General features: G+C 31.4%; 8 protein-coding genes and 1 non-coding gene across 12 annotated transcripts; 5 read left to right on the top strand and 4 right to left on the bottom strand.

Moving 5' to 3' along the window:
• Positions 1-11,743: 11,743 nt before the first annotated feature.
• Positions 11,744-14,089, top strand: LOC113867750 (protein-S-isoprenylcysteine O-methyltransferase B-like). 2 transcript variants are annotated; one of them, XM_027503201.1, is made up of 2 exons: positions 11,744-11,934; positions 12,971-14,089. In XM_027503201.1, the coding sequence occupies exon 2, from the start codon at positions 13,085-13,087 to the stop codon at positions 13,676-13,678; it is 594 nt and encodes a 197-aa protein (XP_027359002.1). In that variant the 5' UTR covers positions 11,744-11,934; positions 12,971-13,084; the 3' UTR covers positions 13,679-14,089. The 2 variants fall into 2 exon arrangements, with proteins under 2 accessions (XP_027359002.1, XP_027359003.1); XM_027503202.1 differs by having other exon boundaries at positions 12,959-14,087.
• Positions 14,090-15,461: 1,372 nt separating this feature from the next.
• LOC113867951 (DNA polymerase epsilon subunit B) lies at positions 15,462-21,517 on the bottom strand. Its single transcript, XM_027503467.1, has 13 exons — positions 21,349-21,517; positions 21,102-21,288; positions 20,343-20,496; positions 20,101-20,208; positions 19,285-19,335; positions 17,987-18,091; positions 17,790-17,870; positions 17,550-17,680; positions 17,260-17,354; positions 17,078-17,177; positions 16,848-16,962; positions 16,555-16,665; positions 15,462-15,792 (listed from the first exon to the last, which is right to left on the bottom strand). Exons 1-13 carry the CDS (start codon positions 21,515-21,517, stop codon positions 15,652-15,654), a joined length of 1,548 nt encoding a protein of 515 aa, XP_027359268.1. The 3' UTR covers positions 15,462-15,651.
• Positions 21,518-22,746: 1,229 nt separating this feature from the next.
• LOC113867760 (pentatricopeptide repeat-containing protein At1g73400, mitochondrial) lies at positions 22,747-25,418 on the bottom strand. The gene is made up of 2 exons (XM_027503212.1): positions 25,215-25,418; positions 22,747-24,960 (listed from the first exon to the last, which is right to left on the bottom strand). Exon 2 carries the CDS (start codon positions 24,947-24,949, stop codon positions 23,462-23,464), a length of 1,488 nt encoding a protein of 495 aa, XP_027359013.1. The 5' UTR covers positions 24,950-24,960; positions 25,215-25,418; the 3' UTR covers positions 22,747-23,461.
• A 748-nt stretch (positions 25,419-26,166) lies between these two features.
• Positions 26,167-31,374, bottom strand: LOC113866995 (glutamate decarboxylase-like). Its single transcript, XM_027501877.1, has 6 exons — positions 31,202-31,374; positions 30,462-30,666; positions 29,651-29,851; positions 28,929-29,397; positions 27,875-27,927; positions 26,167-27,143 (listed from the first exon to the last, which is right to left on the bottom strand). The coding sequence occupies exons 1-6, from the start codon at positions 31,285-31,287 to the stop codon at positions 26,658-26,660; spliced, it is 1,500 nt and encodes a 499-aa protein (XP_027357678.1). The 5' UTR covers positions 31,288-31,374; the 3' UTR covers positions 26,167-26,657.
• A 671-nt stretch (positions 31,375-32,045) lies between these two features.
• On the bottom strand, positions 32,046-37,168 carry LOC113868135 (glutamate decarboxylase-like). The gene is made up of 6 exons (XM_027503699.1): positions 36,783-37,168; positions 36,424-36,628; positions 35,540-35,740; positions 34,425-34,893; positions 33,961-34,013; positions 32,046-32,857 (listed from the first exon to the last, which is right to left on the bottom strand). The coding sequence occupies exons 1-6, from the start codon at positions 36,875-36,877 to the stop codon at positions 32,381-32,383; spliced, it is 1,500 nt and encodes a 499-aa protein (XP_027359500.1). The 5' UTR covers positions 36,878-37,168; the 3' UTR covers positions 32,046-32,380.
• TRNAA-UGC lies at positions 33,614-33,686 on the top strand. Its single transcript has one exon. It is a non-coding gene; the product is annotated as a tRNA-Ala (tRNA).
• Positions 37,169-40,323: 3,155 nt separating the features above from the next.
• On the top strand, positions 40,324-45,545 carry LOC113866737 (disease resistance-like protein DSC1). Its single transcript, XM_027501539.1, has 5 exons — positions 40,324-40,853; positions 41,352-42,459; positions 42,566-42,865; positions 43,182-44,676; positions 45,511-45,545. Exons 1-5 carry the CDS (start codon positions 40,324-40,326, stop codon positions 45,543-45,545), a joined length of 3,468 nt encoding a protein of 1,155 aa, XP_027357340.1.
• An 833-nt stretch (positions 45,546-46,378) lies between these two features.
• LOC113867765 (pentatricopeptide repeat-containing protein At1g20230) lies at positions 46,379-49,849 on the top strand. Its single transcript, XM_027503218.1, has 2 exons — positions 46,379-49,157; positions 49,253-49,849. The coding sequence occupies exon 1, from the start codon at positions 46,609-46,611 to the stop codon at positions 48,847-48,849; it is 2,241 nt and encodes a 746-aa protein (XP_027359019.1). The 5' UTR covers positions 46,379-46,608; the 3' UTR covers positions 48,850-49,157; positions 49,253-49,849.
• Positions 49,850-52,719: 2,870 nt separating this feature from the next.
• On the top strand, positions 52,720-70,863 carry LOC113866948 (probable cyclic nucleotide-gated ion channel 20, chloroplastic). 3 transcript variants are annotated; one of them, XM_027501768.1, is made up of 13 exons: positions 52,720-52,973; positions 53,873-54,370; positions 55,121-55,285; positions 62,376-62,474; positions 63,008-63,145; positions 65,080-65,322; positions 66,397-66,657; positions 67,020-67,165; positions 67,497-67,574; positions 68,656-68,785; positions 68,887-69,133; positions 69,425-69,564; positions 70,501-70,856. In XM_027501768.1, exons 2-13 carry the CDS (start codon positions 53,888-53,890, stop codon positions 70,576-70,578), a joined length of 2,208 nt encoding a protein of 735 aa, XP_027357569.1. In that variant the 5' UTR covers positions 52,720-52,973; positions 53,873-53,887; the 3' UTR covers positions 70,579-70,856. The 3 variants fall into 3 exon arrangements, with proteins under 3 accessions (XP_027357569.1, XP_027357568.1, XP_027357570.1); XM_027501767.1 differs by having other exon boundaries at positions 52,858-52,973; positions 67,497-67,595; positions 70,501-70,863; XM_027501769.1 differs by lacking the exon at positions 65,080-65,322 and having other exon boundaries at positions 52,858-52,973; positions 70,501-70,731.
• The last annotated feature ends 771 nt before the right edge of the window (positions 70,864-71,634 follow it).

Here is a 71,634-nt window from a genome sequence, read left to right as displayed (position 1 = left end):
TACATAACAAAATACAGCAAATAATTAATACTTCTGTATATGAATGATTTCCTAGTTTAATTTCTACATGGGTTTCTCTTACTCATTTATAAAATATAAACTTTAAGCCTTTTATTATTGTTCATCTTTCCTTTTTATCTTTGCTTTACTAAACAAATTAATTATCTCTTTCTCTCTCTAATTATATATGTTATTTGGTGTAATATATTGTATGAAAAGGCTACCATTTTAGAAAAACTACATCACTTTATGTATCTGAAGCCTTTTATATATTATCCTTTACCTTTTCTTTCTATATTTGTGTTAGTAAACAACTTAAATCTCTCTCTCTAATTATATATATTATTTGGTGTAATTGATGAAAAGGTCAATTATTATTTTAGAAAAATTACATCACGTTTTCTACCCAGACAAATGTTTGAAAAAAATAACATTAATGTGAAGACAAGCATGCTTATATCAGGGAGTAGTTATACATTTGACATTTACATTCAAAAACATATATATTTATATATGGGAAGATGTTTAGGAGGATCATTATTTCAAGGTTAGAACAAATTGCAAGTCTTAAAATATAATGTATAATGATATAATAGTATAATAGACGACCTATCCATATAAATAATATTATGAAATAATATCAATGAAGCCTATTCCCACTATAAATCTTTATCCAGTTAACAGCTAATTGATTTTTAATTTATATGTTGAAAAGAGGATGTCATTAAAGAAAGGTAACATATCGCAATCTTAACTATGTAAATGACATAAACATGAAGAAAACGCGTTTGGGTTAAATTTCAAGTTTATGCGTACGTGTATATATATATTAAACATTATATCTTAGCTAAACGCATGCACTGTACGTAGTCAAGCATGTCTGATGTATCGATACACGTGTGCTTTTCATATGGTTGTAATTTTTTCACATGCTTTACATGTCTGATTATATCGTTTATAAGATTTATCATATTTTTAATATGAATTTATATTAATAATATAGTATTTATTAAACAAAAAATATGTGTTAATCTAACATTAAATATTAGCAAATATGACATATTTTTAATAACAACTAAAACGAAAAAGGAAGAGAAACAGACGTATCTCGATCTTTTTCATCACTTATTTATAATAATATCCTATACTAACATGAATTTTCAACGAGTCTCTCATTTAATTTAAGTTTAATCAAATCTAATAATAACTGAATATCAATTTAGATTAAAAGATATTTTGAAATATATATATAAATAGTAAATACATATATTATTCAGTATATATTAAAACTATTTAATTAATACTTCAAGTTATTTGGACTTTAATTAACACACTAAGTATTTAATTTTCCTGCTAAACACTTCACACCCACGAACACTAGTTTTGCAATTAAACTAAATCAATATATCCATCAATAACTGATAAAACCAACTCGTCAAAACTTCTATACAAATATATATCATGGAAAGGCAAAAAGTTATATATAAAAGACGATATCATTCAACCTGGTTTTTTATGTTAGTTTCTTGCACGAAACCATAATTGAATATTCAAATATATAATATTTGTTAGGACAAAAATAAACGTTGCTTTTTACTTACTTTTATCAATATGTAACTCATATTTTCCAGTTACTTATATATTCTGAAGGTTTTTAGACGTGATTGCAATGATTTATGCTTGATCCTTATGTTGTTGTTCACCATGATTAAATTTCCGAGTTACCAAAACCTGCAAGAATGACTTTATGAACTGCGGGGAATATAAATCATGAATTCGTGTATATATAAAAATTATTCTCTTCCAATCGTGCCCTTAATTATAAGAACAATAAAGATAAATTGTATTGTTTTGTTTTGCAAATCTAGTTTTGCATGATATACAAAAAGTAAAATTTAAAGTTTCGAAAAAGCTTAATCATAACATGAAGCTGCATATGTTTCATAAAAATAATTTCAAGGCAACAGGTCAAAGAAATCGTAATTTGTGGTGAAAAAGTCAAGGCTAATGATTTGTTTTTTCTTATATAGCAATTACGAATTCTATGCTTTGACTTAATTATTCACAATTTAATTCTTCTTGGGATTAATCTACTTTTGAACTGATCTGTCACTTTACCCCTTCAAATCTCCTCATGTTCCTTTTGATCCATATTCAAATGATCCTTGGAAATTCTCTTTGTACTGCATTAATTAATACCCAAAAATATTCCAAAGAAGAAAAATTAGAAAGTAACATTGTTATCACGTTTCTATGAGCAATACAATTTGAAGTCAGATTGATTAATCCGTTTAGTCCATTAACTATATAATAATTTATGAAGTACGCCCTCTTATCACTTATTTTTTAAGCCAGGCCGTGTGAAATGATGTGCAAATCACATAAAGAAATATAAATCATGATTAGTTAATTACTAATTAGCATGTTGGCGATAGTTAAGGAAACATATACTGGGAAATTAATTTAAAGCTACTACAGAAAGTGACAGGTGAAGTGTTTAACTAAGCAATTACAAAATGACAGTGATGTCTGTGATAATAATTTTAGAAGATTTTTAAGTTAGTTGATAGCGGGTAGGTATTTTAAATCTAGTTTAACCTTTTTACTATGTCATTATCTACATATTTTATATCTATTTTATGATAGCCCTTTCAATAACAACTTGTATGCTTGTGCTACAAAACAAAAGTGTTGTCACAAACTATTTTCTAATCCTAAATAGTTGACATTTTAATTAAAGCCTATTTAAAACGTTGTGCAGCTTCACAATAAAGTAAAATATAAAAACTTTGCATTAGAAATATATTATATTTTAAAAACAAAAAATAAAAATATCTAAATTTTTTCCTTAAAATTATAAATGTTTATTGTATTAATTTTGTTTATTAAACTTGTAAAGATTCGTAAAAATGATATATTTCATGTTGTTTAGATTTTGTATTGTAAATTAATTTTAGCTATATATATATATATATATATATAATTTGTTATATAGTTTCTTCATTAGTTTTTCATTTTGCTTTGTTTGTTAAAGATTATTTTTATTTAATTAATTTTTTTTATTTTTTATGAATATAATAATTTATTTATTTAAAATTTCTAAATATCATAAATTTTACTTCAGTCCTAATATCACTTAATACCTCTAAATATACGAGTTGAACATTTGATCTTTCATTTTTGAAAAACAACATAAATACTTAATGGACTAAACAAATTAAAAGCCAAGTGCAGAGATTACGTCAAAATAAAATAAAATAAATTCAAAACTTAAATAATCTATTTTAAAAGTGAGGGACCAAATGATAAATTTTAATATTTTTTAGGGCTTAAATATAGTTTCGCCATCAACTTTATGATGAACATTATATTATTTATTAATATTTCATGTATTTTTTCTTGACAACGTTCACATTTAAAACAATATTAAATTAATATAAAACTTATACTTTGTTAAAGAGATATGATTTAAAATAAGTACAAAATTATAATAAAATAGTTCTTAATTATCTCCCAAACCTATAAATCTTGACTAGAAAGGGAATAGATTTTTTGACTTAAATTATTATACACATTTTTTATACCATTTTTTATACCATTTTTTTAAACTATTTTCCATCACTTTCAAAGATATATATAGATAGATAGAAATATAAATTTCAAAAACTAGTTATAAGAATTTTTTTTTTCTGCAAGACTGAACCTGTTTTCTTTCTTTTTCTTCATTTCTTTGCTGAACCAAATAAGGAAAATAGTTCCATTCTACCTTTTGTCCATCTGTTGTGTTCTTTCCACCATATCTTTATAAAAGCAAACAAAGACTTAATCTAACAAACTTTAATTGAATATTTGAATAGTATTGTATATCTCTCTGTAGATGGATCTGACTAATACATGTGACCCACAATGGAAAAGGATCTGAATAGTTAAGAGCATCATTTTAAATAGCATAAATAGTTGCTTAAATTCGTTTAGGAAGTGCTTGATGATACGTAAGCCATGAGAATGTGTTATAACATTCATAATAATAACATCCTTTTGGTGATGAACAGGTTCCAACAACTCTTATAAATATTTTATTTCCATTTCATTCTAATAATTTTGTTTAATTGACTGAAGAACAAAGAATTTAATTAACCTGCTGCCGATTTTATCAAAGCATATTCAGACATGATCACCTTTGTTATTTTTATTTAATCAATTAGGAAATGTATTTAATTAACCATCGGCAACGCACACAGACAATCATATATGTAAACATATGTATATGTCTTGGGCAGGTGTTTGTTTCATATTTTGAAATTTTTAATAACTCAGACTAATTTTTACTTTTATCATTTTGTTGTCATTTTTTAAATTTTAATATCAAATTTAAGGACAAAAGATCTAAGTTAATTATTTATTTAGTATTTTTTTAGAATTGTTTGATAAAAATAATGATGAAAACTGCAATAGTAATAATTATGTTATTAGTAATAACAATCAATGATAGTGGTGATACCCATAATAATTGTGTTGATGCTTGAAATAACAATTACAATAAAAATAATAATACAAGTGAATATGAAATAACTCCCTATTGATCAACATGTTTAGTAACAGTATTAATAGTTAATTAGTAGTAACAAAAATAGTAACAATACAGGTGGAATGGTGAAAGTCGGCAACTAGAGACCTACAATTGAAAAAGAAAGAGACACTTGTTCCCACTCAATTTTAGATTTGTTTTAGTGTTATAATTTATGATATTAGACTGCATTATAATTTCGTTGTTTCTGTTTTTGTTTTTACTGTGCAGAGTTTTATAAAAATTTTTAGCAGTGACTATGGTAAGCTATGATAATAGTGACTATAAAAAACAAAAAATGATAAATGATAATGTTAGTAGTAATATGTAGTGATGAGAATGATAATTGACTTACACTGATATTATTAAAGGAGGTAATGATTAGCAATGGTGTTGTGTGATGTCAGTAATAACATGGGCAGGTTGCAATAGTATGTAAATCTTTACAACGATTTATGAATAATAAAAATTTTATTTTTAGCTAAAAAGTATAGATAAATTTTATTTTTCATCTTAAAAAATGGAACTAATTTGTATTTAATTTTACTTCATTTTAACTGAACATATTTTTAAATTAAAAATTTGCAATGTAAACACTTAACTACTTATAATCACAATTCTTGCCGCAGAATATATTTATTATATATGTTTTAATAAGACTAGTTATTAGAGTTGATTGTAAGCAACTAAAAGGAATTTTTTTTAAAAGAAAGGTATTTATTATATTATTTATTTAATTTTTGTTTTCAATAACACATTTACTCTTTTAGTTACCTTCTCTATATTTTTTCTTTGATTAGAATATTTACTTTGTTTATTTTTATCTTATAAAATTAATAAATAATATTTTTTTATTTAATGTGTGTTTAGTATATGATAATAAATACGTGAGAAATCAATTAACATGGTAGATGAATGAAAAAAAATAGAAAATCATGTAATTTTTTTTAAAAATTTAGACCATCAATAGATTTCTTAATTAATTTTTTGTGAAAAATTTAATATTAAAGAAAAAATAGAAAGTATTTAAAAATTATTTTTTAATATGTACCTAAGGGTCACACAATAAAAACATAAATATAGTAAATTTTTATTGTAAGTTATAGTATATCACAAAATATAATCTATTAATATTATTAACTATTATAAATTTTAACAATAAGCTACAATTTATTAATTTCTTAATATGAACCTTTAGATACATGTTAAAAAAATTATATTTAAAATTAACTTTAGAGATAAATGTTAGTAGATTAAAGGACAAAATTTATATTATGTGTACCGTTGTGCTATTTGTTTAATTAAAATTAAAATTTTATCTTAATAATATGTGTTAATTTTGAATGTTGCTGTATTAATTTTTAATGTTAATTTTTATTATGTACATTATTGATGTCAAATTTTGATTTTAATAAGAAATACTACTAATAATAATTATGATAGTGAAATTAAATTTTATCATAATTACTTGTGATTGATTGATTAAAATTATGTTAGGTAATTATTATGTATGGAAGTTTATGCTTAGATTGAGAGCAGCATTATTTTAATGAGTTCATGAAAGGAAAATAATAATGCGTCGTTTTATATAAATAGTTGACATTATTTTTGTTTTTTTTATTCACTCAATAAATATTATTTTTATCTATCTATTTCAATGTTTACAATTATATCAGTTATGAATTTTTTTAATTATATCCTTATGTCGGGTAGCAATTATCTCGTAATGATAAATTATTATTTTATTATTGAAAAAATTAAGAACAAAATAAATCGTTGGTATGTATAAAAGTTTAAAAATAAATTTAAAAATAAGAATATGAATTATGTTTTTTATTTTATATATTACTAATTTAAATAGACAAATTTAAAAAAAGGAGGAAAATTCAAAAGTTTAGGGCATGATGACTTTTTTTTTTATTCTATTGTGTTTTGATTAGAGTCTCTTTATCTTTGATTAATAAAATAGGATAAACTTATTGCTGAGTACATCAATTAACTAACAATAGAATTTCACCTAAATTTTTAATATTTTTAATCTTAAATTTGAGTATAAAACGATAAATTTGTATCCTAAAAACTTATTTGGTCTTATTCTTTAATGTAAAATCTATTTTACGAGAGAAGAGTTTTGATCAAAAGATAGATAAAATAAAATAAAATAATATATCTAATTTATCATATTAATAAAATTATTAAGAACCTATCCTACGATCTTATGATTCTATTATTCTTTTAAAAAACGAATCCATTGACCGTTGGCCTAACTATCTCCTATTATTGCTTCTTTAAAAAGTGAGCGAAATCTTTCACCCACCATCTGTTTATGATTGCTATGTCTTATTGCTAACTCAGCCGTTTTCTTCAAATGTTAACAAAATCTCTCTCTCTCTCTCTCTCTCTTCAAGACACAAAGGAACCTCCAGAAGCTAATTTGTTATTTGCTTTTAACATGGTCTTCATAAAAAAAATCAAATGCAATTACTGTATTTTAGTAGTATAGTATTAGTTAGCACATATGATCTAAATTATATAGTTGATGTAATTACAAAATTATAATGGAGATGATGTTAGCTATATAGACCATTTTCAATTAAGCTAACACGTATAAATATAGATAATACTTGGTAGTGCAGCAGCTAGAGATAGATTACATGAAAGTCTCAACTTTCATGAACAAATTGGATCATTGACTGTTCACCCATTTTACCTACTTTTTTTCTCCTTATAAGTGGTAGCAATTTTATTGCTACATGGAATTAATTTTGGTATTACCAGAACTTCAATTCTCATGTACTTGCATGTTAGTGAAATATTATTGTAGGAGTTTCTTGTGTTAGTCTCTCCTAACTGGGAAGATAACTCATCAACAAACATAACAACCAATTCAAATGGATATAGCAAACTTCTCCTCCTTTGCCTCCTCTTTCATTCCAACCAATTAATTAACAAACCCCAAGCTCAGGTCAAAGTAGATTGTGATGCTTAAATTCTTAAGCTTCCACTGAAAGATCCATTCAAGTTGATCAACTAAGCACTCTATGGCTATTCTTAATTTGTTTTTAGGAGAGAATAATTTTAAGGACTTCAACTGGCTTAAGTTAACATGGATATGACCTTGCACTAGAGAATACCAACTTCCTTGTCCCCTAAGAAATTTTGATTAAATCAAATATTATTTAATCTTTGAAGAAAGTTTTGAATAAAAAAAATGCTATTTTTATCATTTGTTGTGTAAACCTTTTAAAATGAAAATAAAATGATATTTTATAACTATTAATAAAAAACAAAAAAACTGAGGGGAAAAAAACACATTTTCTTAAATTAAACAGGCCTAAAGTTTCATTTTCCCCTGTTGGGTTCAGGTGTTTTGATTTGAAACAGTCACCTACATATGGAAGAAGTTTTCTGTTTTAGGAAGTTATTACATCCACCTTTGACCTTTGAAAAGTACAAATTGCTGAAATGTTAAAACCAACTTTCTTAATGCTCCAAGGAACTATGTTTTGATCATGACCCAAGAATGGTACACCCACCCATCTTATAGGCTCTCACTTTTCCTACTTCCTACATATCTAATTCCATTTTTAAGCTCCTAATTAATGTATAGCAATACCATGCCCATCTTATTCACCACTATATTGATTTATTATATATGATTTAATTTCTAGTCAATACTATCTAAGACTAGCTTGTGAGTGAAATGGAGATTGAATGCACTACAACTACATTGAGTGCAACTCACTTATAAGGGTATTAGGTATAGGACAAAGATATAAATGTCCTTGTAGGGCAGGTTTACATTTACATTCAATAGGTCTATATATTGACCCTGACGGAAATATAACACCATATAATTTCAATTTGTGACTAAATAGCATTCAATTTTAGCCTCAAATTACGTTTATCGTAGTCTTTTTAGTATAAAAATATGACTATTTCAACTTTGAATTTGATCAGAAAAATAAAATCTGGTCACATGGAAGTTAGGGTCAATTATTCAACTATTTTATGGTTATATGTGAAACTCCACTGTTATATGAAATGTGTGGTTAACGAAAACTTTTCCTTTGTTGTACAAGTAGTGAGATTTATCAGTACCATGTAGAAAATAAACTCCATTATGAACATATCTTTCGGCTTAAGTGTTCAGTGATGCAATAATGGGTCTAGGCTGATTGCAACATTTTATCATACATAATTTGAACTCATGGAAATTATAATCATGCTGATAAAGATTCAACAGTATTTTGCAACCCTTGATGAAAATATCATATACCACAGTCACTAAAGCTGTTCCACTCACTCACTCACTCACTCACTCACCAAACATAATTTTCCAAGTTAGGAGCTTGAAGTTGAATTCTATGCCATGTTGGACACCACAAGGGAAAAAATTATTAAATCCCACAGCCTTGATGAAGGAATATTCATCAATTTATTATTTTCTTTGAGAGATTTTTTGTTTTAATCAAATTTTAATTTTACTAAACGCAAAAAAGTATATATTATGAGACTAATTACAATAAATTAATCTTTTATATTTGTTCTCTTCATATACTCAGATGTTAATAGTATAAGCAACTGATACATTGAAAAGTTACTTTTATGGTACTTTTTTTCTAATTGGTATCATATATACTTGGACTGAAACAAAGCACATATTCATCACATCATCTTTGACTGGAAATTGATAATGTAGTTTAGTGATCCTAAGTGCTATCAAACTGTACCCGTTATCTCTTGTATCCAATAAAAACACTTCACTTTTTGCTTTACAATATAACAATATCTTATAAGTTATTATTATATAATATCAAACTAATAACTATTTTGGACCTTACAAATTGGAAGAAATAAAAACACTCAACCAAGGACAAGATACGAACAAATAACAGAAGTGAATTAGGATAGAATAATATTCACTCAAGTTTGTAACCATTATATATGGAAAATATGATTAGCTGTATCACTATGATCAGGTATACAGTAGCATCTAAAATCCAATTGAAAATAATGTGGAAATGTCACACATGCCCATGGAAAGAAAAATTTAATGGGGAGACAGTAATCAAGAAACACCTAAATGGAACAAGTAAAGCCCATCCAAATTCATACCACTATAAAATTGGTCGAATTAAGCACAATCTTCACTTAATTTTCTCTTAAAAATAGTTTGTTAACTTTGATTAAAAACTAAGTTTAAGTATTAACAAATTTAAGATTGTTTAATTATGTATAAAAATTGTATTGAATACAAACATTTCAAGAATGAGATGTATAACTAAATGAGGGTATGTTTGTTTTACGTTATGTATTTGAATAGATAAAAGATTTCATTTAGTACACGCAACTAGATGTGCACATGCATGGCCATGGCCCCTGCAAAAGTTACCAAATATGAAGATAACCACTTGCATTATAGATTGTGGCAATTAACAAACCATATTTTCTGGCCAAAATTCATTTAGTCCCAGCCATTTGTTGCACAAGGAATCTTTGCATATTGGGTAAATTATAAAGGATTTTTATACTATTGGCCCTTTATTTAACACATGCCACTTCTTTGGATGGAACAAGCAATAAAGGTAGTGTTTTAGGTGTATTTAATTTTATGCACTCTAATGTATTATTAATGATGTTTGGCTATTATAACCACCCTCTCAGATGACAATTTGTATAATTAGTAGATAACATTCAATTTAGTCTTTTGACTCTTTTTTATATATAAATTAAAATACTAAAAAATATTTTTAATTACAAAAAGTATAAAATGATTTTTAGACATATTAATTATTAATTTTATACCCTTATTTGATTATAGGATATGCATTAACTAGTTTTTTTTTTTGCTATTAACAAGTTATTTATTTATTCTCTATTCAGCCATTTAATAATATAAATATTTTTAAGATAAAATATATATTTATAATATATAATTTATTTAATTAATTCTGATATATTAGTTGTTTATTTATTATTGATAAAATCAAAGATAGTAGTAACTTTATTTTAGTAGTGTATTAAATTTAAATTCATCAAATTTGCTAAGTATACGTCTCTAAAAAGTGTCTATAAATTCAATTGAAAAAAAAAAAAAAACCCCAACATAATCACATCAACCTATGATCAACATTTTATTTCAATTATCCATATCTTTTTATTGACAGAGTGTGATTTTACTTTTCTTAGTTCTTGCTTTCAACATTTTTAGCTTTATTTGTGTATGGGCAATATGCTTTCCTCCATCATACTTCCTAACTCGTATTTCAGTTTACCTCAACTATTGATCGTTGGAAAAAAAAAAAAAAACCTCAACTATTGATCTTCTTATGAAAATTGTGCTATGTTGAGTTAATCTTTTTATCAACACACTTCATTATTTTATTTTAACTTTTATTTTTAGCTCATTTTATCTTGCACTTTTCATCTTATAATGTTAATATTTACTTATTGCATCAATTGCATTTACGCATTCATTTTATTTTCCTCAACTATTAGGATCAGCTTACCAACTTTAAAAAGGTGTCTGTTTGAGATCCATTTTTCTAGAAAAATTAGTTTAAAAACATCTTAACTTGTTTGAATTCTTTTTATCAATTTCTTAGAAAACATACATTTTAACGCTTCACTTTTTAGAGTATCACATTAAATTGGATTTTAAAATTACAAACCCCAATCAATTTAGTTTCTGAAATTAAAATATTTTATTTTTCTTTAAAATTATCAAATGTTAATTATTTGGACTTATTTTTATAATTTCAAACATTAGTTTTCAAAACTATTTATTAAAAAAGTTAAAAAAATATTTTACCAATTTGAAGTTTTTTTGGCCCCATTTTTAGTGTATGGCTCGTGTTAGAGATGATACTAACATAAGACTTTTTTTTTAAAAAAAAAAAAATAGCATTGCCCTTATACGAAGGTAAAGTATTTTTTTTCCTTTTTCTATAAATAATTTAAAAAATTATATATATGTTTTTATAAAATCCTCTAAACTGTCATTTAATAGTTTTAAAGAATAACATATTTTTATAATGCAAAAAATATATTGACTAATATTCATAAATTCAGAGATTAATTTGGTCTCTTTTTTTTTTAATCACAAACGAATCATCTTAAAATAGGAAAGAAAGGGCCCAAAAGAAAAGGACAAAAAAAGAAAGTACAAGTCAAAACTGTGCGTTTGGGCGAAGGGGATCTGTGACCAGTTTTCTTACGCAATCGTCATTTTGTTCCTCATTTGTCTAAGTGTTAGGGTTTTCAGAGTCGCGTTCGCGACATTCATCTATCTACACAGAATCTTGGCATTCCTTCACAGTTTCGTTTTGGAAAATCGGAGAATGTCGTCATTTTCACGCGACACGGTACGATGTTTTGTTCCCTGGAACCCTATAAACTCTGCTTTATTGAATTCATTTACCCATTTGGAAATTCTGTTATCACCCTTATAATTGGTGTTTGCATTTTGTCCATTAATCTTATGCATCGCCATCGCTATAGTGGAATATATACGGGTAATTATTTTTTCGGTAAAAATTTGTTTTTTGAAGTTGGTGGGTTACCCCAAGGGCAAATTTTTTATATCTGATAAATATTTTCTAATTTATATTTTTTAAAATGAAAAAATAAAATGATAGATTGGTATAAATTTAATGTGTTAGCTGTCACACTCCAAGAGGGAGAATATTATGGAGTGTTTATTTTTTAATTGTTTTAGGGAACAAAATGTAGTTGACCTTGTTAAGGATTCAAATACTCTGCCAAATTACCTAATAAACCAGTCACAGCCTGTGACTTGTTTATTATAAAGGCAAAGACATTTTAACCATTGGAAGAATGAGGTAGAAGTAAAACATTTGGGGTACTAAAAATTGAAACATAATTTATTTGGGGTACTAAGAATGAGTACCTAACATAAGTTATAACCCTCCTTTTTTTATATGGGCTTGGGATTGGCTATGTGAAGATTGCGACAAAGTACGACATAGTCTGAGTTAGATGGACTTGTTGCTTTTAATGGAATTTTTTAAATTTTTGTTTATAATAGAAGCCTATGGTGTAGTTTGATCTATTTAGCTAACTTCTTGTTAGATAAGGCTTGGTTGTTGTTCATTACAATTTATTTAACTTGTCAATCTATGGATAATTGCAGTAAAACCCTCCACAAATCAGACATCAGTGTCGGTATTCTAAAATCTAAAGCATTGCTGTAGTACAATACATATAAGATTGTGATTATCTTTGCAGAAACAAGCTCAGAAGTTGTTGTGTGCTGTACTAGTATCAATTGTTTTGATTTTTCCCTATCCAATTTTTTACAGATGTCCTTCTTGAAGCATTTTCTTGGTGACAAAATAAAATTTCCTGTGCTAATTTTACATTACTCAGCATCTTTTTCAGGTCTGACTTGTAACTCAGATAGTTTCATCAGCTGTCTTTCTCTGGCATATCAAATTACATTAGAACTAATCGGGCTGCAAAGCAAGACATTCTTATTTACTTTATTTGGAAAAAATGACAGAAATCTTTAGCCACACGGCATGCAGACAATTATCTCAATTGTTCCTTGCCATAATCTTCTTCCATTGTTCTGAATATTTGCTGGCAATGGTCATTCATGGGAGATCAAGTGTGACTCTAAAGTCCCTCTTGATAAGCAGACAGTATATTTTGGCAATGTTCATTTCATTTGTGGAATACTATATTGAGATTGCTTATTTACCTGAGTTAAAGGAACAATGGGTGATCAGTAATTTGGGTCTGACTCTGGTTGTGATTGGGGAAATTATAAGGAAGGTTGCAATTATAACAGCAGGGAAATCCTTTACTCATCTTATAAGGATTTATTATGATGAGAATCACCAGCTGATTACTCATGGTATATATAGATTTGTCCGTCATCCAGGGTACTCTGGTTTCCTCATTTGGTCTGTTGGCACTCAAATAATGCTGTGCAATCCCATATCAACTATTGCTTTTGCAGTTGTTGTCTGGCACTTTTTTGCTAAGCGAATACCTTATGAAGAATTCTTTTTGAGACAGTTTTTTGGAGCTGACTATAACGAATATGCGCAGCGAGTTGTGTCTGGGGTACCATTTGTAAAATGAAGAACTGTCAATTCATTGAGCCTAGGTATATCCTGTCACAGCCATTCCAAGACATCGAGGAGGTTTTGAACCGTTTTTTCTCTAAAACAGCTTTTAGCCATGCCTGCTTTCAGTCTGTGGCTATGCCAACCTTTCATTATATGCAGCTATGCTTGTTTGGAGCATCTGAAAAAGAAAAAAAAAATCCATGTTTGGGGCTAGATGGTGGTCAAAATTATGCATTATTCATGGGGCATGTAACAGACCTGCTGATTTTACCACTGACAATGGTTCTGGTCTGGGATGCTTTGCTCAGACATGCTCAAACAAGTAAAATTTAGCTTAGCTACTATTCAACTAGGATTCTGTTGTTTTGGGTGTGTGTATAAGAATCCGATTTTGGTGATATATCATGCTTCAACTTTTGCACTCTTATAACCTTCATTATATGCTGGAAGAGAAATGCTAAAAACCAGAAAAATAAACGACTATGTGCAGCACCATTAGATTTCACGTAAATGTTCTAAATGCAATGATATGATTAATGCAAATGTGGGGGAGAAGGTGGTTCTAGTAGGCTTCTACTGGAACAAAGTTTGATTGAGAAATTTGATGGTGGAGTCGCTCATTCTTGAAATTGTAAATCTTTATCAAGTTATTAAAGAATTACAAATGACCACTATTAAATTTTTTTAATACACTATTTATGCTTGGTGTCTAAAGACTAATATTATTTTCCAAGATGTTAACATCTATATTTTCAAAATTTAATGCCTACCAATAAAATTTTAGAAACAAAATTAGAGGTTAACTTAATGTACATCATTCCCTTACTGTAACATTTCATTCTTTATATATTTTATGAAGTGAAAGAGTAAATATAGAACTTTTTAAAACAAGATTATATAATGTTTGCTTCATTAAATAGTAAGATTTGAAAGATATTACAAAATTTATGGTCCTTATTTTAGTACCCATTATTATCGTAAGTATCAAGTCGTTAATCATGATGTAACTGAAAAGTCGTTTAATCAGTAGTACATTTGTCAAACATTTGGATTTGCTGGTCATACGTAAACCTCAGAACACTTGTCATGAGAAACAACACCTAATAATATTTGACTAGCCTCGACATAAGGGAAAAAAATACAGGGTAACATAGCAACTCCTCACTAAAATTAGGTTTAAATAAAGTTTTGATCCTCTAAGAATGTATTTTTTTTCATTTTTTTTAATTTAATCTTTTAATTTTTTTTAATCTAAGCGTTCTACTTGTAATTTATTAACTATTTATTTATATAACATTTGAGTTCATGATATAATTTAACTAAAATATAACATGAACAAAATATGTGATTAATAACATCACATGTATGAATCAAGTTGAATTTTATATAAGTATATACTAGAAAAAATAAATTATTCATAAAAAATTGTATAAAAAAAAACTTAAGAGACTTATTTGAAAAAACAATAATAAATGCAAGATAAAATTACAAATTTTCGAAGGCCTAAACCTTATTTAAGCTCTAAAATTATTAATGACCAAAACTACTAGTCAAAACATAATATTTTCAGGCTGGAAGCTTCAGACTTCTCATTTCATAGTTGTGGACGTTCATGGAAACTTATGGGTCGGTCATCAAGGGCTTGTAACTTAGTATCCTTGGTATGTGGCATCCTAGAACAAATCATGAAAGCCTTGGTTGATATTTCAATAATGGCTTGTAGCTTGGTATCTATTTGAAAAACAATTTCTTTAGTGTGCACTTACAAATATTATCTAAATAAAAAATAAACTGTCTCAACTACATTATCAGATTCCTACTATACAACAACAGCTATGATTTCGATCCTCCCGAGAGGGTAAGGCAGCAATAGCAGATGTCCAGCTCCATTTTATCGCTGTATATCTGATAAAAGAATAGTGAGAACCAGCATATCTGAGATGCTCATGGTTAGAGGATGTCAATTCAACAGAAATTATCCTCAGTTTACAAGGCTGACAATTCAACTTCCTGAGAGCAAGGACGGTACGCCACAAATGTGCTGTCAATTGAGAAGGAACCAGTATTAAAACAAGTGATTCCTGTGTACTTGAATGCCTTCTGCTGACTTCTGTCACCCAAGACTATCTGCATCAACAGATCATAACAAAGAAATCAGCACCAAAACATTATTTCTAGGCTGTGTAAAATATAAAAAATGCCATTTGTGCAGGTCTGATCACTGTCACTCCTTGCCTGTTTTATACAAATTGTCTCAAGGTCTTGAGATGTGAAACACCAAATAGATTATAAGTTGAAGATAAAAGAAATTGTTAAATGTTATTTCTCCGAGTTTTGGGGGTAAATTTAGTTTTTCCTTTCTCAAAACTTAAAGTTCAACAGTTCGAGTTATATTATTCCCTAAATTTAGAAAAAAAATGTAGTGACTCAGATATACTGAATTTAGCTACTGCATTCTAACAAACCCCCCGATCTATTTACTCCCATGAAGATGGGGAAAAAATGAGAACTAGAGATTCAGCCATTCAAGCATTGGATGGCAATGTAACTGGCTACCCTTCTATTGAACTTTTGATTCTTAACTCTTCGGTTCAAGAATTTCTACATAACTTAACTGACACATTAAAAGCTTTTTTTATTTTTCTATTAATTGATTTATGTATAGGATTCCATATTTCCATTCGACCCATGGTTGGAAACTAATGGATTTTTCTGTCTACAAAGATTTTGAATTTGTTCACAATGATTAAATTATATCTGGGACATTTCTCCCCATAAGTAGAATATAATATTACTTGTCAGTGTGCAACGCGGCATTTTATATTCCTAAAATGATCCAAATATCTTTACCATAAAAAGAAAGATAGAAAAGTCAAATATGAGTCGTACCGTATGTGGAGTTGGATAAAGATATAGGCAATGGTCATAATTCCAGATGATGGGTTGTACAGTTAGAGGAAGTGGACAGAGATGACTCTGATGGGTTATGGTAGCAACAAGCTGCAATTTAAACCCAAAGTGCATGAGTTTTGAGATTCTAAAAACCAAAAGTTATAAGTAATAGAGTATAGAACATATCAACAATAATAGTCTTATCCCATTGGATCAAGTCAACTGCATCAATCACACGTTACTAGGCTTGGTTCAAAAACCAAAGTAGAAAACACACGAGGGAAAATTACATGCTGAAAATGATCATCAGTCTCTTCCTTAGAAGGAGGCATCAAACAAGAGCGACGCATTCTATACAGCATATCCTGGCGGAAAAATACAATTTCTTGGGTATAGAATTTGATCCTGTAACCAAACAGATACGGATATGATGTTGCAGGAACAATCAGCTTCCATAGCAACTATAAAGCATAAAATGTAGATGATGTCCCATGCAATCCTATTTAAATGTAATGTTAACCTGCACGGGTTGCTTGAAAATATGGCATCAGGAATGTGCTTTTGGAGTTCCTCGGTTAAATATTTTGGTAGAGCACACCTAGGAAGAACTGTTGAAGGACCTGAAAAAAATTGCTGAAAGTGGTATGTCATACACGAGGAAGAAAGTGGGAAGCATGAGAAATTATCAAACAATGCCAATACCTGCATCATCAGGACCTGGAATAAACAGAAATCGACTGTGCTCTTTTAGCCGTGGATGGGCAGCAATCATTTGCCCTAGCTTACCAAACTGCATCCTGCATATTGAGGTTTTAATATTTTTTTCGTCAAACAGCAATAAAATATCCCTTTTTAAGCAATAAATAATTACAATGTTGTTTGTTAGAACTAATTATTCTGACACTTGATTCTGGTCCTGGCAACGCTTTCCCAGTTTCAGACTTCTAGTTGACTGTTAATGAATGAAATGTAAAATCGTAAGTGGAATTCACCTGAGGCTGGAATAAGAATGAAATGAGAGGTTACATGGCCTAGAAGAGAAGTTCCCCATGAAAACAAATAAGGAAGGAACCACTTCCACACTCTCAAAACCATCCAGAACAGTCTCTAGCTTTCCCAAAGCCTTCTCTTCGGAAAAACAGCATCAATATTATATCCAGCTTCATTTTAATAACGAGGTGCTGGAGGAAGGGAAGGAAAATAGAAAGGAAAAAAGCAACATTGCAAATTACCTCTTCATTGTCAAGCCAAATATCAGAAAGTATCACAAACATGTCATTGACTGCTCTTTTCTCCATCTCTGCCAGTCTGATCTATTGCGAAGGAATAGGAAAAATGCAATTCATTGCAGTATGATACCAAACAAACTTTAGATTTTGTAATAACAATAATCTTGTGCCTGCTGAATACAAGGGCATAGTAAGGATACGGTTTCCTCTTTGGTAAAAGTACCACCACCAAAAAAGTCATGCCCTGCAAGTAGTTTAAGTGATTTATCTCTTTCCTCCAATGGAGGAAATCCACATGTTAAGACCTGCAGAAAAAAAAGTTGCATCAATTATGCAAATATCAAAGCAAAAATGCCAAAAGTCAGGAAAAAAGGGGCCAAAGATGTCATGATTAAATCAACTCCAACAAGTCCAATAATTTCAGCAAATTTTATCAAGACAATTTGGCAACAATTCTCTACTCTTTACATAGGTTTAAGAATGCAAGAAGCATTTGAGAACGAAAGTTTAAGTTACTGCTTCCTTAGCAATTAGCATCCTTCAAGTCATCAATAGCCAAGTATATATGACACTGTGTTCTAACGGTTTGTTGAAACATTTCTTCTTCACAAGAGATGTGCATTCAAAGGTAAAGACAACATTGGTAAAAAAGGAAAATAACATATAGGAGGCAAAATTGATGCTAGCAGCAGCCAACAGAAGCAATACAAAAGAAAGCATACTGACTGTCCAATTCATCGTATCATATCATTCATTCATGTAATATCAAGAACAAGAACAATAAATTTTCTGTTTGATGTTTTTCTGACATTTATACGTGAAATTCTGTTTTTCTAAGTATGAAGAGTTTTAATTCCATAGCCAATAATGTTATAAACCATTGCATCTTCTCTAAGAGATTCACTGAGAAAACTAAACTCCCTCCTTGTAAGCTCATATATACCATCAAGAGATGTTTACAAAACTTGCTCCATACCTACACAAGTGCTTCCTTTTGAACTCAAGAAAGACCACTTAAAAATTTTCCTATTAAACTCACACAACCACTTGTGTTCTTGTGCACGCAACATCACTCCACCATCATAGATCAGGCATAAAGACAGCTAACCTCAATATCTTCCATCTAAAAGAGGTATTTTCATTCCATAATTATTAGTTTAATTCAGCTTCAGCATGAGTTCAAGTTTATTTTTAAGGATGTGCATGATGTTCATTGTTGGATCAGCACGAGACGTGGTAAAGCAAAACCAAACTTATAAGTAATAAAGCTGCGACTAAATCTTAAGTAATATTCATCCTGAACAAACTGATTATCTGAATAATGGCACATAGAAGAAAAAAATATAGAAGTCATAAAAGATGCAACCATATATTTAGTAAACTTCAAGTTGAATAAATTCCTGAATAAAAGCACATATAAATCAAATAACTGATATATTAGTTTTACAAAATAAAGATTACGTGAAGCAAATATTGAGAAGAGCATGTGAACAAGAACCTGAAAAATACCCTCCACAAGCATCTCCCCTTCGGCCACAACTATGGTGTTCTCTGAAAAGAATCCTGTAGTTATCTTGTACTGCTAGTCAAAGAAACTGATGATGATACATCCATGCTTATAAAATATTTGAGCTGTTATGTGAGTTTTAGCATAAAAATTAAGTAAAAAACTTGTGAAGATAGAACAAATGTTTTTTAAGCAATTTGTACTGAAGTCCTTCAATCACTTGGATATCACACTAATAAAATAAGGCACAAAAAAATACCCATAATTTGGATGTACGCAATCCCACACAGCTGATGATGTCATGGTTACTCATCAAGTCACTCAAGAACAAATAAGCAGACAGTATTATAAGCAGGAATTAAAAAATATTGACATTACTTAATTTACTGCTAATGAATAATTCATTCTCGGATCTGTGAAGCTTTTGAATATAGTTAAGTTATACAGCATCAAACCAGTTATAGAATCTGGAACTGAAAAATGTTCAATAAGACATATAGATGCCAAAGCAGAAAACTAATCCACTGGGAAGAAGCCAAAACATTACATACAGGACAGCTTACTGTGCAAACAAGTTACAAGCAACCATATCCAGACAATAAATAGGTAATTACAGACAAAAAATAGTGGTAAAAGGGGTAATCATACTGACATGTAAAGTTGGACTTGCCCAACTTTAACACTATTACTGTTCATCCCAAAGAAAAACTACTTAGAACATTTAATGACATTGCAGAGCTCTTGCAAAATAAATAAATAAAATAATTATTGTCTAAAGGATATAGCATTGGATAAATTGATCTCAACTGAAGCGGTAAGGTCTTCCAAATAGAAATGGCCATCCTCCAGCTGAGATATTACTCCCATTACCCATCTTCTACCTGTTTGTCCAACCAGAGATTGAATAGGAGATATCTGACACAGCATAGCATAAAATTACAAATTAATCCTCCGCAAAAACACCAAATTGATTTTACAATTCTCAACAATTGGCAATATCCAACTGACTAATTGATTAAAGTTTACAACCAACTGGATCATAGCAGTACCTCACAGCTCCCAAAATGAGAAAATTCAGATTCAAAAGCTGGCTTCGAAAAATGTTGGTCACGAGAGAGCCTCTGGGACAAGAATAGAAACCTATCCCTGTACAGAGCTGCTTTTGCTGATGCTTCTCCATGAATAGGTAAGCTGCCTGTATGCCTAGGATAAAAACATGACAAAAATTTCCAATTAACTGCTTAACTGGAGTATCTTGTGTAAAAGCATAAAATCAAATTATAATTTAGGGATGCAGATGCAGAATCACAGAATACATAGCAGACCTTCGTAACATGACATTCATTTCCTCAGCTTCTAGTTACATAGAAAACTTTCATGTTCATGAACATCCTAACATCACGATAAATCCAAAACAACCACGAAATCTAGGTACGTTCTAATTCAAACCATAAGTAAAATTTGAGAAAATTACAAAAGATATTCCTCATAGCAAAAAATATGAACGACGAAAAACAAAATTTAACCTTTTTTACGGTAAATATTTTAACACTAGCTCCTTTTCAGTTATTTTCCCTAAAATTTTCAATTTCCAAAAAAGCCTATTAAATATTTTTTATTTCACTTATTGCTCTACCCATAACAATCCTTAGAGTTCTACGCTTCTATGACACCAAACACAATTATACATTTCAGCCAGAGGGAGGGTTCAAAAACAAGTCGGTTTGAAATTCAATAACATTCACAAAATCAAAAAGCAAATGCTGCAAATCAAAGAAAGAAAAATTCGCGGAGACAAAAAACCTTACTCATAGAACAGTTTTCTGATAGGATCGTATTTAAACTTGGGGATCAGGAACGCGTCGACAACGCGAATGGCCGAAGCGGCAGCAAAGGCATCCGAAGTTTCCTCCACCGCAGCCTCAGCTTCCAATAGCAGGCTCACCACGCGGTGCACTGGCTCCTTGTCGATTATGGTAGATTTCACTGCAATTTGTTCAGTGTTTCAGTTCAGCATCGAAAATTCAATTGAAATAGAATAAATAGCTTAGAGATTACGAGATTCGTGTTCGATCTGATCGAGGAGGAGATCGATGGCTTCGTCTTCGTCGGGGCCTTCGAAGCGAGTGACGAAGGATAGGATCTCGTCGAGAGCATCAACTTTGAGGTTGTAGCCTCTGATTTTGCACTTTCTCTGAACCTTTTTCCTCGTCGATGCATTCATCTCTTTCTCTCTCTCTCTCTCTCTAGCGTTGCGTTTCAGTGTGCGTTGAACAGCACAGGGTTATGTTTGGAGCGGGAAAATCCTGTGTTTGGAAGAAACGGCGGGAAAAATGAAGTAAATAAATGTATGCTCAAAGGCCCACTGTTAACTATATCTAAGGCCCATGACCTCATTTTACTTTATACTTTTGGAACTATGAGCTTAAGTTAATTCAAGAAAAAATTTTCATTTTTAATTTCTACATTGATTATCTATTATATTATACTATTTGAAAGGATATTTAATCGTGTAACTTGCGTACATTGAGTATTTAATTTTAATTTCATTTATAGTTTTTTTCAAATGTTATTACTTAATTTTTAATTTACTTTCAATTTAATTTTAATTTTAAATATTAAATATTGATGTACCATGTCAAAATGATAATAAACTAAAATAAGTCATTGCATATGATTTCAACAAATCCTAGTTTAAATATAAATATTAAATTTTGACATACAATATTGCAAAAAATAATGTGTCCTTATTTAAATAGTTTACTTTTATAATTTTTCTTCGATTTTGAAATTCTCATATCTTTGCTTCACTTATTTCTAATGGGATAGAATATTCACTATAAAAATAGAAATATCTATTATTCTCTTTCATTTTTTTTATTTGTAAATTTAAATTAAGTTTAAAAGCTATTATTAAGAAAATAAATTAAAATACTAATGCAATGCAAAAGAATTGCTACTTCTTATTAAAGTATTAGACACATTTAATTAAACCACCACCGTTAACTTCAAGTGGTAAAGAGTTTAATTTTCTCCAAAAGCTATATTTGATTTGAGTCTCATGAATAAAAAAGAAAAGAAAAGATATAGGCATTACAGGAGCTTTATCCCCTTAAATATTAACATTAAGCTCAACTGGATGTTAGAATAGATTGTAACTTTTGGATACCAAAGAACTAAAAAAAAAATTTAAGTAATGAATAATTAATGTAAAAATTAAAATAAAAAAATATTATAGATTTGATCTTTATAATCACTCATTTTTAATTCGGTTCATATGTGAAAAAAAAATAAAATTAATCCTCACAATCATTTTGAACTTCATAATCACTTATTGGTTATATATATAGTCGAAATTATGTTCTAACCAATAAAACAATCCCTAGTGAGCCACACATATTAACATTGATGTGGCATGGTATAAAACATGGAAAACAATCACAGAGCACCATAATCTTGGATTAAGTCAGTGGAGTAGTGGAGTGACACGTTCAAGAAACTCCACCTTTCCACCATTGCATCTTCAACAAAGCAAACAAGCCTCCTAGCTAGAAGATACATCAAAAGAAAAGGGCAAATGCAAAAAGGAAATTAGAAAGTGACCAAAGATTCGGAAAGGAAAAGATACAAGTGAATCATTATTGAAGTGGAGGAGCTCCATTCATTATTGCTCTGATGTAATTAGATACTACAAAATGTCAAAGAATACTATGGCCCCCAAAATGCAAGATAAAAATCTCATTAGTAGCATTACTTTTATGCCAAAGTGATAGACAGATTCTTGATCATATAAATGTTTCTCATCAAGCAAAAGTGCACAACCACTCTGTCCTGACATGTGAATACAAAAACCATCCATGGATCTTCCCACCTTTAGGAGGCTGCATCAACTAACCAGCATTGCACAATCAAAATATCACGACAGCTTCCAGTGTTCCCAAGATGACAGCATGACCAATGGAACGTGTTCAAAGATGCAATGCAACTAATTGTCATCATGAAGTTGTAGTCCAATATAAGGTTCGGAGGCAAGATCGAAGGCGATATCTGATATAGTGAATAATATAACCAGCCATGCATCCAGAAAATATTTGTCCAACTTATCCTAACTTTGCCCCCTCCAAAATTTCCTGATATCCAGCACAAACCAGACAGAAATTTTTAACTATTACTTTCCCCTCAAACTCATGCTCCTACGCTTCTGACTTAGTGCATAACGCCTTGCCATACCATGATTATAGAATTTCCTCATATGTTCCGAGAGCCTATGAATGGCCTGGAGATCACCAATCACTGAAAGTTGCATCAAAAAGGAGTCGAACTTTCTATATGGCAATTTTATTCCCTTGTTTATCACTTCTTCCAAAAGAAAACAAGCATCTTCTATTCTATTGCAGTTAAATAGCCCCTCAATCATCACACAGTACGTGTCGATGTCCAGTTTGCAACCCCTGCTGTCCATTTCCTGCCAAGTCTCAAATGCCCCATCAGGATCATCCATATCAAAAAACATTGAAATCAGCATATTATAAGTCTGGACACTAGGAATACAACTCAATTCAATCATTCTTCCGTATAACTTAAGGGCATCCTCAGACTTCTTATGATCGCAAAGGACTTTGAGGAAACAATTATAAGTAACAATATCTGGTGGGTAACCTTTGTTTCCCATCTCTTCCAAGAACTTGTAAGCTTCATCTATTTTTCCACACAAACACATTCCTTCAATTATATCCTTGTATGTTGTGACATCGGGAAGACAACCACTGCTACTCATATGCCCCATAAGTCTAAAACACTCTTCCATTCTATCATTTTGGACAAGAGCCACAATTATTATTGCATAAGTTTTGGCAGTAGGAGAAGTTATAGTTGAACCTTTCGTTCTCATGAACTCAAAAAGCTCTACAGCCTCTGTTATCATTCCGGCTTTGCAATAGGTATCAATGGCAGTGTTGTATGTGAAATTGTCCGGCCTATGGCCCAGTTGAATCATTTCTTCGAGCAACATCATCCCTCTAGTTGGGTTTCTAACCCTACACCACCCAAAAACCAATATATTATACGTATCTGCATTAGGCTTGACCGTTTTTCTCATTTTCTTATACAGACCTTCAGCATCCTCAACCAAGCAACACTTGCACAGAACATCCAGTAGCACGTTAAATGCATTAATTTCTGGTTGTGTTTTCACTTTTATCCTCTTCTTCTTCGCAAACTTCTGCACATGAGTAAGATACTTCTCGGTATACTTTCTCAAAATCATCAAGAGAACTTCAACGGGAACCGTACTCTTGTTATTCCTCTTCATGTATTCCAACACATCGCAAACTATCCGAAACTGTTTTACTTTATACCTCGTACTAGATAGGATATCCATCATATCATTATAAACACAAGGCTCATGTGAATAATTCTCTTGATGACCAGCCCATGTGAAGAACCTAAATGCAATTTTTTCATCATATCTAAGCCTATGCAACACTCCAATGACCAATGGAGTACACAATGGGATACACAATTGGCCAAGAGCTTTCTCCATATTGTTAAATCCAATTAAATTATCCATCACCGTGTTATAAACCTTATCAACATCACTCTCTAAACCATTACCCTCGACAACACCACTCACACCACAATCAAAATCTTGGTTCATAGAAACACTTTCTGAACAATAATAACGGCACATAGAAAAATGACAAGTAATAAAAGAGTTAAAGGGAAATGAAGATTGAATCAAGTGCACACAAGTTGCATCAGATAATGGGATTTGGCAATAAGCAGAGTAATGAAAAGGTGAAATTGAAAACCTTGTTGATTGAAGTGTAGTTTCAATCTGTGGCAGAGCTTTATTTCTTAAGATGTGATGAAAATGATGGGTGTATGATGAAAAGGAAGGGGTTTTCAGAGAATTTATGTACCTTTGAAACATACCCATCATCGTTATTGTGCTTTTTGGAATTGAAGGGTTCAGAAACGAAGAAAGAAAGAAGGAGTTGATGAAAAAGAAGCGATTTTGAAATCTGGGTATGTGTGGATTTTCTGTGAAGTGATTGGGAACAGAGGGAAGAAGAAGAGCATACTGTGGTGGAGGATGCTGCTTCAAAACGACAGCGGCGTGCAATGTAAACCCGTGTTGTTGTGCAATGTTTCTTTTAAACCACATGCAAATCATATTCAGTACGAGAATAATTTTGATTTTTTAGATCATGTATATTTTCATTTTATATAAATATGTAAATGTATACACATACAATTTTTTGAGAAATTTATGTACGAAATAATTTTACTATAACAAGTTTTGTATTTAGAAGCGATTATTGATTATCAAAATATGATTCTTTTATGGAATGAAATATTAATTGAAATTATTTTAAAAGAAGAAGAATAAATTTAAATTTGAATGATTTACACTAATTTTTATATTGTTAATAATTATATATAAAATGTGATTTGTATTAATTCCAATTGGTTAGTTATAATTATATATTTTTTACTATTTGTATTAAAGTCTAAATTAAATAATTATAAAAAAATAATCAAAGAAATATTACTTCTTAGTTTCATATATTTTAAAATTAATATTATAATGTATGTTTTAAATTAGATTTTAAAAAAATTAAATAGTTTTAAAATTTACCGATATTATAATATTATATTATATTACATTATATTTATCTAATATTTTGCATGCGTTGCATTGATGTTTTCTTCTTTCTACTCACACCGGACCGCACTTGAGTTATTTCTATATAAATTATGAATATTTTAAAGAGTGTTAGTTTTTCTGTGCAAAGCAAACCTAATTTTGCGAAACATGTCTTATTAGGATGTGAGGAGTCCTTGCAAGGACTCACTGTAAAGCCAAAATTGACAATAAAAATCATAAGCCAAAATCAACAGATAACACATAATACATAGGAGAGTCCTAAACACATTTTTTTGCAGGTCAAAGGAAACAAAGTCAATACTAATGGTTCTCATAACTCAAAAGTAACATCAGCAATACTACACAGCTACCACTAGTTGCTACACTCACCACGTCCCAGGTTCCTACCAACTAGTTGCTAACATGAAACAAAGACATTAAAATTAAGCTCAATTATTATTGTGCTCAGGATATTAGAGCAGGAATAAAGGATGATTAGAACAATTCTGCTTGTACATTTTGACCATAATGTCAAATTCAATGCACATAACTGAGTTACTTTGGTGATAACCAAATATTTGAAACTTTAGCCTTAGCATAGCAGGAATAAGCGATGATTATAACAATTCTGCTAGTACAGATTGACCATAATGTCAAATTCAATGCACATAACTAAAGTTACTTTGGTGATAACCAAATATTTGAAAATCTGGCCTTAGCATACTCCAGTTGTCTTCTTTTTACCAACCTTGAGCCTCTTCCACTCTACATCTACAATCTCTGAACTGATCTCCAATGCTCTCTTTTTGAGCTTCTCACCTTTCTCATTAGTGACAACTTTGACACGAGTAGCTTTGGTGGAGACAGCACTAGAAACTGCCTCCAAGTGTTTCACAACTTCAACAATGTCAGAAACAAGTCTGTCGGCGAGGCCGCGACTGAAATCCTCCCTCACAACCACTCTAAGAACAGCAAAGTGTTCTGCATCAGGTGGCATGGTGTAGGCTGGAACAATCCATCCATATTTCCTCAATGAATCTGATATCTCAAATACAGTGTGTTTGCTGCTGTCTTTCAAAGAGAATGCCACAAGGGGCACCCCTATATCCTTAGAGTGGATATTGAATAATCCTGTTTTCTCTATCCCTTCCTTCAGCACTTTGGCATTCTCCCAGCAATTGCTCATGATGTTCTTGTAACCCTTTTGTTGACAAGTGCAATAAAGATAACCAAATGAAACACATACAAAAAAAAAACAAGAGGTGTGAACCCACTCTTTTTAATACATTCTCTATTTCTGTGATTTCCAATAAACTCTACCTAATAATAAGGAGTGTGTTTGAAAAAAAGGTATTGTTAGCGTTTCTCAAAATACAAATAGAAGTGCACAAGATGGCAAAGTTTCCAATAGGAAGTAAATATGGAGCAGCTCTAATTCTGTCTTCAATTTTACTTATATCTTGTATCATACAGTTCTTATTTTTAGCTTCAATTTATGAATCTAATAATCAAGTCATATAGTTATTAATTAATCTTGGTATATCATAATGCTAGTCTAGTGAGTTCATTGGATTGTCTATAGATATTGTGTTATACTTTGTTGAACCCCCCAATGTTGTCCTGAAGCTCATGCTATTCAATCCAACTTTTGGAGAAGTATTGGATGAAAAAAAATATTCCTCTAAGAATTGGACGTCATATATATTGCTGTTAGGTTGGCAAGGGATAGATTCCTCTATCAGATTTTAACTTTAGCCTTAGAACTGTTTAGTAGCACCAAGTCAACAAAATTGATCAAATCAAGAAAACAAAACATTCATTTTTTTAGATTATCCTTAGAATTATTAGTTTTTACAACACAACATTTGTCAAAAAATTATTAATAGTTATTTGAGTTTAATTTAGAAAGAAAAAGAGAGAAGAGAAGATTACCTCGAAGCCAAGCCGTAAGAACTGGTAATATTGAGAAATTATTTGACTGGAGCCTGCCCAAAAGAAGCAGGAAATGTTAAGAAAAGGCGAACGAATATGAAAAAAGAAAAGGATGAAGGAAATATTGAAACGATTCATGGGGAAGTTTAGCAACCTGTAAAAGTGATTTAGACCTGTTAAATTCAAATTATTTGTTGAACTAGATTCAACACTAAAATTTATATCACTTGCATTTGAAACGATTTTGTGAATGTGTTTAAAAATACAATTAAAAACTTATAAACGTGTACTCAACACTGAAGTTACAACTAGTAGCGTTGAAATAAATGTGAATTCATGACCAATCAAATGTAAAACCAAACAAGCATTTTGTGTGTATTTAAATTCATCTATTATAAATCTACGATTACTCTAATATTCTTAGCTTAAATACACGGTAGAATTATATGAATGCATGTCTAGTTAGCTAAAGCTACATTATGTAACATTAAGGGTAACACAAGTTCAATTAAGGATGGTGATAAAACTCACACCCATAGGTATAATAAACAAATTTTTTAGTACCTGTTAATTAAAACAAAGCAAGTTTAGGTAATGAGATATTCATGCCTGCAGGTACTCGTTTACATCTAAAATTATAAAATTACCCTTTATATTTAAATAAAAAGCAACTTAACTCTAAGTTAGTAACTCTAATCTTATGTTTTAATTGTCTTTTTAGTGTTATGAAAATGATTTAATTTCTCTTTTGATGATATTTTTTTCTTTTATATTTTATTATTTTAATAAAAATTATAAAAATCTGTAGATATTCACATATATCTATTAAACTAACATCTATCCGTTATGCAAGTACTTGCAAAAATATTTACTTAGCGAGTTTTTATGATATAAATGCACAATCAATCACGTGCTGAGTTGTAATTTTTATATTAACATGATTTTAAAAAATGTGGTTCTAATCATGCTATTTACAATGACAAAAACAAGACTACTACATATACAGAAAAATTTACTGAATCATCAAATGTATGGCTGAGATATGTAATGTTACCTTTGGAGAAATTGAGGGTGAAAGTGGGTTGATCAGAGCCAAGATAGTTGATGTGAAAGATAAGGTCATCAGGTAACTCATCTTTGTTCCTCCAAACAACCCAACCAACACCAGGGTAGACAAGACCATACTTGTGACCACTAACATTGATACTCTTCACTAATGGCAAACGAAAATCCCACACAAGATGAGGGTAGATAAATGGAGCAATGAATCCTCCACTGGCAGCATCAACATGAATTGGGGTATTCCAACCTGTTTCTTTGTTCTTCTTTGTAAGAAGTTCATTCAGAAGCTTCACATCCTCAAACTCTCCATTCATAGTTGACCCCAAAATGGCTGCAACACAAATGGTGTTCTCATCCACCATTTCTACTGCTTTCACTGGGTCCATCACAAAGCATTCTTCTGTCAGCTTCACCTCCTTCAGTTCAACCTCAAAGTAGTTTGCAAATTTTTCCCAACAAACCTGCACAATATACTCAAAAAAACATTATCTTACGTGTTCAGACCCAACTTAGGACATGCATGGATAAATAGTTTAATTAAAAAATTATTTAATAAACTTTTGTTACAGGAGAGTTTATGTTACAAATTTAACTTGTTAAAGTAAACTAAAATAATATAATAGTACTAATTATTTTTATAAATTTAAATAAGCTTAAATGTTATTTCTAAATTTTTATTATAGAAATTGAAGATTAAAGAGAAATGAAATGGACCTGAACGTTAGCCCCAGTTACAATGTTGGGCTTGTCATAAGGTTTGCCCTGTGATTTTCTCTTTTGCTGCCATTTCCTTTTGAAAGCTAAACCAGCCAACATTATTGCTTCTGATGAGCCCACAGTTCCCACTCCCACAGCAGTTTCTTCTGCTCCAATAGGAGCATTGAAAAGGTGTGCTATAATATTCACGCATCGATTCTGCACAAATTCATCAAATTAATATCTATTATCTAATATCATGTTTTTTTTAATAATTAAAAAATGGAAGTACCCTTTAGTAAGAAAAACTTATTTTATGCAAAATTCATTAAAAAAATAAAAATAGGGAATTCATAATATAAAAAAAATTTATACAGTCAGTATATTATAATTAAAATGTTTTTAGTTTTAATTTAGTTATTCATTTTTTTTCCAAATAATCCTCTCAAAATATTTTTCTTTATCAAATATTTTTCATTTGGCATTTGATTTCCTTAAACATCATACATTTTTCCTAGTCCATCAAAACATTACAATTTTCTCAATAATTGAAAAAAAAAATGAAAGGATCATTTAATGATAAATTATTTCATGAAGAACTCATTTTAAAAAGTAAAAATATGAGAATGATGAATTTTTTTAAAATAAGAAAATAAATCCTTTAATAAATAGATTTCATATCTGTTAAAGGTTATTATTTTTGGAAGGTATAATTAATTAATAAAAAACATATAATAATCTCTAAAAAAAAGAGATAATTAAATTTATCCATTAATTTTGATAGAAAACTTTGAAACAAGAAATGGAAAAAAGGAAGAATATAATATACCTGTAGATCAGTGGTGACAGGGTATTCATCAACATCAACAAAGTTCTTATTAAGAGAGTCTAAAATGAGCTTATCACACTCAGGCTCCATCCATGTCGTCACAAATGAAGCCAAGTTGAGTCTTGGTGTCCCATCCAACATTAACTCTCCATTTATTATTTGATATGCTGCATCCTTTGGTATTGATTTCTCTGGTAACTTATACCTTCACATTTCCACCATCACAACACAAACTTTTTTCTCATTTCTCTAATTTAAAGTTTTTTTTCTTATACTTTTACAGTGATCAATAAATTTTAACTAATATCTAAGAGTGTTTTAAAGAAAAGTGTTATAAAGAATATTTTTAAGTCTTAACTCTCCTCTTGAACAAAATAAGACATTTTTTTTCCTTGTGGAAACCATAAATATCTTTCATAAAATTGGCGCTGCATTTGCATTATCTAAACTCAGGTTTGAGACTTTCATAGCACTTTTGTAGTTTTAATATGTGTTTGGAAAAATGTTGGACCAATGTTCTAAACCGAAATTATCTCTAAGAGTGATTTTAGCAGAACCAATTCTAACATGAGTATATTTGGATAATTAATTAATGAAGTGTTTATTAAATACATTTTTATTATAAAAATTAAAAATCATTTTTCATAAATTATGTAATTTAAATTTACTAATTTTTGTTTTAAAGAAAATTAAGATTGTTGAAAATGAACATTACAAAGGCTCACTAAGCTAGTACTTACTTAGGAAGTGGTTCAAGCACATATCTGGAACCAAAAGTGGATTGCAATTCCTCACTTGGGTCTTCACATGTGGAAGCAAGCACCATTTTGGTGGGTTTAAGCCCAGTGATGCTGGAGAAGTAGAAAGTGGGAACAGATGAGAGTAGTGAAGAATGTTTAGGCTGAGGTAGGAAGAGGATAGGATTTTCTGTTTTATCTTAAAGGACGTTTAGAGCACGTGAGGCACATGTTGAAACCAGCTATTTGATGATGCATAATTGGTAGGGTACAGCAGAGGCAGAGAGAGAACCTCACATTTAGATTTTTTTGTACGGTGGTAAATAATATGATATAACTTTATGATAAAAAATGTATTTTTTTTATTAAATAAGGATTATTTTTTTTATTAAATAAGGATTTATCATAAATAATAATAAGATTTATTAAGTGAATTTAATTAAAATTGTAGATATATATTTAATATAATTATATCATGTTAATAAATAATATAAAAAAAAATCTAAATATCATGAGTCATTTTAACCTTATAAAGTCACTTTCCATGAAGTAGGGCGGGGGTACAATGATAGCATCATGTGTCATTTTAATCTTTAGCCACACATATTAGATATCATGTCAGAATAAGGTTAGATATGCAGGGTAGATAAAATCAGTTTTTAAGTGTTTTTTTGTTAGGAAGACGAAATCAAATCTACCTTTGCATATAAAGAGTGCAAAACTAACGAGAATGGTTTAAAGATTGAGCCACTGGAACAGTGTATAAGTATTGTGCTCTTTGAATTTTGAGGAATTTTTTTGGTGATTAACTTAATTTATTTTATATACACCAACAGGGTAACTTGTTAATACACTAACTCAAAAACAAATAGGTATATATTAGCGCACACAGGTGTACATCAACGAACCCCACATATATAGAGAGAGATTAAAAATACATCTAAACTTTGAAAATTTTCTCAAAATCATTCGATCTGACTTATGCAACAACAGCAATGACTATTAGAATGTCATTAATTGATATTGCTTGTTGCTATATAGCTCTTACACGCACATATTCAGGAAAAAAAGATAACACCATGTGACAATCCTTACATACAATAGGCCAATGCACATAGACATAGATAAGAACTCAATATAAACTCACACCAAGGTTGGCAAAAGGCAAAGATTTTGGCAAGCCTAGCATGCTCCAACTCTCTTGCCATCCACAAGTCTCTTCCAGTACATAGCAATCTCTTTCTGAGTCTCTAATGCACTCTTTTTAACCTTCTCATTTGTCTCACTGGTGGTAGCTGTGACATGTGCAGCTTTGGTTGAGAGGGTGCTTGGAAGTGTGTCCAAAAGATTCACAACTTTCTCTATGTCAGAAACAAGCCTCTCAGCCAAGCCACGGCTGAAATCCTCCCTGATCACCACCCGGAGGACCGCGACGTGTTGCGCATCCGGTGGCATTGTATAGGCCGGAACTATCCATCCAAATTTTCTGAGATGGTCTGATATCTCAAACACGGTGTGTTGGCTACTGTCTTTCAAAGAGAAGGCTACAAGTGGCACTCCTATATCCTTGGAGATAATGTTAAACCGCCCAGTTTTCTCAATTCCTTCCTTCAGAACTCTTGCATTCTCCGAGCAATTTTGCATGACGTTTTTATAACCCTTATGTTTACAAGAGCAAGAAGAATAACAATGTACGTAAGAAAAACAGAATGGCAGGAAAATACCAATTTAACATGAAGTATATGACCATTTGTAATATTTGCACAAGGCAAATGCTAAGGGCACTGGTTAATGAATCAAAAGTGAAAATTTTTTATGAGAAAATGTCATAAGTAAATTTCCTCCCATGATTTCCATTGCAGTCAAACATGTTTTCCAAGAAAAGTTTTTCACTTTCAATTCCTTAACCAGTGCGCTTAGGACACCGCAATTCTGCCAAGAACATGGCTAATATCATGCATGATGCAGTTATTATTTCTAATTTTGGTTTAACAATTAAATTGAGGTAACTGTTAGATGAATTCTGAGACTAGTCAAGTGTACTCTTCTAGGACATCTTCATTAGGATTTGAGACAACGAAGAAACAAACAAGAAAATTGGTATATGTGTATGTATATTAATGTAAGAATATTGATGTTGGTTTACCCTAGAGTGCTGGCCTTTTAAACTACGGCTTTCATTCAGGTTATGTAGCTGTAACTTTTGCTGAAAGTCAATCTTGTCATGAAGCTCATGTTATTGATAACAAATTAATCAAGGCATTTTCTAACTAACTAATGTATCAGGCAATAACTACATAGTTTATTTGTAGATCAAGTTATTTGTTTGTAAACAAGTTAATCAAGTTTGCAGGAAGCCTCATATCAGAATTCGTCTTTTATCTTGTCTTGTAGTTTATCATACCCAGCCACAATGGGGATGTAGCTCAAATGGTAGAGCGCTCGCTTTGCATGCGAGAGGTACAGGGTTCGATACCCTGCATCTCCATTTTACTTTTGAATTTGTAGTTTAATTTTATATTCAAGTTCTGATTTAAGGCAAGAGAATTTGGTACGTAAATAGATGATGATGCAGATGACTTCATTTAGTGGGGTAAGGTTCTTGTAGTTATTATGTGAAATGGAAAAGGAAACATGTATGAATAATCTCTATTTTTTCTTTGGGAATTAATTCTATCTATCTATATTCACCTAAAATAAACGGAGGACACACTCATCATGCTTCCTGTAAAGATTCAACATCAAGATTATGACATGATTACCTCGAAACCAAGTCGTATAAATTGGTAATACTGAGCAATAATTTGATTAGATCCTGTAAAAAAATGCAAAGAAACAGAAGGACAAACAAAAGAAAATAACATTATGCAAAAAATTCAGATGATAGCAACAGAAGCCAAAGCAGTGAAATCACATTAATTGATCACCTAATGATTATTACACCAAATAATTACACTACATGTATCTAGCCCACACATTTAAGAATTGAATCAATTCTCTCAATCGTTATGACATGCCACACAAATTCCATGCGGTTATTATCCACAAATTCATTTACATAAACACGTTTATTACCTTAACTATATAACCTAAGGCATTTCCATAGGCCTACACAGCATGATGCATTCAAAGTCTGTACTATAACCATGATAGATTTTTCATTGCTATAGGACACAGTCCCTCGAAAATGGGGCAAAACTAAATAAAAAATAAGATCATATATTACCTTTGGAGAAATTCAATGTGAAGGTGGGCTGATCAGATCCAAGATAATTTATGTGAAAAACAAGTTCCTCAGGCAAGTCATCCTTACTCCTCCAGACAACCCAACCCACACCAGGGTAGACAAGACCATACTTATGACCACTTACATTGATACTCTTCACTAGCGGCAAGCGAAAATCCCACACAAGATCAGGGTAGAGAAATGGAGCAATAAATCCTCCACTGGCAGCATCTACATGAATTGGTGTATCACACCCAGTCTCATTGTTCTTCTTGGTAAGAAGCTCATTGAGAAGCTTCACATCCTCAAACTCACCAGTCATAGTTGATCCCAAAATGGCTGCAACACAAATAGTGTTCTCATCTACCATTTCAACTGCTTTCACAGGGTCCATCACGTAGTATCCCTCAGTGAGTTTCACTTCCTTGAGCTCCACCTCAAAGTACCTTGCAAATTTTTCCCAACAAACCTGTGGAGAAAATTTTAAAGAACATCAAACATAAGTCTAAAGGCCCCAAGATCTAGCACACCAATCATGTACAGCACAGCACATTGGTTCTGTATGATATTTCAAAACAATACAGAGGACTACCTCTGAAGCATGGATACTTTGTTCGTCAAATGAACATGCCTTTGTTACGTACTGGATACCGTACAAGAGTATGACTTTAATGAGACAGATCTAATTGAGGTATAGCTAGCTGTGTCTTAAATAATAGTTAGACTTTTTATTTCCAAAAATTGGCAACTTTTCAGCTAAAGTTTAGAGATTATTTTACATTTTCTAAATTTTTTCATGTTTATTACTCTATTCAATCAACCTTATCATCCTTACTTGTGAGATTTGAGATCGATACTAATTTGCTAAGTTCTTATATTGTAGATGTTTTCACAACAATACACAACTATTTTGCATCATTTAAAAATATAATAACATACTTGTACCTTAATTTTTGAAAAATATTCAATACCGGTATCCATACCGGATACAAGTACCATGCTCATATGCATGCAACATAGAGGATTACAGGTACCTATTTCCCATAATATGATCATGAAACACAAATTAAAAGTTGTTTAATAATTCATAACATCAAACACAAATTTACACCCACCTGCACATTAGCCCCAGTGACTATGTTGGGCTTATCATATGGTTTGCCTTCTGCTTTTCTCTTTGTCTGCCATTTCCTTTTAAAAGCAAGACCTGCTAACATTATTGCCTCTGATGATCCCACAGTTCCCACACCTACTGCTGCCTCATCTTCGCCAATAGGAGCATGGTATAAATGTGCTATTATATTAACACACCGATTCTGCAGAATTGAACAAATGAAACTGATTAGTGTGTGTTTGAATTCATGTTTGTAGACCTGTAAACATGAATCCAACATAAAAGCTACAAGTAGTAGCGTTGAAGTCATTGAATCCAAACATGCTATCAGTCTAACAATTTCGAACGGTATCTAAAAATACTCATAAATTGATCCATGTATAACATCAGTGTCTTCAAATTTACTAGTGAACTTCAGATACAGAACACGGTATGCAATGATTTTAAATATATATATATATATATATATATATAAAGTAATCTCCTTTAAATTTTCATCTGGCCACAAAACACTTTAAAGATCTAAGAAGTTACCACCAGACAAATCATATTTTGAGGTGAAAAATGTCATAAAAATCATCAGTATGCTCAACACAAATCTACCCCTTCAAAAATTTCCCTTTTATCTAAAAGACCACTTGAGGAGAGAATAATAGTTATAAAGGGGAAGGAAGGAAAAAAATAAATATTTTTCATACAACAAACTAAGATCCAACTTAATAAAATAAATAAATAATAAAAAAACTTTCACTCTTATATGCAAAAACTTCAAAAAAATCAAACAGACTTCAAACGATTTTATTTATTAGTTTATTTATTAATCAGAGCTCCAAAGGCATGTTATGATCATTTAAAGACATGCAATTACTGAGAGAATTCACAGACCTGGAGCTCAGTGGTGACAGGGTACTCATCCATGTCAACATAGTTCTTGTTAAGTGAAGCCATTATGAGCTTGTCACACTCAGGCTCCATCCAAGTGGTAACAAATGAGGCCAAGTTGAGCCTTGGTGTACCGTCCAGCATTAACTCATCGTTTATTATCTGAAAAGCTGCATCTTTTGGAATGGATTTCTCCGGCATCTTGAACCTGAATTCCACATTTCCACCATAAACCCATCACAACAGAGAAAATAAAATAAAATTTATGTTTCTTTTGTTTTGTTTGGTCTTATATGATTTCTTCAAAGAATTTTCACCACCAACAACTAAGTATGAAGTTCGAAGAAAAAGGGTATGCATACTTGGGAACAGGTTCACGCACATATCTGGAAGCAAAAGTAGAGGATATGTTTTCTTCTTGTTCATCTGGGTTTATGACAGTGGATGTGATCACCATTTTGGATGCTTTTTCTTCTGAACCAATGATCCAAAAAGTGTGAAACACTGAACTATGATGAAAGAGGATCACCACTTATACTAGGAAAACAAAAACAAGTGAGAAGAATCACTTTCACTCTGCAATTTAGGTTCACAGAAGGAGAAATTTCATGCAATCATGGTAAGAAAATGATTTTTCCCTTTAATTGTACCATTTTAACTTTGTGGGCAACAACAATGTTTGCCACTTTAATATTTCTTTTGGTAACATGTATTATATGATCAATGACTATTATTTTTCATCATCCTTAAATTCAAAGACCCCCCAAGTTAGCGTTAAATACACGATTGAAGTGAAATAGATATGTTTAATTTATCTTATTTTATAAAAGTTTATCAAATTAATCATCCATTACGTGTCATTTGAATGAGGCATTTATTAAATGCTAAGTTAAGAATATCACTGAATTTGTGTGAAGGGTACAGTGCATGAGGTATATGAAGTTGAGGATCTCACAACACGTAGAAAAGGAAAGGGCCCACATAGTGACAAGTTAAGTAGGCACTCACATCTTGAGTAGAGTGAAGTCTTTGCCTGTCACTCTATCGTTGATTTTAGCTTTCACACTCACTCCTCATCCAATTCTATTATGGTAAATTGGTATCTTAGATTTAATTTTGTTTATTTCAGTTTTCAACGTTAATTTAAATATTTAAGATTTATTAAAATATATTTATTATAACTAAATTTTAAATATTATCTTACATATTTATTTAGGGTATATTTAAAAGAAGATTAAAAACGAGTAGATAACATATTTGAGGTCCTTCTGTCACTTAAACAGAGCGAGTCTCAAAATAATAATAAAAAAATCTTTAACAGTTTGTATATATTTAATGATTAGATTAAAAAAGAAAAAAAAGAAAAGAAAAGTTAGTAGGTCACTAAGCAATCCACTTAATCCAAAATTAGAATAAAATCAAACTGAACTAATAAAATACTGGTAAAATAAAACCGATCCTGTTCTAATCTAACTCAACATTATTCAATGCATTTTCAAGTGATGATTTCGAGTGTCAAGCATATGTTGTCATCTAGAATTTTGTATTCCCCTTTATGATAGGATACATTATACATACATATAATTATTTTTAATAAAGCAAATGTCTTAAATATATTTACATTATTATCTTTGAAAAAAGTTAAATTTTACTAAGAATGGTTGATTATAAGTTATTTAAATAAAATAAGATAATATAAACAAACTATTATGGTTGGCAATTTGAGATGGGTCGCTTTAAAAAAACTTATAAATAATCTAGAAAAAATAATTAATGATTTTTTATAAAAATTTTCATTTATTTTAATAACCGTTTTTGTATAATACATCAAAATAAGATGCTTTTAGATTATTCCAATAAATTTCATTGTTAAATTTTAAACGTAGTTATTATTTTTAAAAAAATTATAAAATAAGTGCTTAAATAAACAGTACTTTGAATTATCATTGCTTAGTTGAGCCGAACACATCCTTTATACAGAAGATACTGTCAAGTGTTTGAGACTGAAAATATCCTTGACAATGAGTACATTGTCACTATTTTACCTATAATCTGCTTTTTTTATAATATTTTTTTAAAAAATAGTTTATTTAACTAAGTTGTATTATTATTATTATTTTCTATGATAAAACTAAAAGAAATTAAGCTAGTTTAAAAAATAATATAATATTTTTAATGATAAAATAGACTAACATTCCACAAATAAAGCGATAAAATTACAGTTTATCAATATTTTTTTACATTTTTGTTTAACTATATAAATATTCCATTTATCTTCGAATTATTGAAAAAAAATCTATTCTACTAATTTGTAGCATTAATAAAGGTTAACAATATATAATAGAAATATTTATATAACATGTTAAATATCAACTTAATACGTTAACAAAATTAATATCAAAAGTTAGACAATAAGTATTAATAAAAATTTAAAGCAAATGAAAGAAGGAACGGCAAGTTTAAAATTTTATGAAAGAAGAATATTATATAAATTTTAATAATTACATCTTTAATTGCGCAATACTTTTTAGGGTATAACATATAATTTAACCTGTCAAGTTAAAACTGAACATATTGAATGTGAGACGTTAATAATTAACAGATCGTGTAAAACTGCGTAATGTAGATTATTTGAATTAAACGAATTTGAATAATTTGACAACACTCCATTTTACTAATTCATTGCGTTGTGGTGTCAAACCAGTCACTTTGAGTTGACACGTATTGAACTTAAAGCTGGTGATCACTGTGGTCATCATTGATTTTTAGCCATGCGTTTCTATGATGACTTTCTATGATGTTCTTAATTGTTCTTGTCCATAGAAAAAAGTTACCTGCAAAGATATTTTGATGATGAAGTTAATGTTTAATATATGATAGTTAATACTATAGTCAATTTTTTTTTTGTCTGTTACTCTCAGTTTCTTTTTATAGACATGTTAATGGACTAACGAGCTTTAAGAAATCAGCTCTGAGTTAATTCTCTTATCACTTGAATTATTTTGATGTGAGCGAAAGGTGTTCGTTCTGAAACAAAGTCGAATGGATGTGGATACCCTTCGGCTTGTCATTAACTTATTAACCACTACGTATGCTTTTTGATTGATATGTTGACAATCCATTTTGTTTTTGTTGTTTTGTAAAGGGAGTGATGCACTTTAGAGAATAAAATTAGATTTATATAAAGTTGAGGATTTATGCTTGAATGTTGATTCATTCAATCTGATGACTTCTCAAAGAGTTCTTAAATTGAATGTCCCTTGAGGTAAAAGATCAGGTAACGTCCACTATTTTGGTCTCCTTGCCAAATTGTCTTGTAATGGATGCTTTTTGAGATTCGCATGCCCAAATGTATGCCAAGTTTTTGGTTTAGTTGAAATTTGAGATTTTAGGTTGTAAACTTGTATTCTCGTTTCAATTTTATAGTTTTTAATAAATTTTAAATAATAATTAAAAGTTTTTGAATCACTTGTTAAAAGAAATTCCTATAAATAAAAACTAGATAAAATTATTCTTGTAACAGAACACTTCATCTTGTTTTCTCAACAAATGCTAACAACACATTTTAATAGTACTTTTTTAATACATTAATTACTAATTAAAATGTATTAAAAACTATAAAAATACAAAAGAAAAATATTATTTTACGAGTAAAAAGTGATAAAATTATATATTTTTATAATTTTTGATAAGTTTTAATCAACAATAAAAATATATTAAAAAGTAATATTATTAGCATTTCACTTTATCTCAATATTAGCCGGCACCTACTTCGACAGAGTTGACATGAATATTAAAAAGTTTACACTCTTCTGAGTAGCTTCCATGAATATTTCGACTCGTCTGTGTGTGTGTCTCTCTCTCATGAAATTACGTTGGAGAGTGTCGAATGCGCTATAAATAATGGGAACAAAGAAGTTGTCTTCTCCATTCACAGTGGAAATAGGAACACAGGAAATGGCTTTCTCTGTGAAAAAGTACGATGTTTTTATCAGCTTCAGAGGTGAGGACACGCGTTCCAATTTCGTTAGCCATCTTCGCAATGCTCTCGATCGAGACCGCATCAAAACATACACGGATGAAGACAAACTTGGAAAAGGAGACCAGGTTTGGGCATCACTGTCCCAAGCAATTCAGGATTCACATGTTGCCATCGTCATTTTCTCCCAGAACTATGCTTTCTCAAAGTGGTGCTTGAAAGAACTGGTCAAAATACTGGAATGCAGAAAAAGTGAGGGGCTTATAGTTATTCCGGTGTTTTATGAAGTGGATCCATCGCACATAAGGAAGTTCACTGGAATTTTCAAGGAAGCAATGGCAAAACACGAGAAATTTTTTGGTGACAGAGATAATGAATCCATCAAAGAGTGGAAAGATGCTCTCATAGAAGCTTCCAATATATGTGGATGGGACTCTCGCACTCGTCTCTACAAGTAAGCAGTTATTATTACATTTCATGTTTTTCTTTTTTCCTTTCAATTTTCTTGCCAATATGTACTCTTTCTGAAAGGCTAAGGAACTGTTTTTTGTCATTTTGGGGGGAATAAAAATGTCTGACTGTTGAATGAATCCCTGTACATTCACGAGAGAAATGAGAATCTCTAAATCATAAAAAAAATTATCTTATTAAACTTTTGACCATTAAATTATGCTACTCTTTATTAAGTCATTAACAGAAAACGAAAACTAATAAAATGTAACGATGACTTTCTACACATAATAATGTACTTATCAAAATCATTATACTCTCTAGATGTCTCAGACGAGCGTATATTACTTAGCTAACTATTTATGGTCATATGATTAAAATAATTCAAATTGTTAAATAATAATATAAAAACCAAACACTGTAAACGGGTGGTTTAATTTATTTTCTTTAATTTTTTTAATTCTAGATGAATTTAATCTTTCCCTTTACGTTGTTCTTATAGGAACGAAGCTCAAATAATTGATAAAATTGTGGAAGATGTATTGGAGAAGCTGAACCAGAGATCCCCAATTGAACTAAAAGTGGAAGGCCTTGTCGGAATTGACAAAATTTGCGAAGAAGTTAAACTTTTGCTTTCAAGAAACCAAAAGAATCGGTTGCTACAAAATGTTAAAGTAATTAGAATTTGGGGCATGGGTGGGATTGGAAAGACAACAATTGCCAAAGCCTTGTTTTGTCAACTCTTTCCACAATATGACAGTGTGTGTTTCCTGGCAAATGTAAGAGAAGAATCAAAAAGGTTGGGCCTAATGTCTTTACGTGGTAAGCTTCTTTCTAAGCTACTTAAGAAAGAATATGAGGGTTCTGATGTTGCAGAATCCACATTCTATACAAGGAGACTGAATGATAAAAAGGTTTTGATTGTACTTGATGATGTGAATAGTTTAGATCAATTAGATGTGTTGTATAGAGAATGTAACTATGTGGGTCCAAATAGTAAAATCATTATAACAACCAGAGATAGGCATTTACTAATTAGTGCAAGTGTTGATGAGATATATGATGTCAAAATGTTGAACTTGGCCAAATCTCTAGAGCTTTTTAGTTTACATGCCTTCAAGGAAAGACATCCCCAAAAGGGATATGAGGATCTCTCAAGAAGAGCAGTGGCCTATGCTGGTGGAGTTCCATTAGCTTTGAAAATTTTGGGTTCAAATCTTTATTCCAGAAGTACACAATTTTGGGACAGTGAATTGAGCAAACTCATGAACTGCACCAATGACAGAATTCAAAGTGTGTTACAAGTGAGTTATGACGGATTAGACAGTCTAGAGAAGAAAATATTTCTAGACATTGCATTCTTTTTCAAAGGCGAAAATAAGGGTGACATCATAAGAATATTAGATGCCTGTGGTTTTGGTGCTACCAGTGGAGTAAATGTCCTTGAAGATAAAGCTCTTATAACTATTTCACTTTCTGGAACGATACAAATGCATGACTTGATACAAGAAATGGGTTTGAATATAGTTCGTGAAGGCATTGAAAATCCAAGAAAACGTAGTCGATTAAAAGATATTGAAGAAGTTCCTGACGTCCTTGGAAATAATAAGGTATGAAAAAGATACAGTCAGTTTATGTTTTTGGGAAATCAAACTAGACATGTTTTTTTATTGAAATATTCATAGCGAATTTAATACTGTTAACTTGTTTTTTTAGGGGAGTAATGCAGTTGAAGGTATAACATTAGATTTGTCTGAAATTGAGGATTTACAGGTGAATGCTGACGCATTGAGCATGATGACTAATTTAAGAATTCTTAAATTGTACGTCCCTTTTGGAAATCGATCAGGCAAGGTGCACTGGTCTGGTGTTCTTAGTAAATTGTCTGATAAATTGAGGTACCTTGAGTGGCATGGATACCCTTTGAAGTCTCTTCCAGCATCTTTTAGTGCAAAGAGGCTTGTTGAGATTCACATGAGGCATAGCAATCTTACAGAACTTTGGGAGGGGGTGCAGGTAATATATTCAAAATGTGTCATGCTTTATGTTAAGTTGAAATTTGAGAATTTAGATTAAATACTAAGTAATTAGTCCGTTTTGGAGGCACCGGTGAAGAGAATGGATTATACTACTTTTAATCAAATTTAGATTATACTACTTATAAAAAGGGGTTGAGAGAGACTCAAGAAACTTAGATGAAGTTATTAAAAAAGGACCTTTTGATTAATCAAATTTTTGAAAATTTGATTTTTTAGTAGTTGACCTCATCTAATGTGATAAGGCTAGATTGTTGTTGTAATAGTGATTAATTAGGTCTTTTGAATCGTTGCAGGATGTTGTGAATCTAGTGAGAATTAACCTGAGTAAATGCAAGCAATTGAAGAACCTGCCAGATTTGTCAAAGGCCTCAAAACTTGAACGGGTGGATCTGTATGGTTGTGAAAGTTTGGTGGCTGTTCATCCATCTGTGTTATCTCTGGACAAACTAAAAATTTTGGTACTAGATGAATGCAAAAATCTGAAGAGTCTTAAAAGTGGAAAGCATTTAAGATCTCTGGAGTGTATCTGTGTGGACGGTTGCACTAGTCTTAGGGAATTTTCAGTTTCCTCGGATTTAATCAAATGGTTGGATTTATGCAACACAGGAATCGAAACATTGGATTCATCAATTGAGCGTCTAAGAAATCTTAGAACACTGGATGTGCATGGTTTGAGATGCGGTTATCTTCCAAGTGAGTTATGTTTCCTGAAAGATCTGAGGGAGCTAAAGATTTGTAAGTGCAGAATAGCAATTGAGAAAGAGAATCTACATGTGATATTTGATGGCTTAGCATATCTTAAAGTGCTACACTTGAAGGATTGTTGTAACTTGTATGAGCTCCCTCACAACATCAGCACCTTAACAAACTTGCATGAGCTAAGACTTGATGGTAGCAGTGTGAAGACATTGCCCGAGAGCATCAAGCATCTAAAAAATCTTGAAACTCTGTCCTTAGAAAATTGCAGAAAGCTTGTCAGTATACCAGAGCTTCCCCCCAGTGTCACAATTCTGGAAGCGCAGAACTGCGTGTCATTGGTGAAAATACCCACTTTGGAGACTTTAACTTTTGAGATGAAAGGGAGGCGAAAATCGATTTGTTTCCAGAATTGCATGGGTCTTGATGAACCTAGGCTCCACTGCATCACAGAGGGTGCCTATATAGCTACCTACAATGCTGTGTTTCAAAGTAGACCTGTAAATAGATCACGAAAGAGTTGGAGACGCTCTATTTCATATCTGTCTGAAAATTGCTTTTTGAGTTACTGTATCCCTGGAAGAAGAGTTCCAGAGGAGTTCACATATAGAACAACACGGTCCTCCTTCAGTATTAATCTTCCTTCTTCAATTTCAGACTTTGCAGGCTTAATTTTTGGTGCAGTTCTTTCTCCCTCCCAACTCCAAGGAACGAAGACCCGTATTAATATCTGGTGTCAATGCTACTTGGGGGATGGTAGAAAGTTGGCATGCGCAACTGAATGGCGCCGTAGAGCTGTAAATGTGACGGGGTTGAGCTGTGATCATGTTTATATGTGGTGTGATACAGTCCATTTTAAGAGAATTATGAAAATTTACCGAACTGGTGAACGACAGGTTTGGTTTAAGTTCTTTGTGACAAGTGATATGGGGGAAAGTCATGAGTTGAACATCCAAACCAGAGAGTGCGGAGTCTACGTACTTCTTAAGTCAAAAGAAGAGTTGGAGTCACCACATTGTCAAACATCTCACCACACCCATGCCAATCATGAGCCAGACTTTAGTGATAACTGTTCCTGTAACTGCTTATTCGGTATGCTATGCAATTTATTAGTCTCACACCACCTTTTTTCTTTGCATGGTATTAAGATGTCTCACTTTAACTAAGAATAAAGCCAAAATAATGGGACTTAGATAGTCCTTTTCCTATGAGTTAGTTTTTGAGATTGAATCGAGCCCAATTTTCTTAATATAGTATCATATTCTATCTATTTTAAATGTTAGGCTGCCTACATATGTTTAGTTCCATTGGATCACTTACAAATATTTAATCCTGCAAACTTCATGCACTAGAAGTCTAAGTCCTGAGTCCCGAGTGTAAAGGAGATTGTTAAGATGTCTCACTTCATAGGAACGGAGAGGTAAAATACTCCTTACAAGAGCTTAGATAATCTTCCTTATGTGAGCCAGCTTTTAAGAATGAGTTAAGCGAAGTTTCATAATACTTTTCATGCCTAATATTTTAATAATATGCAATTATATGCTTCTGCCGCATCACATTGCATTGCATATTACGAATTTGTATGCTGTTGTAAACAAATGGAAATAACGTTCGGGAACAACTTTTAGCAGATGTCCTGAGGTATTTATGGAGATTCATTAGCATTTAGAAGACATTTTCAAGAAAGTTGGCCTGTAACACTTGGAAGATGAGCATGTATTGGATTGAAGTATCTGCAAACTGAAGGCACCCTCTTTATCTAAGGTATTGTATGTGCAAACTGGACCTTTTTTCAGTTAATACTAAAGTTTGTTGATAGTGATTTCAATCCATAATAAGGAACGGAGATAAGTCATGTCACATCAAATTTCAGAAAATTCAGAAAATCATTGATTCACTTGAACCGGCTGGTTATTCCATCTTCAGAGAAGAACATATTGAAGCCACTATTGATGGATTAGGAGAGGAATACAACTCTTTAGTTACATATACATGAATTCTGGAACTACACCACTGTCAAATTGTGTGGTGAAATTGGTTACACAGCTTGAAAATGCTATCACCGTTTTAACCAAAACTTTCCAAATCCATTTAATTTCAATGATAACATTATTTCCGATTATTCTAATTCTGGAAATCAAAAATAAATATTTGATCTAACCGTTTGCTCAAATAATAAATTGCAGCATGAAATTTTGCATATTGCAAAATGCAAACCCGAAAAAAATAAAATAAAACCGAGACTATATATATTTTAAATAAATTTGATTTTAGTCCCTTGGTTCACTGCTTAATGGTAAAGCTAAATGGCATAAAAGATAAGTTCAGGGTTGAAGTCTATCTTATACAAAGTTAAAATTTTAATTTTATAATTTAGCTGTCCAATACATCAACTAAACTTTATTTAACTTGGAGTGTTTGCGTACGCAGTAAATAAAGTTTATTTATATATAATATCAATATATTTTATTTATAAATAAAATTAATTCGGTCATACCTAATATTATTATATCTTAATGAAAAGATCTAATATTTAGATTATAGGATTAATTTTTTCTGCAAGAGTCTTTCATTCTTATGTCAAGATATATATTCACTATCACTCATTTATAAATTAATTTTTATGTTAAAAAATGTATTTTAGTTTTTATATAAATATTTTATTATATTTTAATTTTTATCGTTATAACATTATTATGATCCAATTAATTAAATAGTCCTAACTCCTCGGGTCAAAAACACGCTGTATAACGGAGATGTTGATCTAAATACCTTAAAATTCAGGAGAGAGGGGAAGTTGTAATCAAACAAATCATGTTCCCAGAACCCCTTCTTCCCTCTCTTTAGCGCATCAAAGCTCAATAGATAGCACCCTTACCTTCTCATGACTCTTCCCTCGAAATTTTCTGTCGCGTTTCAATTTCCAACCTATCGTATACTCGCACATTGCAACACTAACTAAACATTAACAGTGACAAATCACTCAGCATTCAAAGACTTAAAAAAACACATTTTTTTCCTGCTATGTTCAACGCCATCTCCCAATGTCTCAACTCAACCACTGCCTCTCTGTTGCAGGGGCGACAAGCCCATGCTAATATCCTCAAACTCGGTCTCTTTTCCGATACCCATCTCGCCAAAAAGCTCCTCTCTCTCTATGCCGACAACAACCTCCACTCCTCCGAACTCAACCTCTTACTTTCTTCTCTCCCTCACCCCACATTGTTCTCTTTCTCTTCCCTCATCCACGCTTTCGCAAGGTCCTTTCACTTCAACCATGTTCTCGGTGCTTTCTCTCAAATGGGCTCTCGTGGTCTTGTCCCTGATGGGTACCTTCTCCCCACTGCCATCAAAGCTTGTGCTGGGTTACACGCTCTAAAACAAGGGAAGCAGGTCCATGGATTTGTTTCTGTTTCTGGCTTTGCGTCTGATTCCGTTGTCATGTCTTCCTTGGTGCATATGTACTTGAAATGTGACCAAATGGTTGATGCCCATAAACTGTTTGATAGCATGCCTGAGAGGGATGTGGTTGTTTGGAGTGCTATGATTGCTTGTTACTCGCGAAATGGGCTTGTTGACAGGGCCAAAGAGCTCTTTTTTGAGATGAGGAATGAGGGTGTGGAACCCAATTTGGTGTCTTGGAATGGGATGATCACGGGGTTTAATAATACCGGGTCGTATCTTAAGGCACTGATGATGTTTCAAGTGATGTTGTCTGAAGGGTTTTTGCCTGATGGATCTGCTGTTTCTTGTGTTCTTCCTGCTGTGGGGCACTTGGATGATTTTGTGATGGGTGGTCAGGTTCATGGGTATGTAATCAAGCAGGGTTTGGAATCAGACAAGTTTGTGGTCAGTGCACTTATTGACATGTATGGGAAATGTGGCTGTACGTTGGAGATGTCTAGGGTGTTTGATGAAGTGGATGAAATGAATATTGGTTCTTTAAATGCTTTTCTTACTGGTTTGTCGCGGAATGGTATGGTTGACACCGCGTTGGACGTGTTCAAGAAGTTCAAGGAGCAAGAAATGGAATTGAATGTTGTGACATGGACGTCAATAATAGCCAGCTGTTCCCAGAATGGGAAGGATTTAGAAGCTTTGGAGCTTTTCAGAGATATGCAGGCTGATGGGGTGGAGCCTAATGCTGTAACAATTCCGAGCTTGATTCCTGCTTGTGGAAATATTTCAGCATTAACTCATGGAAAGGAAATCCATTGTTTTTCTCTTAGAAAGGGAATTTTTGATGATGTATATGTAGGTAGTGCATTAATAGATATGTATGCCAAGTGTGGAAGAATCAAGTTATCTCGGCATTGTTTTGATAAAATGTCAGCCCCAAATTTGGTTTCTTGGAATGCAGTTATGCGTGGATATGCAATGCATGGAAAGGCAAAAGAAACAATTGAGATGTTTCATATGATGCAGCTAAGTGGCCAGAAACCTGACTTGATTACATTTACATGTTTGTTATCTGCATGCGCCCAAAATGGCTTAACTGAAGAAGGGTGGCGTTATTATAATAGTATGTCTGAAGAACACGGCATTGAACCTAAAATGGAACATTATGCTTGCATGGTGACACTTCTCAGCCGCGTTGGAAAACTTGAAGAAGCTTATTCTATCATCAAGGAAATGCCATTTGAACCTGATGCTTGTGTATGGGGAACCTTGCTGAGTTCTTGCAGAGTTCACCATAATTTGAGTTTAGGTGAGATTGCTGCAGAGAAACTTTTCCAGTTAGAACCAGACAACCCTGGGAACTACATTCTTATGTCCAATATATATGCTTCAAAGGGCATGTGGGATGAGGAAAATAGAATACGTGATCTGATGAAGAGTAAGGGATTAAGGAAAAACCCTGGCTATAGTTGGATTGAAGTTGGGCACAAAGTACACACGCTTCTTGCTGGTGACCAATCACATCCACAAATGAAAGAGATTTTGGAGAAGTTGGATAAATTGAATATGGAGATGAAGAAGTCCGGTTACCTCCCGAAGACTAACTTTGTGCTGCAAGATGTGGAGGAACAGGATAAGGAGCAGATATTGTGTGGGCACAGTGAGAAGTTGGCAGTAGTATTAGGACTACTCAACACAAGTCCAGGACAACCTCTTCAAGTGATTAAGAACCTGAGAATCTGTGATGATTGCCATGCTGTGATAAAAGTTATTAGTAGATTGGAAGGAAGAGAAATCTTTGTAAGAGACACAAATCGTTTTCACCATTTCAAAGATGGTGTTTGCTCTTGTGGAGATTTTTGGTAAATTGCTCATGGTTGTCTGGATTTATCTTCAATAGGAGTCAATTCTCTGCCATGGGTCCTTCCAGTAGATCACAAAACAGACAATTCATTAACCAAGATTATTTGCATTGACAATAATTTGATGCCATGGAGTTAATCATCTTGAGAACAAAGATATGTGCGCTTCATCTTTTGGTGACTGGCAACTAAATAGTTCTCAGTGGCCACAGTGGCTTTCAGTTTGGTAAACTTTTCTCTTCATTCCCCTTTGTTCACAAAATGAAGATTTATAGCAGCTTGATGGAGGGAAGACAACTTTTATAGTTCAAGGTATGTGAGAAGAAAATTTGGGCAACTTTGACATTTGCTTCTTGTCTAATCTATTATTTTCTTAGGTATTGATATAAAGCATTTTCTGGTATAAGGTGTTGATTATTATTTGAAGCCTTTTAATGGTTGAGACTAGAGAGTAAGCTTGGGTATATGTGAAGCTGTTGACATTTTAATTTCGATGGTTCTCTTCCTTTGCATGGACCATCCTCTGCCTTTTCAAGGCTTGATATGCTTTTTTCTGCATGATTGAAGAACCAGGTGATGGGCAAGAATTCCAAGAAAACTGTATATGCAATTGCCAAACAACCTATTTTCCGGCTCTTTGCAGCAAGTATTTATACAAGATGTTTTTCTGAGAAGTGTAGATTTTCCTTTACAAGGATCATGTTACTGGTAGATAACAGATTTAACATCAATTAGTCAATTCAAAGACGTGTTAATTTGAGATGAAGAGCATGTGTTTTTTCTTTTACATTGCTTTTGTCAAATGGAAGTAATTTTTTTTTGTCATAATAAATGTCGCTTCTTAACTGTGACTTTATGTGGGTATCAAGGCATCGTTTAAGGATGTCTTATGAATTTCAGAAACGTGATTGTTTTGCTTCTGCTGAATTATATTGTGGAATTAGGTATTTTCCAATTGTAGTCATTCATTGACAATTTCTAGATATATTGTTCATTTGTTGGTGAATCATCAAGTTTGATTGCCTCTTCTAACCCAAATTAAAGTCACTAATCACTCAAAATTCATTGTATCAAAAACCTATAAAACATTCTTTATCAAGACTTCATAAATTTAGGAAAAAAGAAAAAAAATAAGAAATGAAATGTTTAAAGTTGTAATTGAAACACGTCCAGAAGAATAGAGAGTAGAGTATGATGAAAATGATTTTGGATTTGTTTGTTTTGAAAGTGTCTGTTTCTATAGCAATCAAAATCGCTTTTAGTGGGAATAGGAATTTATCACTTCCATCCTTCTCACTTTGGTTTGCGAGAAAATTCTATTGTAACCGTTGGATTTTTGTGTAGACTATTGGCAAACGAGTCTTAATCGTAAACATTTCAATTACATGGAATGATCTTGTGCTTGTTTTATTGTTAAAAAAAATTAGACTTAAATAAAGGTTTGATCTTTCAAAATTTGTGTTTTTTATTTGCTTTCTTATTTTTAATTTTTTAAAATAAATATCAATTTTTTAAAATATAATGACATGGACATAGAGTTAATGAGTTATTATTAGAAGAATTAGATAAAAGTAATTTTTTTAGAGATACAAGATTTTAAAAATGGTAAAAGAGGGACCAAATCTTATTTAATCTAAAAAATTAATCCTCACATTTTATAATAAAAATCATACATTTCAATAAAAAAAATTAAAATTGATTTTGAGAAATATTCCATTTATGTTTAACGCTTCAAGGTTAACTTCAACAAAAAAATACTTTAATAAAATGTGAAATTATAAAAGGATACAAGTAATTTACCTTTTAAAATATTGAAAGAATAAATGAATATTTAACATCTTTTTTTTTTGCTAGTATATTTAACATCTTTTAAAAGTATGTATAAGTGAACGTTGCATGATTAAATTATTTTATTTTGAAAAATAATAATTTATTTTAATAAAATTTTAAATATATTTTAACTAACATTATTTGTTTAAAATGTCATTAAAAGAAGAATGTTAGAGCCAAGAATCATAATTAGTTATCTTGAAGAAAGAAATTCAGGGATGGTTTCTCAGGAACCCCACATTGACTTGTTGAACAAAATTATTATTCTCAAATATAAACATGATAACCAAATGTAAACATTATTCTATTTTGGTCTTTTATAAATATATATATAAGGCAGGATTTTCTTACACTTGTATAAGTCTAAAAACTCTTATATGTAATCTGAACTTTTCATTTAACTTACATCTAATGAGTTATAATTTATTACTTCACTGACCGTTAGATATAAGTTAAATAAAAAAATCAAATTAGGTGTAAGAGTTTTTAGACTTACACCAATGTAAGAAGATCATTCCCCTATATATATATATATATAATTAAAATATATTTATAATTTTTTTTAAATAAATTAAAAACTCTCGTTATCTAATATACATATTTAGATAATTATTACATGTATAAGTGTCTTCTTAATTTATAAGGTATTATTAAAATTACTAATTTATTATATTAAAAAGTCTTATTAACAAAAGGAGTTGTACCTTCAAAATGTTTATTATTGTATTTTTAAAATAATTTTTATATAAAATAGTTTTTATTGATTAGTTAAATTATTAATAAAAATATTTAAATAAATTTTTTTAAATAAGATGCGATAATAAATATTTTAGAGTGACAGAGACTTTCTAATAAAAGTATTTATTAAAGAATAAAAATATAATTTTTATTAAAATTTATGGACAGAAGTACATTATAATATTTTTAGGTTAAAATTTTCTTAATTGGTAGATTAAAAATACCAACTATTTTATATTTTAATATATTAAATATTTTTATTTTTTTATCTTAAAGTTGTTTTAAAAATATTATTTTATATTTATATGGCTATATGAGATAAAATTTAGATATCATATCAGATATAATATTGACGTTTTTTCAAATAAAATTTGATATTTTCTTTCAATAATCACTATTTTGGTTTTGATAACTAAAATAGGCAATAATTGCAAATGCCAAATGAAATTTTTATTAAAAATAATATTAATTACGATATTATTTTGTCTTTTTTGGACAACATTTTAAATAATTTTTTAAAAATAAAAAAATGTTAATAATGTTTAAAGATGAGTTTTATGCTCATCGAGTACTTAAAAAAAATAAAATCCATAAGTAAATACTTATAAAATTTATTGGTATAGTATGGTATACGTACCCATGTACTTGCATTAATACATATAAAATAAATATATGCAAATACACACATAATAAGTATAGATATAGTTAAATTATAGTTTCAAATAAATAATTTTGTTCAAATAAATAATTTTTGATATTTTATATTTTTTATTTGACTTTAGATGAATAATTTTATTTGTAATTTTATATATTATTTAAATTTTTGAAAAAAATAAATTTTTTATAATGATATTTATAATTTATTAGTTCATAAAAAATAAAAAATATTTTTTTTAGTTAACAAATTCTGAAAACCCGGTATGAATATGAGAATTTAAGTATTTAGTAGGTATGAAAATGAAGATAAAAATTGTTATTTATTAAATATAGCAATAAGTAGGAATAATTTTTTAAAATATGAGAATGAAAACAAATATTATTGTATCTAATGCTATGCATGATGTTAACTTTGATTAATTGACATTTTATTAATATATATATTATATTAAAGTTATTAAAATATAATAAATATTTTTAATAAAATATTATTATTATTATGATTTATTTACATTTAATTCTAATAGCTGACGTTAACATTTCCTATTGTACAACGTTGTAATAAATTTTGTGCAAAAAAATATCTGAAAGACAACGTCATCTGGAAAGGTACGAACATGTTAAAAGGGGCAAACAAGCACGAACGTGTACTTCTGTTTCCTCTGTTCACACCACAACTTCTTCGAAGTTCCTTTTACTTAATCACCACCTTAACCTTTCCTTTCCCCCTCATTGACCCTTTTGAATCCTTCCTTATATAAGTGAGAGTCTCCTCTTCTTTTTTGCCATGACCCTAAGGTTTCTTAAAAAAATTATGCTTTTGTATGGTTTCAAATGGTTGCATTGTAGCACTGTCAACACTTAGTGGTGAGAGGTTTTGAATATATTGTGAGCTTCAAACAGGTCTATTCCACAGTTTCCTTGGTTTTCTATTCTTGGAAATTGGAATTCTTTTTTTTTTTTTTCATTTACTTGTTTATACCCTTTTGCTTGCTTTAGTCAATCATGCTATATTATGCATGGATTCTTCATGGGGTAATGTTGATGATGTCAACATTTTTAATGCTTTTTACTGAAATTGTTCGAGAGATGAATCTGAATGAGCAGTGTAGTTCCTTGAAACATAACACTCTCTTTAAGATATTGCAAACTTTATTCAATAAGCTTGGTTGGTGTAGGGGATAAGCTTGTGCTTAATTATTGTTATATTGTCCATACTTTACTTTTTATTTTCATTTCCTAGGAAGTAATTGACATAGAGGACCTCTTGAACCTACCTATATTGGTGCTGCAACAAAAGCAGTTGGATTTGCTTTTGTTTTTAATTCTTTCATCTTGACGAAGGGATGGAATTTTGTGAAGAGGAGGAAAAGAGATAGTACATGAGTGGGGGAGTTTCTGAAATTAATCGAAGAAAACAATCCTCAACTGAAGAAGAATGAACACACCATTAAAATCTTATTTCATATTCTTTCTGACTCACCACAATTTTATTTCTTTGTATAATGAACAAGAAAGTTTCAATCAATTCAACGACAGTTTCAGTCATTTGAGTCTTAAAAATTGTATGGACTATAAGTGTAGGTGAAAGAGATTCCTTGTATCCTTATAGTGCATCAAGTTTCATCTGGCCTATTCACTTATATATGGTCTTTGGATGCTTTTCATGCTTCTTTGTATGTTTTGTTTCCTTTTATTTATTCATTGTTTTGAGTAGAGATTGAATTAATTTTAACTTTGATATTACTGTTTTGACATAGAAATGTAGGTATTGAATGTTTTGTTAATTTGTCCATTTGCAGGGTTGTCAAAAAGGCATGGATGGTTTTGAGAAAGAGGAGGTGCTGCTCTTAGATACTCATTTCAAACCATTCAATGAACCTGTTGATTCTAAGTTCCAGAGGCATGTATCCGGGACAAAAAATGCATCGGTTTCTATTCCCATGACATCGTTGGAGCCAAATGAAAGAGCTACTAATATTATGGGCCACACTGGTCCCCTAAGGAGTCAGAGAAAAACTCCATCTAATCAGATGAGTCGTCCATTGAATGTTTCGCATAGACCTGGAAACCATTTCTGGGCACCAGAGAACCAAACAGCAGAAAGTAGGACAGAAGTTTTTTCATGCAGTGGCATGAATGAAAATGATATGCAGAAGAACTATGATGGCAAGAATGAACATTTAGTTAGGTCTGGTCAACTGGGAATGTGTAACGATCCGTATTGTACAATTTGCCCAACTTACATCAAGCCTACTCAACAAAGCAATTCAAAAGCTTCGGGTATATTCAATACTAAGGTATCTTTCTTACTAAGATAAAATATCCATTCTTTTTTCTTAAGAAGTTGATGACTACTATATTTTGAAGTTGCCTTAGATTACACCTTTTGCTTCCAGGTTACTAAGTTCTTGCATGAATCATGCTCAAGAATTTTATTCTATATTTGTATGTTTCTGACAAAATTTTATATTCAGAATCACTTATGATTTGATATTATGATTTTGTCATAATGCATAGGTCATTGTTTGAAATATACTACGCTCATGTGATTTCAAGCAGCCAATGGTTTCCATAGTTATATGTATAAAAAATAAATGCCAGAATTCTAGTTATAAAGTTTTTTCTTTTGACATAAAATATTTTTCCATTGTCAACTAATTAAGTGTAACAAAATTTGAAGTTGTTACTGGTGGTGGACTCAAAATAGGATTGAATGTTGTCATGTAAGATTAAATAAAAATATGGAAGCACATTAAAGATAAAGACAGAAATGTCTGACAATCCAGTTTCATATCAGACAAAGAAGTCTACAAAAATAGCCCTTATATGTGGCATGAGCACCGTGGGAATCCTTGAAGGCCAGACCACAACTCTGCCATAAAAATACTTCGGTCTACCCTTGAAAATTCTAGCAACCTTTATTGTGTCATTGTAGGCAATATTCTTTTTAATTTTTTTTCCTTTTGTAGATATTTTATCTTATGAATCACTTTGACAATATTAGCTCTTGTTACTTAACAAATTTGTGCAATTTTGAATGTTTTCAGTTTCACAATGCCACTAAGGGGGATGCCAAGGATTGGGCAAGAACTACTAGAGTTGTGAATCCTCATACTAAACTTGTAAAACAATGGAATAAAATCCTTGCAATTTGTTGCTTAGTAGCAATTTTTGTGGATCCATTATTTTTCTTCTTGCTCTCTGTGCACAAGGTATGATTTTTGCCCCCTTTATTTTCGTTCAAATTATTGCAAGTTATAGCTAGTTACTAATCTTTGTTTCACTTATACAAGCTCTAATCAATTCACAATAAATAATTATGTCAATGACATTGAAATCTTCATACTTTAAGATAGTTAAGATATAACACCTTATTTATTTTCAATAAATTATTTTCACGATTTAAAAGAAATGGTAAAAATTTTCATTTGAAATAGTTTCAAGTATAATATTCTAATAAAGTATTTCAAAATATGAGATGAATTTCAAAGTTGAATCAAAATAAATGCTACAGGACTCGTTCAATAAATTACAATTTTTAAAATAAAATTTAAATCCTATAGCAGTGTCATTTATCTCAGTTACTAAGCTTGGTGCTGATCATCTTGGTTATTTAAAAAATAGAATGTAAGTGTGAGTCTTCTACACTATCACATGCACAAATATAGAGACTATGTAACATCTCCATTTTCTTCATTCAAAATAAATAAATTTTATAGCGAATGAAAAAAATAATTTTGTTCTTATTCATGGATTTAAGAATTCAATAAAGACAAAACTTATATTTCCTTCTTATGAAAGTTTCATAAAATTTTAAAAAATTTAAAACTTCTAAAGAATAATTTTGAAATTTTAAGGTAATAAATAAAACTAAATTTTACCTCTAGCAAATTATTTGGCACGTATTGGATACACATGAATTTAAAGTTTATACTAAAAACATTTCTAAAATATTCATTGCCACAAAATTTGTCCAAGTATTATAAAATCTAAAATTCGACATTGAAAATTATTTACAAATTTTGGTCATCATGAAATACAATCAGGATAAAACAATATAATTTCTCAAATTATCCTAGTCCTTACATAACAGTCTTCATTCTAATACCCTTAAATTATGATCTTAGGACAAACCAACCATCTTTATCTCTTCACTTTTATTTCTTGAAAATATTAATAATTGTGAGTATCTTACGTCCTACTAAATCTCTTATTTAACATGAGCAAGATAATCACACACACACACACACACACACACATATATATATATATATATAATACTAAAAATATTTTCTAACATAGATTAAATTAATAATGACACTCAAATCATACAATTCACTATCACAACGGAGTTCACACAAAACAAACAATCAACTATTTCTGCAAATTTTCATAACATGTGTCTTTCTACTAATCTGTATGTCATAATACATGTATTATACCACGTCGATCAATATGTTACAAACATGTGTCCTAATCGCACTCGTCGATGTATTACAACACATATATCATAACAACATCAACCGATATGTTACAATACATATATTATAATCATACAACTTCTATACTACTTCATATACATTGTACTTTCATATTCAATGCTCCTGTGATCCCTTGACGACTTCATAACTTAGATAGCTGCTAGTTAGCCGCAGCAATACGAATACACGTGTGTCGACCTGACCCTTTTTAGCAAATGTATAGTCAGGAGTCTCATTAAGAGATGAGTGTATGGCCTGTGAATGCTTTCATTTTTAACAAATTATTGCACTCGTTTACACTTAGCATTCACCATCCTCATTTCTCTAAGATTTTTCAAATCTTCTCCGGATTCTATACCCCAGTGTATCTCTGTAGCTTTCTAAACTCACCACCAACATTTCTTATTCTTTTCATATCCCTTTCACAAGTCAACGTGTCATAATACATGAGTCTTGACCACATAACTTGATGTATTACTATACATGTATTATGAATACACCTTTTAGATGTACCACAATACCTGTGTTATAATAACATCCATCAATTATTCTGATTCCCATATTATAATCACTCTTCTCATAATTCTACTATTATGTCACATCATTTCATTTCATACATCAAACTATATCTTTATTCAAGAATAATATAACACTTTTCATTAACAACCTCATTCTACTAATTCTTACATACCTCAATCATCAACAACATTTATTCAACACAAAAAACTCTCAAAAAGTTCATACATCACACAGATCAATACAATGTACCAGAGATCAGACACCTCTGAACTCAACCCAATCGTACAATTGAACATACATATTCTCTCAGTAATAGTAAGGTTGTCTATCATAAAGTTTGGCATGATCCATTATTAATAACATGTCCACTACTTCAAAAACATCAAATAACAAATCTTAACTACTTCTAAACAATATTTTCTTAGTAAAATCATAATATTTCTCAAAGATATTTTTATTTACAAACTTTACTACAAGTTACATTTAGATAGTTATGAAAGTAAGTAAGGGTTTTTCAATTCAAACTACCCAAGAGAAGTTAAGGTTTGAGATCAACTCCCCCTTACCTTGAAATGAAGACCCACCACAAAATCAATGCTAAAAATACTTCCTACACGGATTCTCGCCCTAAATACATAGAATAATCCATGAGAAATCAAAAGAACAAGGAAAGAGGCAAAAACCAAAAATCCTAACTCATAATACTTACCTCCAAACATTCCAAACACGATTTTAACCTTTAATCTAGGGTACAAATGTAACGCCTTATATTTCTTTTCTCAATATATAATAAATTTTCATAAAAAGTTAAATAGTAGAGTAATTTTTTTTTTCAAAAACTTTCTAAATAGAAACAGACATGGAAATGATATAAGGTTCATAGAGTAAAATTTCATTAATTCATAAGTACTTTAGAAAAAACAAAGATTCTAGAATTTTCATCAGCAATAAAAAGAAAGAGTAGTTTTACAACTGTTTCAAAAGAATGCTATAAAACTGAAAATATTCATTACATAACTCAAAATAACTAAGTCCTATAGCAGTTCTCATCCATCCATGCACTGTGAGTCTGGTACTATTCGTCCTGGTTTCCTGAAAAATGTTGTGTAAGGGTGAGTCTCTACCCTACCACTCATACATAACACATATTCATCACACACATCTTATCACGATTAAAGAAAACATCATGGCATTACATATCACAGTGTCATATATAGCATATTCTCATCTCAACACAGATTATATTTCATAGATTCACAATTTCTTTTACTTTCATCCGCGCTTACCGCGCCCTGTGGCCACAGTTATCCGATGCCTCTATCCCGAGGTCTTACACATCCATGTAAATAGTAGCCGGATGGTCCAATGCAATACGGATACAACGCATGTAATAGACGGCCCCTTAGCAAAGGTAATGGTCAGGAGTCAAGTCGGGAAACGAGTGTGTGGCCATGTGGTGCATTCGAACACAATATTCCGTGCACAATCCTGAATGTCACTCACCACCCTGCATTTCCCTAAGATATCCCATATCGTCTCCATCTTCCACTCTCCAGTGTATCTCTGTAACTATTTACATAATATCTTTTTCCATCTCATACTCTTTCGAGTATATTCACATGTTCACATATGCCATTTCTCATGTTCACACATATTTTTATCATATTTCCACATACTTTTCATCATATACATCAAACCATGGCATATTAACAATACACATCATTTTTACATGAAACACAATATATTCAAACATGAAACATCCATCTCTTTGTATATTTCATATCACAAAATCATATAATCATATCAATCATCCTTAATATACCTTATCGTGCCTTATTTGGACATAATATCACATTTTCACCATGTATTCATCATAAATCACATAAACAACCAATTATTCTCACTTTTCACCGATTATTTTTCATAAAACAAGGATTATTCCACATATAATCACATACATGACAAGATCTATGAGAATACAAGTAATAAACATAACAAAATGATAAAGTAAAGCCCCCTTACCTCAGAACAGAGCTTTTGCAAGGATTTAACCGAAGATTTTTACTCTAGAACGGAGTTTTTCCTAAGAACATCATGAATATCTATAAGAAAAAGAAGAAGAAGAGAAACGAACGGTAAATCTAACTTCAAACTTAGAGAAACTTACTTGAAATCCTTTAGAACGGACGTAGAATCACAGATCTGAAGAGAAATATAAGTTTAGGAGGTTTAGTATGGGAGAAAATGGCGAGATATGACCTTAGAACCTTCGAGAACCTTGGTTGGGAATGAAAATTTCATGTGAAGTCTCCCCTATTTATAGAAATTTTTTTTGAAGATGTCAGCGTCAATGTGATGTAAGCGATGATGTCAGCATGATGCAAGCGATGATGTCAGCGTCAACGTGATGTAAGCGATGATGTCAGCATGATGCTACTGATGATGTAAGCGATGATGTCAGCGTGAGATCACCGATGACATAAGCGATGATATCAACATGATGTCACTGATGATGTAAGCGATGATATCAGCGTGAGATCACCGATGACATAAGTGATGATGTCAGCGTGAGGTCAGCGATGATGTCACCGATGACATCAGCGTTATGTCACTGTTGACATTAGGGGTTACTGTACATACACAGTTTCTTTCTGCTCACAAAGTACTACAGATTTTTCTCATTAATATACTACAGGCATGACACAAAGCATAGGATGTTACAACAAACAGCTCTGAAGGTAATTCAATCGGTGAAAAAGGGCTTGGGATTGAGAAAATTAAGAAAAACAAAAGGGAAAGTGGGAAATGCGTCTTCATTAACTCTAGATCTCTTAAATACCTTAAGAGTCGCGACATTCTCGCTGCAACGAGACCCTTTCTCATTACAGGGAATATTTCAGGCCAAACTGCTCCCTAGTTTCTGCTTATTCTCGCTACAGCGAGACTCTCTCGCTACAACGAGAACACAACAGATGCACGCCACTTACCCAGGACCTTCTCGCTACAACGAGATTACTCTTGCTACAGTGAGAATGTCTCTGCACAGTTCATCCTTAGCCTATATTTCCAATCAACTTCAGTCAATCTAAGTCAATACTCACATATATTTATTTACATAAATTTATATATATACACATATCCACATCATCATATAAATGAAGGTGCACATCCAGTTAACAATACACATACTTATATTAACAATCAAAATATTATTACTAAATTTGGGGTGTTACAGACTCACCTTGCCTATTTCAAGCCATTCCTAACATAATTAATTTATATCTTAGCAGGCATTGATCAATTCTTTTCAACAACACACACATCAAGTTTACACTACCACACAAGTCAACCCATACAAACAAATACACTCACTGCACAACCAACTCACATAAAATCATGACTTATCAATCATGCACAGGTACGCTTATTGCACCTTAAATTAATCCACACACACGAATGCTCACTATATGTTAGTCACACTCAATGTGGTACTGTGATCACAGTTTTCTGACGCCCTCAACCTTAGGGATTTTACTCAGTTCCATACCATGGATGGTCGCTGATTAGCCTCCGCCTCATGGATACAATATGTGCGGTCACGGACTCCTTAACAAAGGTATTGGTCAGAGGCTGAGTCAGGAGAAGAGTATGTGGCCTGTGGTGAACCCATGCTCACTGTTGGTGTCACCACCACCATTTTTTTCCTAAGGTATTTCTACCACCCCATCTTCTACACTACCAAAGTATCGCTGTAACTATTCATAGTTTTCAACCATTCCAAATACACCTCAATCACAATCAACATGTCATTCACACTCATTCACCCACATTACCAATCGTATCATAATATTCATTCTCAAACATGACATGTATACATACATTCGATAATTTTCATCACACACATTATTCAACATCAGCCACATTATGATCAATCACACAATTTCCATTAAAACACCCACTCCCTAAATTCTATCTCAATCACATCTCAATACGTAACAATATAAACGAATTTCAACACAAAGAGATAGGGTACAGTTTCTCCCTTACCTTGAAATGAAGACTCACAACACAATCAACAATAGAAGAATCCATGAGAAATTGAGGAGAATAAAGGAGGAGTAAAAATGAAAACCCTAACTCATGAAACTTACCTCTAAACGTCCAAAACGAAATCACAACCTTTAATCTAGGGCGCAAACGGCTTTGGAGACTCCTTAATCGGTGGAATAGGGCTAGAGGTCGAGCGAATCAAAAGATAGATTGAAGAGAAAGTGAGAAATATGTTTTTTCAATCCTAAAACCCTCAAATACTCTAAGAGTCATGACATTCTCGGTACAACGAGGTCTCTCTCACTACAGCATGATGTCTTGCTGCAGCGAAAATATTAGACAGAGCTGCACTGGTTTTCTGCATAATCTCGTTATAGCGAAGTTAAGCCCAAAAAACATACCTTCTTTGTTGCTTTCTCACTACAGCAAGAACGCAACAAAGACGCCCCACACCTCCTGCAACCTTCTCGCTATAGCGAGAATGCAACATAGACACGTTAACTTGCCCAAGACTTTCTCGATATAACAAGAATGCCCTTACAGTCCATTGTCAACCCCCAACATATATCTTTCCAAGCACCTTTAGTCCACCCACAAGTCAACATCCACAATATATATATATATATATATATATATATATATATATAATTGTCATAAAAGAATCACAAAATTTGGGACGTTACACAAGAAGCACTCCAGTTTGTCATGACATCCTTAAAGAAAAATGACATTTTCAACTCACTTTTTTTTGTATCAATCATATCTATAGCTTCTTTTAAACTTGAATCTATTTCTCTCACTAAATATTAGTAATTGTGTGTAAGTATGTGAGTTTGTGTTTTTCATGCTAAAAGTTATGCCCTGCTTCAATCTGTATTTATAATCACTATGAGAAACGAGGATACTTTAACCTTTGACAGGTTATGAAACATTCATCAATGAACTGTCTGTTGATACCAAGCTTGGACTGAACCTTGATCTTTAAAGTAAATAGATTTAATAACAGAGCTTATATCTTTTCCAATATTGAAAAACAAAATTGTGAATTCTCTTTTATTTTTTCACTAACCTAAGTTGGCTTTTCCCTAGACGGAAGTGAATTTATTGGTGTTCTTCTCACTGGTTTATAGGCATCAATAATTCAAGTATAGTCACTACTATTGATGTTGTCACTGATGAACTTATCTTCAATTCTCTGTGTAGTTTATTTGCAAATGTAATCTAATTTTTGCTCTTGGCCCCTTGTATGCAGGAAAATAAATGTATTGTCATAAACTCGACTATGACAACAATGCTTGTTGTACTTAGAAGCATAAATGATTCCATACACTTCCTAAACATTATTCTTCAGGTAACTTTTAAGAAATTTCAAGTGGTTTTAAATTTGTAACTATTATTCGTATTTAATCTGGAGATTCAATTATGTTACTTTGACAAAAATATTTAAGCTGCTTCTTCTATAAGTTTCCATTTCTGTTGTTTGTAAGAGGATAACATAATCTGCTGAATAATCCTTAGAACAACCTCATAATCATGATTTTCATTTTCTTTTTTGCATCAGATGTAAAATCTGTCTATTTGAAAATCATCAGATTACAGACTTGCGGAGTATAATAAAATTTTTCTATTGATTAAAAACTTTCGTGTCCATTTTGTACCATTTTTTTCCCATCCAAGTTTTGTGTAACACAGTAACAGTCACAATTGTGATTAGTGAATAAATGTGGAGGTTGAGACCATAGTGTGCCCATTATTTTGGTATGGAATAGAGAAGAGTGATTGTTTTGAATCTTAAATCTAGTTTTATTTGTTCACAAGTCTAGGTTGGTACTCTTCTTTGATGAAGCACAGCACAATTAATTCTTTCAAGTTTATTCTTTACAGTTTAGGTTGGCTTATGTGGCTCCCGAGTCTCTGGTGGTTGGTGCAGGGGAGTTAGTCGATGATCCTAAAAAAATAGCTTTTCACTACCTACAAACATCTTTTATTGTTGACTTATTTGTTGTACTTCCACTTCCTCAGGTAAATCTCTTTCCATCTCCCTTTCTTTCTTGTTTATTTTAACTTTGCTGTGTATCATACATCTAATGTGAATTTTTTGATTTGCAATACAATGAAATGGAATTTGTCTGGTTTTATATCCTATCACTAAAATATTTTCAGTTGCCTTTTTTTTATTTGACATATAAGGAAAACATAAAGATCCCTACCCCTAAAGTTAGCCACATCATGAGACTAATTACTATGACATTTTAGTAATTTAAATTTGATGTATTAGACATTTGGATGGATTTTTTCTTCTTGACATAATTTAATCCCTGCCCTTTCCCTGTTTTATTTAGGATAGTAGTTATTTTGATTATAATTTTCTTCTTTAAGGGACTTAAGCGTGTTTGATTTGCTATATATAATGATGCATACTTGAACTATTTGGGGATTTATAAATAGGTTCTTATACTTTTAAAATTTGTAATTTTGTCTTTAAACTAATGAATAATTTTTAATTAGGTTATTGACTAGGGTTCTGCCAAGTATATAATTTTCAATTAGGTTATTGAAAATTTTCAATTAGGTTCCTATACTTAACAAAATCCTAATGGAACCTTAACTAGGAATCCAATTAAGGGACAACTTGTTCAAGCTTTTAAAAAAAGTGATTGTAAAAATATATCAAAAAGTGATTTATGTCTGAGAGATCTTATAATAAGTAGTTGTATTTTGTTTGTTTAAAATTATAAAAAGCACTTTTGTTTTAAAAAGCTACTTATAATTTCAGTTTTTTTTAAGAAACTTGGGCCTAAAGCCTCCTTATAAGAAGTATTTGTGGATAGGCTCTGATACCAGGTTAAGAAACTTGGGCTTAACTCTGATACTAGGTTAAAAAACTTGAGTTTAATTCACTCTCAAAAGTTAGCTCATAGGAGAAGGATTATCACAGCCCTTATAAAGAGTATTCTGACTCTATTCCTAACCAATGTGGGACATTTTAACATTTTTAATAATGTGGAACATTTTAACATTTTTAAAGCTATTAAAAACAACTCAAAATGAATAAAAAAGTGAAAGGTTAAGAAACTTGGGCTTAATTCACTCTCAAAAGCTAGCTAATAGGAGGAGGACTACCCTAACCCTTATAAGGAGTATTCTGACTCTATTCCTAACCAATGTGGGGCATCTTAACATTTTTAAAGCTATTAAAAATAACAACTCAAAATGAATAAAAAAGTGATTTTTTTGAAAACTTAACCAAACATGACAAAAATTGTTGAATTTTGTTTTTCTAAAATAGAAGGAATTTTTCTTGAAAAAAAGCTGAAACAAACGTGTTCTAAAAATATTTATAAGTTTAGAAGAATCTAATTACAAACTTTTAAAGTATAGGGACCTATTTCAAAATCCCCTAATAATTAAGGGGCCTTAAATTAATTTAATCTATATCATCATTACTTTCATGTTATGGCTGAGTAATTATTAAAAATTGGAAAAAATTTAGGTGCAGAACCGTGTGTATTTTTGGGCTATTTTTCAATTAAAATTGGAGTTTCATCTTAATAATCCACACAATAAAGGTTTGCATTAAAGATTGGCACATATTACTAATGTGAAACTCTAACTTTAATTAGAGAATAACATAAAAAATACCTTTAGTATTGTACCTAAGTTATGTTCTTAAAAATTTCTAATACTACCTGCCTTGTTTGTCTATTTCTTTCTAAGTTGATTCTAATTTCTACATTATCATGTTTGAAGTTCAGATGGTGTATTTATTGTTTCTCTGGTGTGGACAACCTGAGGAATAATATTTATTTGTGTACATGAACATGCACCTAAGAATAAATAGATGGGATAAGAGGAAGAAAAAGATATGCCATTTTTTTTTATATGGAAGGATATTTGAGGGGTGTATATACATGTTAAACACTCTCTCATGTTTTAATTCAGTGAAATATTTGCAGATATTAATATTGTTTCTCCTACCAAAACACTTGAGGCCATCAGGAGCAAACTATGCAAAGAATTTTTTGCGTATCGCAATCCTTGTTCAGTATATTCCCAGATTGTGTTGGTTTCTTCCTATGCTTATTTCTCCAACCAGATTCATATTTGAGTCACCATGGGCAAGCTTCTTTATAAATCTTTGTACCTTTATGCTATCTGGCCATTCTGTTGGGTCATGGTGGTATCTCTTTGGTTTGCAGGTAGGTTAAGGCCTTTCATTTATACAAATTTAATTTCTTTTTCAGTGACAATCATTTTCCTGCTAGTTTTTTGTTTTATTTTAAAGTAATACACCTATGAATAAATTGAAAAGGAAATTAGTCAACTTGAATTTATGAGCAGCATTAAGTTTTAAAGAGTTCTTGGTTTGTTGGAGTCAAGTGTGAATTAGTCCCACATAAAATGAGATATGAGCAAGTTAGGGGTCTATAAGGAGATGGACTCATGTACTCATTGCCTTAAGGTTTTGGGATTGCATTGTGGTGTCCTACTTCTTGTGAGGCTCCATACCTAAAAACTTTCCAACCCAACAGTAGTATCAGAGCTTAATCAATCTAGGTGAGCGGCTCAGACGAGTAGATGAATCGCAATCGAGTGAGTCGACGGTATGGACTCATGGTCAGTGTAAAAAGTGCACCGTAGAAGAAAAGGTGACACTAGATGATCCACGTGTGGAGGGTATGAAGTCCAAAAAGTGTCATTAAGTGGACAACAGCTCACGTGGTGTAGACCATGGATACTCATGGATGAACAAAATATCCGCTATGGAGGAAGCAGACATGAAATAGATAGGTTCACACTTGAGGGAGAGTGTTGGAGTCAAGTGTGAATTAGTTCTACATAGAATGGGATATGAGCAAGTGAGGGTTATAAGGAGATGAACTCATGTATCCATTGCTTTAGGTTTTGGGGTTGCATTGTGGTGTCCTACTCCTTGTGAGACTTCCTACCTGAAAACTCCTCAACCCAACATGGTTAATCTCTTGCTGAACTCATGAGAACTGGAAAAGAGAAATGGTTGCATACTTTTGATATCCTTGTCACTGTGCATTATTGTTAACATGGAATGTAAATTGTGTCAAGCAAGGTGCATTATTAATGAAATGAACAAAATCCATTACACACAGGTGCACACTAATTATTTACTACCAAATGATAATGAAATGATGTTGAGAGATTCAATTAAAGTGAGAGAATTTCGTTTAAGTGGTTACATCAAATACAGGTTCATATTCAATTATTAATTTCAGTATTGTCCCTTTTTCTTGTCCCAGAGGGTCAATCAATGTTTACGAGATGCTTGCAGCAAAACATACTTTGATGAATGCGCAAAATTCATTGATTGTGGGCATGGACCAACTGAAGAATATCATAATTACACAAAAAATGTGTCTAACTGGAGGAACAGTTCTGATGCAAGTGCTTGTTTTACTGAGGATGGTTTTAAGTATGGGATCTATCTGAAAGCTGTCAACCTTACTACAGATCATAATGTTTTCACCAGATATGTATATTCATCATTCTGGGGATTCCAGGTATATCATTAACTTCTTTTTCCAATAGTAACTGTGTTTACTATTTTCAAGTTCGTTCTGTTGCCAGTGTATTTGTGAGGAGTGTTCTTATTAGCACTTTGGTGGCATAAAGTTTGCCTACGGGGTGAAAAAATTGAGGCACATGAGTGAGGCAAGATAACATGCATGCTTCAGTCTTTTTACTTTTTAGAGCTTGAAATTGCAAAATGATTATTCATTAATCTAGATAAACCACATTGAAATTATCCTCAGAACAAGATACTTCAATTTTTTGTATAAATGACATGCTTTTAAATTCAATATTTTTTTTTCAAAATAATTAAAATTCTACTAATGCTATACCTATGTGATATTTTTTGCAGCAAATTAGTACTCTGGCTGGCAATTTAAGCCCCAGCTATTTTGTTTGGGAAGTTGTTTTTACCATGGTCATAATAGGATCAGGGCTTTTGCTGTTTGCTCTTCTCATTGGAAACATACAGAACTTTCTTCAGGCTCTTGGACGCAGGTAGAATGTCTTGTTTCATATATATATGCAATACCTCATTATGTCATAACTAGAAGTTTAGAACACAATATAATGAGTAACAAGTGCTGTTTGAGGACAACGTTGTCTTTACTCCACCTCTCTTAATTAAGTGATATTTTAGGTTTTCTTTAAGGAAGAGTTCAGATAATTACTCTGCCTAATTTTATCTAAAGCTGCTGAAGTACTAATTAATATCTAGTTTTTTAGAGTAATGTTTGTGGCTTTTTATGGTTAATTAATTTGCCTCTTGTGATATATATAGTTAACAAAATGTTTGATATATATTTCCTTTTCTTACTTTCTCTTCAAGGAGTCTAGAAATGTCACTTAGACAACGCGATGTTGAGCAATGGATGAGCCATCGACGCTTACCAGAAGATCTGAGAAGGTACCTGTTTTCCTCATTTTGGTCAGACTCGTGTTGCTCTCAATAGTATTCATTGTTAAATTGATTATATTCCCCACTTGTTAACCCTCTACCCCTTTCCAAAATGCCATTTCTTGATCATGTATATATTAACTGTGAGCAATTTATTGTTTAAATTGAAAATATTACTCTTTTACTGGTCAAAATAGATTCACTCAAGTCAGCAACTACTAGAAACTTAAACACCCTTTTATTGAGAAACTAATGATAGTTTGTATTTTCTTATGTCTGAATAATTTGAAATTTCTTAAGCCCTTGTTTATTTATGTCTGCCTAACAATGCTTCAAGTTGTATGCATGTTTGATTGCTAAAATGCATATGCAATCGCTAGGAAGTTAGAGGATATTGTGGGATATATAAGCATGAGAGAGGTTGTTTATATCTGAAAAAGAGGTTACTTACGACCCATAGTTCTAGTGTATAGGACAAAATTGCAGCTAATACAGGTACAACAACAACCAAGCCTACAATTAGGGGGGTCAGTGCCAATATTCTTCATTTCTTTGTATACATTACTTCAATTAACTTTTACATGATTATTTTTATGCAAGCTAGTTCCTTCCTTTGAATCAATATCCTAGCTCTGCCAATGTGGAATAAGATCAAAGAAAGCACATGGGAAGCTACTGATTATTACTATAATGTAGGAGGCTATTGCATGTCTTTTGGAGCATATGCTAAAAAACAAGTCTGCTCAACCGGACAGGCCCAAACCCGCCTAATAAAATGTAGGGCTTGAGCTTTAATTTTGAGTCTAAAGAACTCGGGCCTTTTTAGTCCTATTTGATTAAGCCCAATGCAGGCTGCAAAAATCTGACTTCATCCATTTTGGACATCATTTTTTCAAACCTGAATTAGATTTTACCTTTTTGGCCCGGAATGCTAAATTCTCCCACCTGCAACTGGTTGATCCAAATGGGCTGGGTAGCCAATTTTGCCGGCTATAACTTTAAATACAGGCATTGTAATCATATGAATGTGTGCATGATATAAAATGATAGAGAGATTCCAGTTCACTGATATGATTGGCCTGTGATGTAGGAGAGTGAGACAAGCTGAACGTTATAACTGGGCTGCAACAAGAGGGGTGAATGAAGGAATGCTCTTGGAGAATTTGCCAGAAGACCTCCAGAGGGACATTAGACGTCATCGCTTTACATTTGTTAAGAAAGTAATATAGTATCTCTGGCATCAATTCACTAGTTTGCATGTTAACTTCTTTGAGTAATTCTGTTATTTACATTGCATCATATTGTCATTTATACGCTGCAGGTTCAAATTTTCGCCTTGTTGGATGAGCGTATCTTGGATGCCATCTGTGAGAGGCTAAGACAAAAAACATATATCAAAGGAAGCAAAATTTTGTATGCTGGTGGTCTGGTAGAAAAGGTGGTTTTTATTGTGCGCGGACAATTGGAGAGCATTGGCGAAGATGGAATTAGTGCTCCCCTATCTGAAGGGAGTGTTTGTGGGGAAGAACTTCTCACACGGTGCCTTGAGCATCCTTTAGGAAACCAAGGTACATTTCATTTCTAAAAGCACATGTTAACATAGTAACAAGTACTGGTTAAGGAAGTAAAAGTAGAAAGTTTTCATTGAAAATTAAAGCATATATTATGTTGTAAACCTAATAATCATTTAATACTTGTTTTGTCAAGTAATCTGAAGCATTTATTAAGGCATGTTCAACACTCCTTAATCAGTTTCCTTAGGATACTTGTAAGCTAGAATAAGTGCCTGTTTCATAGTTTAATGTAGTGGTATGCTGAGCTTGGAAAAGTCAACAACATCAACATAGTTTCACTTGCAGGTTGTGGAAAAGAAAGGATTCCAACACAAGGGCTGGTTAGTAACCGATCAGTATGTTGCTTAACAAATGTGGATGCATTTTCCCTTAGAGCAGAAGACCTTGAAGATGTTACAAGACTTTTTGCAAGAATCTTCCGGAAGGTTATCCCCTTTTCTTATTTTCATGTCTGGCTTTCTGATTCTTCCTAATAATTTTTTGCCAAATATTTTCTTACGCTATTATATATGGGTTTTAGTTAAGTGTTAATTGGTCTTTTTATAAAGGTAGAAAACATGCCCTTTTACCATTCAAATCAATAATGGGTTCATTAATTTTATTTAAGTTATAAAAGAATTGGAAAAAAATTAATTTGCAAAAAACAAGTTAAGTTTGAAGTGTGTCTTTACATGAATTACTGGAAAGCAAGAAGAAAACATTGAAAATAATCAATAACAACAAAGTTTTATCTTATAAGATGAAGTTAATTACATGGATTACACCACACTATTAAACTTAGTTCAAAAATCAAAATTTTAGAAATATTTTTTTATCATGAAATCCTTTTTCAAAACGTTAAAAATACACAAGTAACATGATTTCAAACTTACCCAAAACCATGATAGGGCCCATATACTATTACGTAACAATAACTGGAGATCCAAAATTTATTTCATCAATCAAATTAGTTTTCGATATTCATGACACGAGGACTAATTCGATAAAAAAAAGAAGTAATATTTGATACCTTTAAAACATTGTTTTGGTTCCATAATTTATATATCTATTTTTCTTTTATCGTGCGCCCAATGCCACATAATAAGAGTTATATATTTTTTATTTAGAATAATATAATATTTAATGTTATTAATATACTGGATCTGTCATATTGTATATCTTTTAATAAAAAGTTCTTATATATAAATTCTTATTACGGGTCATTAGATACATATTAGAAAAAATAATTTATATATTCTATGAACTAATATGAATATATGCTCGAATGGGTATTCACTACCTTTTTTAATCCATGTTCTTAGGCCTGTCTTTGTTTTCAAATTCTTAACTGACATAGCACTTTGCTTTCTCCATTATCCTAGGAAAGTAGCACCTTACTGGAGACGCTTTGCAGCAACGAGGATCCAGGTTGCAAGGAAATACAGGAAGAAACGTCTTAGTCGTGTTGGCACTTCACAATCCAATGAAACTTCAAAGATCTAGATTTTACTGTAATATATATTAGCCATAATATGTATGGATATAGCTACAAAATATTGTATATTCACTAGTTTGTGTTGTGAGTTGTGAGCAGCAAGTTACTTATTTTCTTTCTATTAATAATATTATTTAAAAATATATAGTTTAGAAGTTTTAAGTTATAATTAAGTAATTAAAGATATCATTTTGCACTAATAAGTCAGTTTTTTAACACTTTTAATTTAATCAATTAATTTATTACCTTTCAACTTCTGCTTAGTTTTTAACGTTTTAGCTAATATTTTCTTTGTAGCACTTTTTGCCAAGCGATAAGGTATTATTACCTTGTTATTTTTAAAATACTTAATAGAGTAGAAGGTTATATTTTAAATAATATATTTTTTTTAATATGGTTGTGTTTGGGGTAAAGAAAATTTTCTAAGTTAAGAATCATGTTGAAGGAAGTTACATTTCGCCAAAATGTTGAGGGTTAGGAAGGAGCCTAAAATTAAGTCTAAACTTGAGAAGTATTAGAAAGTTATCCAAAATCTTTTGGTGTCATATCAAAAAAGACACATTTCGAGCTATTTTAGAGGTTTTTGTCACCTCGTTGATTTTTCTCTAAAACTGCTCGAAAAGTAGGACTGACAAGAAAATATTCTAAGTCCACAAAACTGATGGTCTTTTCGAGGAGTTTCCAAGTCACTGACACCCAAAACTATTCGAAAAACAGGACTGACAAGAAAATATTCTAAGTTCACAAAATTGATGGCCTTTTCGAGGAGTTTTCAAGTCTCTGACACCCAAAATTGCTAGAAAAACAGGAAGTAGTCAAGAAATAGTCTAAGTTCACAAAACTAATGTCCTTTTTGAAGAGTTTTGAAGAGTTTCCAAGTCCCTAACACCCAAAACTGCTCAAAAATAGGAAGTAGTCAGAAAATATTCTAAGTCTGTCAACCTAGTTGAGCTCCAGAGTCCCTCCAGAATTGCTCAAAAAATAGAAATGAGCAAAGAAAATATTCTAAGTCCACAAGACC

This window comes from Abrus precatorius, unplaced genomic scaffold (assembly GCF_003935025.1).
Source record: "Abrus precatorius isolate BTA unplaced genomic scaffold, Abrus_2018 Scaffold5, whole genome shotgun sequence".
Taxonomy (NCBI): Eukaryota; Viridiplantae; Streptophyta; class Magnoliopsida; order Fabales; family Fabaceae; genus Abrus; species Abrus precatorius.
This window is presented reverse-complemented; position numbering and strand designations above follow the sequence as displayed.

Bases quoted from the DNA above. Each gene is read 5' to 3' on its own strand.
- LOC113867951 (XM_027503467.1), bottom strand. From the start codon at position 21,517: ATGAATGCATCGACGAGGAAAAAGGTTCAGAGAAAGTGCAAAATCAGA. The intron at 20,209-20,342 runs GTACTGCTATGA...ATGCTGTGTCAG, and splicing joins CTCATTTTGGGAGCTGTGAG to ATATCTCCTATTCAATCTCT. The intron at 17,871-17,986 runs GTATCCTTACTA...CCTTCGCAATAG, and splicing joins CTTTTACCAAAGAGGAAACC to ATCAGACTGGCAGAGATGGA.
- LOC113867760 (XM_027503212.1), bottom strand. From the start codon at position 24,949: ATGAACCAAGATTTTGATTGTGGTGTGAGTGGTGTTGTCGAGGGTAAT.
- LOC113866737 (XM_027501539.1), top strand. From the start codon at position 40,324: ATGGGAACAAAGAAGTTGTCTTCTCCATTCACAGTGGAAATAGGAACA. The intron at 40,854-41,351 runs GTAAGCAGTTAT...TTGTTCTTATAG, and splicing joins TCTCGCACTCGTCTCTACAA to GAACGAAGCTCAAATAATTG. The intron at 42,866-43,181 runs GTAATATATTCA...GAATCGTTGCAG, and splicing joins AACTTTGGGAGGGGGTGCAG to GATGTTGTGAATCTAGTGAG.
- LOC113867750 (XM_027503201.1), top strand. From the start codon at position 13,085: ATGACAGAAATCTTTAGCCACACGGCATGCAGACAATTATCTCAATTG.
- LOC113867765 (XM_027503218.1), top strand. From the start codon at position 46,609: ATGTTCAACGCCATCTCCCAATGTCTCAACTCAACCACTGCCTCTCTG.
- LOC113868135 (XM_027503699.1), bottom strand. From the start codon at position 36,877: ATGGTGATCACATCCACTGTCATAAACCCAGATGAACAAGAAGAAAAC. The intron at 35,741-36,423 runs GTCTGTGAATTC...TCAATTCTGCAG, and splicing joins CTGTCACCACTGAGCTCCAG to AATCGGTGTGTTAATATAAT. The intron at 34,894-35,539 runs GTGGGTGTAAAT...TTTTCTCCACAG, and splicing joins TCACTGGGGCTAATGTGCAG to GTTTGTTGGGAAAAATTTGC.
- LOC113866948 (XM_027501767.1), top strand. From the start codon at position 53,888: ATGGATGGTTTTGAGAAAGAGGAGGTGCTGCTCTTAGATACTCATTTC. The intron at 55,286-62,375 runs GTATGATTTTTG...CCTTGTATGCAG, and splicing joins TCTTGCTCTCTGTGCACAAG to GAAAATAAATGTATTGTCAT. The intron at 69,134-69,424 runs GTACATTTCATT...TTTCACTTGCAG, and splicing joins GCATCCTTTAGGAAACCAAG to GTTGTGGAAAAGAAAGGATT.
- LOC113866995 (XM_027501877.1), bottom strand. From the start codon at position 31,287: ATGGTGCTTGCTTCCACATGTGAAGACCCAAGTGAGGAATTGCAATCC. The intron at 30,667-31,201 runs GTAAGTACTAGC...GGAAATGTGAAG, and splicing joins GTGCTTGAACCACTTCCTAA to GTATAAGTTACCAGAGAAAT. The intron at 27,928-28,928 runs GTAACATTACAT...TCTTTTGGGCAG, and splicing joins CACCCTCAATTTCTCCAAAG to GCTCCAGTCAAATAATTTCT.